This window comes from Acipenser ruthenus, chromosome 20 (assembly GCF_902713425.1).
Source record: "Acipenser ruthenus chromosome 20, fAciRut3.2 maternal haplotype, whole genome shotgun sequence".
Classification (NCBI taxonomy): Eukaryota; Metazoa; Chordata; class Actinopteri; order Acipenseriformes; family Acipenseridae; genus Acipenser; species Acipenser ruthenus.
The window spans coordinates 27,840,254-27,911,913 of record NC_081208.1 but is presented as its reverse complement, the minus strand read 5'-3'; the positions used below and the strand labels follow the sequence as shown (position 1 = coordinate 27,911,913).

At 36.6% G+C, this 71,660-nt stretch overlaps 6 protein-coding genes across 21 annotated transcripts in view; 1 reads left to right on the top strand and 5 right to left on the bottom strand.

Annotated features, from left to right (window-relative positions):
- Window positions 1-15,039: 15,039 nt before the first annotated feature.
- LOC117425594 (unconventional prefoldin RPB5 interactor 1-like) lies at window positions 15,040-38,337 on the bottom strand. Its single transcript, XM_034042646.3, has 11 exons — window positions 37,923-38,337; window positions 31,406-31,440; window positions 29,287-29,365; window positions 28,228-28,363; window positions 22,106-22,197; window positions 20,195-20,255; window positions 19,043-19,223; window positions 18,332-18,581; window positions 17,996-18,138; window positions 16,413-16,644; window positions 15,040-16,250 (listed from the first exon to the last, which is right to left on the bottom strand). The coding sequence occupies exons 1-11, from the start codon at window positions 37,992-37,994 to the stop codon at window positions 16,062-16,064; spliced, it is 1,470 nt and encodes a 489-aa protein (XP_033898537.1). The 5' UTR covers window positions 37,995-38,337; the 3' UTR covers window positions 15,040-16,061.
- Window positions 38,338-46,925: 8,588 nt separating this feature from the next.
- On the bottom strand, window positions 46,926-52,357 carry LOC117425694 (G1/S-specific cyclin-E1-like). Of its 2 annotated transcripts, none has more exons than XM_034042874.3 (12): window positions 51,940-52,357; window positions 51,366-51,418; window positions 51,123-51,210; window positions 50,953-51,015; window positions 50,413-50,579; window positions 50,100-50,235; window positions 49,642-49,788; window positions 49,031-49,126; window positions 48,791-48,934; window positions 48,378-48,489; window positions 48,068-48,225; window positions 46,926-47,629 (listed from the first exon to the last, which is right to left on the bottom strand). In XM_034042874.3, the coding sequence occupies exons 2-12, from the start codon at window positions 51,377-51,379 to the stop codon at window positions 47,513-47,515; spliced, it is 1,242 nt and encodes a 413-aa protein (XP_033898765.1). In that variant the 5' UTR covers window positions 51,380-51,418; window positions 51,940-52,357; the 3' UTR covers window positions 46,926-47,512. The 2 variants fall into 2 exon arrangements, with proteins under 2 accessions (XP_033898765.1, XP_033898766.1); XM_034042875.3 differs by lacking the exon at window positions 51,940-52,357 and adding an exon at window positions 51,656-51,767.
- Window positions 52,358-54,061: 1,704 nt separating this feature from the next.
- Window positions 54,062-59,459, bottom strand: LOC117425696 (tumor protein p53-inducible nuclear protein 2-like). 5 transcript variants are annotated; one of them, XM_058993780.1, is made up of 5 exons: window positions 59,401-59,459; window positions 59,102-59,158; window positions 56,609-56,774; window positions 55,397-55,532; window positions 54,062-54,501 (listed from the first exon to the last, which is right to left on the bottom strand). In XM_058993780.1, the coding sequence occupies exons 3-5, from the start codon at window positions 56,727-56,729 to the stop codon at window positions 54,285-54,287; spliced, it is 474 nt and encodes a 157-aa protein (XP_058849763.1). In that variant the 5' UTR covers window positions 56,730-56,774; window positions 59,102-59,158; window positions 59,401-59,459; the 3' UTR covers window positions 54,062-54,284. The 5 variants fall into 5 exon arrangements, with proteins under 5 accessions (XP_058849763.1, XP_033898769.2, XP_058849764.1 ...); XM_034042878.3 differs by having other exon boundaries at window positions 59,335-59,447; XM_058993781.1 differs by lacking the exon at window positions 59,102-59,158 and having other exon boundaries at window positions 59,335-59,410.
- Window positions 58,533-62,488, top strand: LOC117425697 (protein C19orf12 homolog). 11 transcript variants are annotated; one of them, XM_058993785.1, is made up of 4 exons: window positions 58,533-58,705; window positions 59,837-59,916; window positions 60,369-60,547; window positions 60,822-62,488. In XM_058993785.1, exons 3-4 carry the CDS (start codon window positions 60,388-60,390, stop codon window positions 61,085-61,087), a joined length of 426 nt encoding a protein of 141 aa, XP_058849768.1. In that variant the 5' UTR covers window positions 58,533-58,705; window positions 59,837-59,916; window positions 60,369-60,387; the 3' UTR covers window positions 61,088-62,488. The 11 variants fall into 11 exon arrangements, with proteins under 11 accessions (XP_058849768.1, XP_033898775.3, XP_058849765.1 ...); XM_034042884.3 differs by lacking the exon at window positions 58,533-58,705 and adding an exon at window positions 59,205-59,278; XM_058993782.1 differs by lacking the exon at window positions 58,533-58,705 and adding an exon at window positions 59,205-59,278 and having other exon boundaries at window positions 60,366-60,547.
- A 3,482-nt stretch (window positions 62,489-65,970) lies between these two features.
- On the bottom strand, window positions 65,971-68,022 carry LOC117425422 (pleckstrin homology domain-containing family F member 1-like). The gene is made up of 2 exons (XM_034042350.3): window positions 67,826-68,022; window positions 65,971-67,408 (listed from the first exon to the last, which is right to left on the bottom strand). The coding sequence occupies exon 2, from the start codon at window positions 67,386-67,388 to the stop codon at window positions 66,567-66,569; it is 822 nt and encodes a 273-aa protein (XP_033898241.1). The 5' UTR covers window positions 67,389-67,408; window positions 67,826-68,022; the 3' UTR covers window positions 65,971-66,566.
- Window positions 68,023-71,520: 3,498 nt separating this feature from the next.
- Window positions 71,521-71,660, bottom strand: part of LOC117963605 (pleckstrin homology domain-containing family F member 1-like) — a 2,011-nt gene continuing 1,871 nt past the window's right edge. Inside the window, exon 2 of the mRNA XM_034904321.2 lies at window positions 71,521-71,660. This exon is cut by the window's right edge and continues 1,291 nt beyond it. The gene's annotated coding sequence lies outside the window, so the exon portion shown is untranslated.

Genomic DNA, 71,660 nt, shown 5'->3' with positions numbered 1-71,660 from the left:
CATTCCATTGCAGGACTTCGCCACTTCTTTATCTAATGGACCCTCTTGAAGATCAATTGAATAATTAGAACGAACAAAGTCTTGCAATAAAATGGAAGCATCAAGGTGGTCTACCACTGTAGTTCATCGTGTTTTTTTTTAGCAGACTGTTGTACCATACTTCTGTGTACATAATCAGGCTTTCTTACACTTTGCTTTGGCTATGGTAGTTTTATTAAGTGTAATTAAAGATTTGTCTGACAAATAGGTGCCAAATGTAATAACTGTGATAACAGACAGGAACTCGGTTAAAAGTCCCATCAGACGGATTATATAGACTTCAATAAATTTAATAGGATTTTGATAGGAAAAAAGTCAAAGTAATTAATTTATTTTGGTACTTACTGTATTATTGAATCCTGCTTTTAAACAATGATAGATAGATAGATAGATAGATAGATAGATAGATAGATAGATAGATAGATAGATAGATAGATAGATAGATCTATGTTAGTTTTTCATATTAAACGAGTTTGTTCTCAGTTTGGAATTGGATTTAAGGCATCTATAGAAATGATGAATATAAAACAAACAGGACTTGATGATTTGTCATATTTAATTAAGTCATTGTCAGATTGGACTTGATATTGACGTAAAGGCAAACAATGTTATTCATTGTTTTATAAATAAAGGCATGAAAGCTTATTATAAAATGTTTTGTGTTTAATCAGTTTTGCCATTTTTATTATTTTCACAAGCTTTTAAAGAACTGTATTTCCATTTTGTATGACGTGTCTGTGACTTCCATGTTGTGCAGCATAGAAAGGATGAAGAGACACAACAAACCAGTGTTTCGACTTCGAATCACCCACATGGAATACGATGTATTGCATGCTATCACTTCACAGCACATACTATTTGAAGAGCACAGCAAACAAAACCTGAGATGAATTTAGCACTTCCTGCTTTCTGCCAAGTAATAACACAAAATAACAACCAATCAACCCACTAGTACATATTTTACAGCTTGACTAAATAGCTCACAAAAAAGACTGACAACCAGTATATTTAATGTAGAGTACCTCTGCTCGTGGGTATGCTGTATACAGCACATCAGAAGCTGTCAGTATAATGTACATTTGGCTTGTTAACACTTACTAAGCAAGCGTTATTAAGGATAAATAAATGGACTATTAAAACAAATTTACCACAAATGACAATCTAGAAATTATGTATAATGAATACATCATTTATGAATGACATAACCTTATTATGCGTTACTACTGCTTAATTATAAATGCTTATTTTTTGTCTATTGAACATGTCAAGTTTGCTCAAGGAAACGCACAATAAAACCGTAATATAGTCAAATGAAAATAATGATTGGAAGTTGGTTGTTGTTGCCTTTTGTTATGGGACGGTGAATACTCTATTCCTAAAATTATTCCAAAGCAAAATCAGATTTAGAGCTACACAGCGAAACCTCTGCAATAAGGCTCATGCAGTTGATGCAAACTCATTTTTGATGTTGTTTTAAGCAGGGTGAGAAAAAGACTGTGCCACCACTTCAGTCAGTGAATTAATAAATCAATGAATCAGTCTAGACTTTACTGAGACCACAAATGCTGGGTTCACATTAGAGTTGGCCATGCTATGGCTCTGGAGCCCAGGGTCTGGTTGTACTAAAGGGATCCGATCCTGGATCCAGGCTCCAGTCTTACTCCTGTGACGTATTGGGTGGCACTAAAAGGATCAACGCTGATCCTGAGCTCAGTGTCGGCTCAGAATATGATTCTGCTTCAGTCTTGCTTCAGAGCGGTATCCGAGTCAGATCAAAACTTGGTCTAATGTTTTAAAATGGAGGAATTATTTGTAGACTAAGAGGAGAGTGTGTTTTCCGTGATTGGCAAAATCAGGTTAACTGCTTCATAGTGTGCGGCAATACTTACTTTTGATTCAAATAAATAAATAAATGCACTGGGTGATATAAAATATAGTGAACTGAAACAAGATAAAACATAGCCCTTCCTTTTTGTATGCACAGTATATGTTTGCATCACACCCTGTTGCAGATTAAGCCTATTGTAATATTTATTTTTTTTGAAAAACAAAAATGAAAAAACACCAGTTTGGTATAATTTGTTTTATTTATTTATAGCCAGCAAAAATATATACTGGAATTATTTCATTCAGCTGCCCCTAAAACAAAATCATAGAGATTTGCATACAAAATGACTACCGGGACATATTATTATTATTATTTTATTATTTAGCAGATGTCTTTATCCAAGGCGACTTACAGAGACTAGGGTGTGTGAACTATTACAGTATGTGTTGACAAATTATGTTATCCTTTTATTGATTTTAATGAACAGCTAATTGTTTACTTGAATCTAAAAATCATTCTAAAAGTATCTATCAATCACTGTGTATATTAAGAAAAGCTACAATAATTTTATCCCAAACTCTACTTTTACCAGCAGAGGTTTGATACCTTTTAAATTTCATGTTAAAATGTGCTCTTTATCTCTGCACACTAGAGCGAGACGGGCATAATGCAATTGTAATGGAAGGTCTGAGAATTGCTCTTAAATATACAGTATGTTTATAGAAATGTTGATGTTTCCCCCACAATTTAAATATGCAAGATAAATACAGTTTTGCTATTAAAACTGGTGTAAGAAATGGGTGCTTTCAGTTTCCATCCACTTCTATTCAGATGTAGCTTCAACCTCAAACCACAGTGTATACACAATAATATAAACAACGCCAAACAACAATTTCTAAACTTTAAAAAGGTTCCTGTTGTTTACAGGTAAGATCTGAACTTTATTAGGAATATATTGTGTTATTGTGTTTTAGGCATCATATTACGATAATGTTTGTTATGGTAATTGTTTATTTATTAAGTTTAAAAATGTTTTGTAAAACATAGCCTAAAATGTTTTGGAACATTGATAAACTTTCAGTAATGAAATACAAAGAGATGGGCGATGTATTGAAACACCTAAAACAATTCAGAATAAGCAATTTATTTTCAAAGAATTTGATCATTTCCTATACAGACAATGAAGAAAACCAAAAAGGTCTGCACTCAAAAATTAGAAATTATTTCCTTTATTTAAATTAAAAACTTTTTTTTTTTAAAATGTGCATGAACATGTTTCGCCCGTAGGCGTCAGTGTTCACAATGACAATGACAATGATAAAGGAGCCTTCTCCACGAAAGTGAGATGGCACAGTGGGCTAATTCACTTGCAGTTCCTCCTTGGCGGTTGGGGTTAAAATCCATCTGATTCCTTCTTTTTTTCAAAGAATTGGTTAATGTACCTTAACATCAATGAAAAAACAAGCTAATCCATGGAAGTGATATGGCACAGTGGGCTAATTCATTATTATGCTGTGCTGTTCTCCTTGGGGGACTGGGTTCAAATCCAGCAGATTAATTCCTTTATTTTCAGACTTGGTTCATTTACCTTATAATCAGTGTGAAACACAGCTTTCCTGTGGGAGTTGGTGGTGCAGTGGGCTAATCCCACAGCCTTCTCTCCCTGAAGATTGAGGTTCAAATCCAGAGGTGAGTTCTTCAAGTAAGTATTGATGTTGGTTGTAAGTACGTTGGTTGTGTTTCCACAGATGGAGGAGGAGAAGACCTTCCCTAAGGAGGGAGGATAGAAAGAAGTCAAGAGGGGGGGGGGGGTCTGCTATAAATAGCAATCAAAAGGAGAGGGTAACATGTATTTATTTATACATAAATAGGCTTTTCCTTTTTTTCAGCAGAAATCGTACGGTTTGAAGCACTTCTATAAATTGTAGCATTAAACCACAATATCTATTTAAGGCTGGGACCAAATCAAAACTTTGACAACCCGCTAATTGCACTTAACAAAACTGTATTTAAAAGTGTTTTCTTTTTATGAGTAGAAGAAATAAGGTACTTACAAAAAAATACAGTTTTGTTAAGTGTGATTAGCGGGTTGTCAAAGTTTTGATTTGGTCCCAGCCTAGTACGGTAATAAAAATTTCTTATTTTTGTCTTGCAAGATTATTGCTTTATATTATTTCTATTTATAATGATGTGTATGTTATATAATGTTGGATTATATCAAATCAATAAATTATTATTTTTATGTGCTACATACTGTAAATGTTGGAAGTCCCTGTTGAATGCTTTTCATGTCTAATGTCACCCTGTGTTATTGTTATCTTAAAACTGTTTGACATAAAGAAACAATCAATAAAAACAATTATAAAAGACTCCCGCAGATCCCAAGGACTAGACTCTAGTTAAGCCTCTGTGTATATTCTTTCCTGTCTCCAATAATAACAATATTTAATTACAGTTTATAATTTATGCAGGTTATCAAACACTCCCAGTTTATTGTTCTATGTGCATTTGCAAATGACATTTTTTTTAGGTAGGGAGGAAAATAATGTTTGCAGGCATAGACGTAGATACTGAAGCCAACGCAAATCTAAAATGAATAAACATGCTGAATCTCTTCTTCAAGAGCCTAAATGAGATCTGTACAAAATAATTTGAAATAGCAATAGGGCCATTCATCATGGCAAAAACAGCGCCTCCAGCCTCGGCTGCAGCACCATATCACTTTAAAAGTACCATTAAATAGCAAAGTTTGACTCTAGGTCTGAGGGCTTTTATTGTTGCTGAGAAAGCAGACTACATTGCATATGGCATGAATGCCTTCATTGCTAAAGCCTTGGGTTTTGCTCACTCACTCGACAAAATGAGTTTGTAGGTCTCAGCCTAGTCCACAGAACACATTATAAAACTGCCGCACGGACATAAATCTATACAGAACAAATTAAAAAATATAAGTCATCCCTCCTCACTCCTCTCAGAGAGCTGCAAATAGCAAAGACAAACTGAACTAAAAAAATAATAATAATAATTCAAACCAGTACTTAAGACGGAAAGGGTGTATTTTTACTTTTCACTGTACTGAAGCACTTCCGACTTCTGAAATATAAGTCAGGGCTTGTAGTTAGCTACTGAATTAGCGTCCCTGACTGACACAAGTCGTATATCCTGAAGTATACAGGGACATCACTAAGGCTCCCATTGACAGGACAGCAGTATGTCGCTGAAGGAAAGACCAAGGCACTTTTCATATAACAGCTATAACTAGAGAATGATCTAACATGCTTTGAGACAACTGCCCCACTCAATATTATATCCATTCGGAAGTGATCTCCTCATAACCTGCAGTTCTGATTACTGGGTGCTTAATTACTCACATTCATGTTTTTTTAAGCCCCAAGGAGATACAAAGCTTAGTCCTGTTTGTGACTTTATACTACATGCTCCTGGGACATGAGAGGTTTAATCCCTGTCCTTTTAAAAGTTCTCAAAAGGAGTGGTCTGTCTATAGTTTTTATTTTATTTTTATTGAACTCTGTTAAACTGCCTCTTGGTAGACTTGCATTGCTTTTAGAGCCCAGAACTCTTAGAAAATTCCACATGTCTGTGATAGAATGTAGCCACATTCCATCATCCGTGGTGCTCAGTCTGTGCACAAAGAAATCATTGAATGTTTGTGGTTGTTATGTCTAATTTTGGTCAAAGTTCATTAAAGAATACAAAAGTTTTATTTGATGTAAACATCAAGACAGTGGCACAAGCAAGTATTTTATGAAGTATTTTATAGAATATTCCTTTTCATAAAGCTGTTTAAAAAAAAAAAAAAAAAACTGCACTATATTGACTTCAGTATTATTGAGGTAGTGTTCACATGGGGCATTTCTATAGATCATTTGACACATTTTAAACAGAGAAATGGAAACATTTTATTTTGTAATTTTTTATCTCACAATGTAACAGAACCAAATATTGTATATGACCATTCATCTTTTAAAAAGAAGGTCTTCATTGTTATTAAATATCTTCTGCAGATAGTATTTTTACATGTATTGCTGTTTCTGCTAATCTGCGTGTTTTGACTTTTATAATTTGCCTTACCCCTCATCTTTCTCTAGTCTTTCATGCAGTTCAGGCTTTTTATTTTTATTTTGAGTTTGTATTCTAAATAGCAAGTTATCAATATTTAATGGACATGCTTTATTAACGCTAAGCACCATAACAGTGAATGAAAAAAAAAAGTGCCTTTTTTAACACAGAGTCTGGTCTTGGCAACCAATTCTAAGATAGTTTGATAGCGAAAGGGTTACATGGCTGGGGATACTTATCTCTCTGGGAAAGGAGCACATATTTAGCAAAAGATCAAGAAAATGAAAACAAATGGGAGTATGAAATCAGAGAGAAACCTATTTCAGTCATCTATCTTCCATGTCATAGATTTCAGAAATCCTATCAGCTTTATCCCCTTTCCCAGGCCTCCAAGGGCTTGGATTCCAGTTATAAGAATCAGAACGTCTCAGAATTGTTGTGTTATTGTGTTATCTCAGATATCAAAACGTAACTTTAAAAAGTACCATTAACATGATACTAAATGACTTTATAATGACGTTTTGTCATCACTAGGTGTAAAATGGTTGGTGTTTTATGAAATTAGAGACAGGTGAGGAACTGACGATGCTGGCTAAAGCCTGGCATGGCACATGGAAGGGTCATGTTAGCTTCTTCACAAAGCTTGACTAATAACAACGCCTTTTCCCTAACTTGTTCTACTTTTAACCGAATTTGCCCCAGGCCTCCAGAGTGAATGAACCAACTGCACCCTTTAGCCCACTCTTGAAACTTTGGAGTTACTGTTATTAGATACTAATCGTTTCAATAAAGAATTATGGAAGGCTGCATGCACTAATTTGCTCGAAGGGTTTTGCTCTGACATCATAAACCATGAGGGTAAGGCTGGAGCAGTTTATAAACGTCAGCAGAGCACCCAAGACTGAATTACTACCTGGCTTTTTGAGATTCTGTTATATGATACAGTACTTGTCTATATATGCAGAGCACTGATGTATAACATGTATTTGGGGTCATTCCAGTAATGATTAATTTGTGTGACATGCAGCTGTGCTAATGCATGGTAGAAAAAAAAAAGACAATCCACTTCCCCAAATCCAAGCCTGAAAATAGTTAATGCTTCTCGAGCAGTGTGTTAGATACATCTACCAATCTTGTGCCAAAATATGTATAAAAAAAGGAGAGAGTAGACCATTCAACTTACATTGACAGAGCTTTGAGAAAAGTCGGTTGACTACTTAGATAATGTAAATACAACTGCAGTTTAAAATATGGTATATTACAGGAAATAAAGTATTCTGAGAAACGCATCCAGTAACTGTTACGTTATGGCAGGGTCCAATACACAGTCTAACTTTTGCATTTGCCAAGAGGCAAGAAACAATAAAGCATGTATTATTTGTCCAAAGCAGTCTTCGAAGTTTGGATGTGCAATGCTAAAATGCTTTTGCTTCTGTTCCCGGGGAGCTGCTTGCAAACAAGTGTCTGATCTCAGGGTTCGTCTTGATGAGAAAGCTTAGAACCCCATATTCAATTGACTGTATTCTCATTTTCTAGGTCAGTAATATCCAGAACTAGCAAACTTTCAGTTATTAAGTATGTATAAGTGGGATGCTTTCATCTGTCATAATGAATAGGGAAAGACTGCCATGCCCATTCCTACATGTCTGAGGCCGACTGGAGACTTGGGGGAGTAAATCCATTCATCTCGAGCCACCTACAGCTCTGTGCAGTGCTAAAGCCACTCCACTCTGTTAGCAGTGGTTAAGTATTCATAGAGGAACTTCTTTTCTAACAGTCAGGAAAAAGCAGGGTGTAAATAAATCTTATATCCTAAGTAGTTCTGAATCTGAGACTCATTATTCTCATAACTGCTAACATTTGTTTAACAACAGATGCAATCTGTTGCGACGAAGCTCACTTAACAAGCTGAGAGTAACACTATGATTAGTCTGGTACTGTGTTATTTATTTCTTTGGCAGACGCCTTTATTCAAGGCGACTTGCAGGTGTTACAGGGCAATACAGGGTTACAATGCAAAATCAATAGAAGAAATTGAATATTTTGCTTCAAGATTGATAATGTGCTTGAAACGCTTGGACTTTAAATGGTTTTTAAGAACCTATGTCTGCCAATGAAAATGTTTCATAAAAGATATAAAAGCTGTAAACATACTTTCTGTTGGAATATAAGCCTGGTAAAGATTCTTTATTTTTAAAAAAGGATGAATAAACATTTGTGGCTGGTTTTACAAACCCTGGTTAGCACGGGGTCTGCGAAACCAGCTGTTAGAGAAATTCAAACTAACATTTACTATAAAATATTTGAGTTACTGAAGTAGCCAAGCTTGTCGCTCAGATATGTTTGGAATAGTGCAGGAGAATGTCTTTTAAATTGACTTCATACAGCCGCATTCAAAGTGAAGTTGAGTACATTGTGGAATGATAGAGCAGCAAGACTCTGCAAAGAATGGACAGCATTCTGTTCAGACTTTTATTCAAATACAAAGAGTCAGAATGTCAATGATCATTTCAATAACATCATTTTGTTCTGACGTCATAGTCATTACTGGCCCACCCATGCCATTAACACTCCTCTTTTTGGCAGGTAATGACCATAATTCTCTTCAAAATGATTTCTTACTACTATTGCACGGCCCATAAAAACAATTGACGAGTTCACCAGTGCGCTGTGCACACGCTCACCTCAGCATCTTACCGTATTGTACCATAGTCCTTTGTTGTTTTCCTAAATTCATTTTCCCTTTATTTTTTGCTATTTAACAAACAGGGGCTACAGTTTATTGTACTAGCTCACAGTACCAAGCAGGAAAACCAGCATTTACAATTTGAACAGCGTTACTTTAAAGTGAAACAGTGGAGTGAAAGGTCAATTGATAGTGTCTGGGTGTGCTTTTATCCCAGCCGGAGTCTTTTCTGCTTGAATGCACCTCATGATGCTGTTACTAACCTCAACCTGGAGCAGCAGCAGGGCCGCAGGCTTCCCAATACAGCAATGTCATGCTTTACAGGCACACTCGCAGCAAGAGCATGAATGAAGCAAAAAAACTGGTTGCCTAGGAAACACTTCAGTCCTGGTAATTATTACTGTAACTATCTCTGCACACCCAACCTATAATAGAAATGGATCATAAATTATAATCACTGACTGGCAGCCTTCTGTTGGAGCTGCTGCTGCTGCTGCTCCCTACTGGTGAATAACAGATCACGCAGCCAGGATTTGAAAAATATTTTTACTGAAGCTGAAGGTACAAAACTTGACCAGTTTTCCTATTTTACTTTATAATCAAGTCATTTTTTTCTGGATCCATTCTTTACAGACTTTTGTGTGTTACCAGAAGATCATAGATGTATTTTGGTAAAAAAGCATCTTACTACATGGTGAATTCTGGAATGTCATCAAACTTTAAAATATTTCTGATTTAAAAAAAAAAAACTAAAAAAACTTTTGTTAGTATTTGCAAAAAAGTCATCTTAAATCTAAAACAGGTATTCCCTGGTTGGTATAAAATGTTGGTAATTTATATATATATATATATATATATATATATATATATATATATATATATATACACACACACAGTATATTTAACTCAAAGAGCCAGCTGCAAATTATATAAAGCAAAATACTGTACTACATATGCCTAAACACTGTTTAAGACAAAGACTCCCACAAAACAGGTAAAGCACAATTGTTCAATATACAGATGATACTCCATGTGCGTATTCACTTCAATGCTATTCAGTGCTGCTCTTACATTCTTGGGATTATTTTGGATGCAATGCTTACTGCACTGATGTCATTTTTATTTTGGATGCAATGTTTACTGCACTGATGTCATTTTTATTTTGGATGCAATGCTTACTACACTGATGTCATTTTTATTTTGGATGCAATGTTTACTGCACTGATGTCATTTTTATTTTGGATGCAATGCTTACTGCACTGATGTCATTTTTATTTTGGATGCAATGCTTACTGCACTGATGTCATTTTTATTTTGGATGCAATGCTTACTACACTGATGTCATTTTTATTTTGGATGCAATGTTTACTGCACTGATGTCATTTTTATTTTGGATGCAATGCTTACTACACTGATGTCATTTTTATTTTGGATGCAATGTTTACTGCACTGATGTCATTTTTATTTTGGATGCAATGCTTACTGCACTGATGTCATTTTTATTTTGGATGCAATGCTTACTGCACTGATGTCATTTTTATTTTGGATGCAATGCTTACTGCACTGATGTCATTTTTATTTTGGATGCAATGTTTACTGCACTGATGTCATTTTTATTTTGGATGCAATGCTTACTACACTGATGTCATTTTTATTTTGGATGCAATGTTTACTGCACTGATGTCATTTTTATTTTGGATGCAATGCTTACTACACTGATGTCATTTTTATATTGGATGCAATGCTTACTGCACTGATGTCATTTTTATTTTGGATGCAATGCTTACTGCACTGATGTTATTTCACATTTGTATGGATTCATTGGTTAGGGGTCAGGCTAACTAGTGTCATGGGAGTCCTTGAGCCTAAAAAGTGTGGAAACCACTGCATCAGACCAATCCACAGCCATGAATCTTAAGTCCAGTATTACTAAAAAATGTGGTATTTAACTAGTAAAGTCACAACCAGTCAATTCATTTACAAGACAAAATGAATTCACAAAGACTTCTCGTTGAAACATTTTATTACAAAGTTTCTTTTTAGTTCTATGTTTGATCATTGTAGAAAGCAGAGCAAAAATACTATAATGAATGCAAATAAAGTGACCTCTGCTTTTTTATTTCCAGATAGAACAACAAAACCATGATCATTCAATTGAATAAATCTCACCCAAATGAAATAGGATAATTACCAAAGCATGTTTGATCTTTATTATATTGGAAATGCATACAATAAACATCCACATTTGCCCCCATTATGACAGACAAAGCACTTTTGAGCAACCAGAAGATATTTATACATCTCAACTTTAGAAATGATTTACTGGATTGAATTTGGAAGGCACAGTAGGAATTGGCAGAGGACACATCATGAGGTTACTGCGGGTTTAAATGTGGCTTATTGTAACACAAAATTGCCTTAAATCAACTAAATACAGCTAATTTTAATTCTGTTTTTTTTTCTAAAATGGAAAGCATTTTTGAGGCGAGTGAGGCGAGTGTGTAACAGAGGTCTTAACCACTGTGCCAGTTTTCCCAATTACTGGCAAACTGCTGAGCCTTAAACCAGTTATCACATGTAAACACTTTTTTTTTTTTTTTTTTTTTTTTTTACAAGAGCCGCGAGTTTCATAAGGACATTCTCCCACATTTACCATTGCTGTCCTGAGCTTGGCTCCTGTCTCTGTGCAGCTGTGCGATTAAGAACAGTTATTCAAACAAATTATTATTTTTTTTATTATAATAAAATGGCCAGAATTACTGTTTAGATCAAATGTGCAATGGCATTGTTGGACTGGCAAATCACTGATTAAGAATAGCACCAGATCTCATTTCAGTGAACTGCTTAACCCTGCAAAGTCAATGGCACAGTTGAGAATGATTCAACGATAATTGCATAATGGTACTATCTATTTGCAGATTTTTTTTTTCCTACTAAAAAGCACCAGTTGATAAATAATTCATTTTGCATTAAATCTAAAAACATCATAATCTCACATAAAATCCCACAATGGATGACTTTTAAAACCTCAAAAGGTGTACTCAAAAACATACAAATCTTATTAAATGTTGACAGTAAGGTTCACTCTCTATTTATAATTTTTAAACCTAAAGCAAAATTTTGTAGTACAGGCATTTAAAATGCTAATTTTCATCTTATTACTCTCAACTGACATGTTTATAGATCATTTTTATAAACTACAGTATATCAATCAATCAATATTTAGCACCTTTCATAGTGGTCCACCATCACAAAGCGCTTTCAAAGATAGTGAAATACAGGGTGTAGTACATGAAATACAAACAGTAAAAAAAACCCAATGCAAATACATTAAATACAGGCATAATAGATTAAATACAAGCTAGGATGTGAATTCTAAACAGTGTGGATGCATGTGTCATACAGAATCATACGAATAAGATGGAGTGAAAAACCTGAAATAGCAATTTAGGCAGACAACAGCTAATAACAGGCTTAAAGAGCATTGAAAGCAAGAGAGAACAAGTGGGTCTTGAGAGTTGATTTGAAGAGAGTGACTGTGGGAGCTGCACGCACTAAAGCTGGGAGAGAGTTCCAGAGTCAGGACCATGAAGCTAAAAGAGCGCTCCCTGAGTGGGGTGCACTTTTGCTTGGGTATAACAAGCAAACCAGTGTCAGAGGACCTCAGCTTGCGTGCAGGGACATAGCGGGTCAGCAGGTTGGAGAGATACTCTGGACCTGTGTGATGAAGGGCCTTGTAGGCAAGCAGGAGAATTTTGAAAGTAATCCTGAACTTTACAGGTAGCCAATGCAGCTGGGCAGGACAGGGGGTAGTGTGATCATGTTTTTTTTACATCTGGTAAGGATCCTAGCAGCAGCATTTTGAACCAGCTGCAATCGGTTTATGGCGCGTGACTGAAGACCACCATAAGAAAAGTTGCAGTAGTCAAGTCGAGAGGAGATGAATGCCTCCGAACCACCTCCGAAACATCATTGGTGGACAATAGATAACAGCAAGGGTGAGGGACATGGGAGAGGGGAATTTGATAGCAAGATGCTCAAACGAAGAAAAGGTTGGCAGAGAAAGTTGTGGCAGCAAGCACAGAGTTAGCGATAACAGCAGTGCCCCCACCTCTGCCAGTGAGGCGTGGCTTGTCAAAGAGCGAGTAGCCTTTTGGTGTGGATAGATGTAGTGTGTACTTGTCATTTACAGAGTGCCAGGTTTCTGCTAGGCAGAGATAATCAAGATTAGCATCAGTTATAAGTTCACTGAAAATCAGAGATTTGTAGCAAGCAGTACAGGGGGAGATGGAGTTATTAGTGGTATTTGAAGCAGGTACTTATCAGTGTTCATTCTAAGAGGGAAGAAAGAGTGAGCACGCTTTGTCCAGGGGATCCAGACATTTGGTGTCCGAGTTAGAATGAGGCCTCTAGTAGCCATTTGGAGAGGTATGGGAAAGGTCCTCGCTCTACCTGTCCTTGGTCTGACTGCCATAGACTGCCCTTGGATGTGTGACCCTTTGACTGGCTGGCGTTCTAAGACACTGTTTGCCAATTGATATTATCCTGTAGGCATACAGCAGTTTACTTAACACAATATTCTCATCAACCTCAGAATTCAATACAGCCCAGCACAGTTAGCAAAACTTGATTACAACTATTAAATGCAGAGATAGTTACCCCAATAACAACAATTTTAACTATCAAATTAGCTACAATCCATTTACCTGGTAATATGTTGATTCGCCCAGCAGAGTGGAGTTCAGACAACGAGCACAGACACACAGCATGTCCTCAGTTAGAAAGTCAAACTATATATTTGCAGTTAAGATGCCAATTTAAGTGCAGCAGGCTCAAAACTCACACACACGCCCACTAGTTAGAAGACAAAGGCACGCTAATCGCCGTTCACTTTACACAATATTCTAATCAACCTCACAATTCACAGCCCAGCACAGTTGACACAACTTAATTACAATTATTAAATGCAGAGATAGTTACCCCAGCAACAACGATTTTAACTATCAAATTAGCTACAATCCACTTACCTGTTAATATGTTGATTTGCCCAGCAGAGTGGAGTTCAGACAACGAGCATAGACACACACCATGTGTGTCCTCAGTTAGAAAGTCAAACTACTATATGCAGCCTTCCATCTATTCTGTAACTCTTTATACACCACATGAACACAGATTAGTAAACCAGTTATACTGTATATAGAAACGCTGCTTCTATGAGTGCAAGCAACATAAACAAGCGATGTTGTTACAGACATTTCAGATCAGTACTTCTTGGAGGCTGTATAACATTACCGTGGAGATCAAGTTTGGTGCCGGTCAAGCACAACAACACTATCACATATTCACTTTACATCAGCAGTTATGAACTCCATTTTTTTTTTGTTGTTTTTGTTTTAACTGACCTTTATGGAGGCTTAGGTTTACCAGAACGCTTCCAAACTTTGTTCTCCCTAATGGCCTCTACTCAAACAAACCTGCTACTGTACTGAAGAGATGATTGATCTCTGGGAAAATGCTAAGTCTTCAAGACACATGGTCAGATGCATACGATGAATCATAAGATTAGTTCCAAGAGAATGACAGGGCAAGCCAGTATAATAATAATAATAATAATAATAATAATAATAATAATAATAAATAATACTACAAACTTGTCAAAAAAAATTGTCTGGCTTAGTGTTATTCACCTGACCAGGTGTTTGGTTTCAGACTGGTTTTGCAGATAAACAAGCTTAAGAATGACAGCGTCTGTAAATTCTTCTTACATTTGCATTCTAATGCTACCAAGCAAGCAGATGTGTTTGTTAAAGGTATTATAGATATTCAAAGTATACTGTGCCATGTAATAACAGTTTTGAAATAAACACCATGTGGAAAAAAAGAGCAATGAATCAGGAAGAGGTACCAAATAATAATGGATAACAATATTTTAGGGATACTACAATGTCACCAGTGAAACTGCTTTAAGAGTAAGCAGCTTCAAGTTTCTATTTTTCTTATTGCGATTACTCAAATGCTGTTTTTTTTTTCCTGTGTCAAGGTGCTTTCAGCTGAGTACAATAGCTGCTCTTCAGTTCTCGTGGCCTGCCTTAGATATTTGAAATGTAGGCAAAAAAAGAAAGAGCCAGTGCCATCTAATGTTCTGCCACTTCGGACAAAGTTTCCTTATGTTTTTCTGGCAACACAGGGGTGTGCACTAGATGGCATTGTCGCTTACTAATATAAAGACACTTTGGACAATTTAGCCTACATGCATTTGTATATATATTTATGTCTGAAGTGAGACGCTCCTAAAATTATCTTTAACACATTTACTTATTAAACAATAAAACCATAAAATTAAAATAATTTGAGCAATTGCAATAAGAACTCAATGAAATGCTATGGGGCAGTAAAAATTTTATTAAAAAAAAACAATTTTATGTTTACTCTTTAATATGGACACAGTCTCGAAGAAGGACTCTAGGGTTAAAGACAACAGCAGAATGCAGTTTTTTTATTTTCACAGGGTACACATGGTTGGCATCTTGAAAACAGGTTTCCCCAACATAAGTTAAAAATGCCACACTTCCTTTAAACCAGCTATTTCAATAAAACACACAAAATTGACAATTAAAAAAATAAATAAAAGGCGAGGACAAAACCTAGCAAAAAGCTTTCAGTAACTAGTTTTATTTGACAATTAAATTTAAAACAGTATTTCTGACAATTTCCATACAGTTAACTCAAACCAGCCATCATGGTTGTAGCAGTTGTACAGCAAAGAAAACTGAAGTACAAAGCCATGCTAGACAAACACAGAAATTCTTAAAATGTATCCACAGTCAAGTTGGATTTTCTTAAGTCAATGTGAAACAGTGCAATTGATTACTTCAGGATAACAAAATCTTAATAAAAATAATAATAATAATAATAATAATAATGCTGGTAATCAGCTTTGACTGTTGAGAAATTGAGAAAGTGAACTGTGCAGACAGAAAAATGACACACCGGCAACAAGTAGCCCCTAAGAAAGTGCTGATATTATAGCCGCCACTGTCACCAACAAAATAATTTCCTTAGTACACAAAATTACAGTACAGAGTATTAAACTAATTCACAGATCATATAACTAGAGATGAATGGCCATTCAAAGTTTAAAAAAGAAAAGCTGTATGCTATATTTGTTTTTCTTTTCCCTGTCTTCTTAAAGCCTAAATTTAAGGTGCTGCCTCAACAGAACCAAAGAGCGCCAGGGTACAAACCCAGTATCCAGAAGTATAATGCAGCCTACTGAAAAAAAATATGGAAATAATGTACTTTTACAGGTTAAAGACAACTTGTTAAAAAATGAGAAATTGAGACCAGTTCAATGCAGACTGAAGTAACCAGTCCAGCTTCTGATGTTCCAGTAAAAAATAAACCTAAAAAAGGGCTTGAGCCCAGGAGTTAAATCTGCTGCTGCATCCTGGCAGCTTTGAACTTGGACATCCTCTTGCAAGGTTCCTTCTGCACCTGGAGCACAACTTCCTCTGCCTTCCTCTCAGGAATTGTGGGAAGGGCTGGAGAAACGATGGTTAGGTGTGGAATCAATGATGGCAGGGTAGGGTCCTTTTCCACCACTGTGCCTGAAAATGCCTGCAGGGAAAAAGCATAAAGGCATCTTTAGACTAATAACGTGTGTGCAGAAATATAGACTTGAACAGGTGTACATGTGCACTTTTCGTTAAAATCCAAATTGCAAAAAAACTTAAGGAGACAAGGTCCGGCAATATCAGAACCAAGTTGTTTATGTCTTACTTCAAAGACCCCCGGTAGTGGCAGAGGTTTACTGGGGGAGTTCTCCTCCTCTTGAAGAACCCCTTCACTGGTGTCGCTGTGTGTGGACTCATCATGGCTCAGGTTGCGACAGAAACCCCGCCGGTCGTCGCTGCTCTCGCTGGTGTCACTGCACATACTGTCCTCCCGGCTACGAGACTTCAGGATGGATTTGCGGGGAACCAACTCGCCGTTCACAACATCGACAAACAGCCTGAAACAAAAAATAACCACTTAAAAGCAACTTCACAGAGGGGTCTCATTATCCCAGGTCTGTCTGTCAACCAGACAGAAGATTTATTTACATAAATTGTTAATATATTTTCAGAAATGTGTGGTCTAAAAAAAATAACCACTCACATTGAACAGCAGTTTGAACCATTCCATGTTTTACTATAGACTTGACCGACCCAACCTTGTTTGTAACCTTCATGGTTTGTCTAATTAAATCCAGGTGTGACAAATTAAGCTTATAGTAAAACCTGCATAACTACTCAGAGGGAGTCTGTTTTTCCACTCTGCACTAGAATAGAATCAGTGCATGTGAGAGATTTTAAAACGTGTCTTGGGAAAAACAGGAGCAATGACAGTGTAAAGGTGGGCTTCTCCCCAGAAAGTCCTGTTATTGAGGGAGAGCCTTGCTTTGCTTCAGTGGACTCCTTTGAGAGGTAGGGATGCACAGCTGCAAGGTCCCTTATGACCGATGCCTGCCAATACCCGATCTGCAGCCAGCTGGGAAGCTGGTGATGAGGCAAACACATTGATTTCCCTTTCTGCAAAGGCAGTCGGCTCTGTTTATCTATTCACAAAACAGATCCCAAGGTTGAGCCCTACACCTGTTCAGAGTATTACTCTAATGTAACGAAATACGACTAACATTTTCAATCTCGGATCCATAACCCTGTATTTGTCTTAGAAGTGAAAATGATCCATTACAAAAGAAAAATCAGGCTTTCTAATCAAACTTTTAAAGGTTTCTAATGCAACATCAGCTTCATTTCTGTTTTGTATGTTTTGTGACCTCTAAGCATGCTAAAGAAAACAAGAATTTAGGCAAAAACAGCTGCAATTTGGAAGGCAGAGCTAGTTATCAGATTTTGGATAGACACTAATTTATGGAAAAAGAAGATATACTTTCAGCAGCGCATTGTTCTGTTTAATGTACAGTTATGAATTAATTGGCAATAAAATAAACATTAAAATGGTGATTTCTGTTTACAGCGTCAGACATGCTCTTTGCTTGTTGTTTGGATAGTTAATTGCATTCTTTATGATAAACTTTGCCGATTCAGAGCAAGTGTAGTTCATTAGTTTCACTTATTTATTTTTTTTAAATATGGAATGTGTATGTTGCTGTTGGAGAGATCTGTATTTTTTCACTGTTTATTCTTAAGGTGTTCCACAAGGATTCAAGGCAACAGTATACATTTTCTTCAACTAGCTCTGTGTCTGTCCCAGACTGTGACCCTGTAAGTGAATCGGGATTGGACAACCAGACTTGAATGTATTTCTAGTTAGACACTATACTAACCTCATGACCACTGGGTTGGTAATGTTACTGTTACCTGTAAAGGTCTGCAGGCGTTTTAATTTTTGTGAGTCCTGGAACCGAGTGTCCGTTTCCGTTGCTATTTTTCCTCTTTCTCTTGGCTTCCTCCTTCCTCTCACTGAATTTCAGAGTGGTGTTCCGCCCTGTGTTTATCCTGACCTGGGATTGACAGAAAACCACAGTTGAGATGGGTGTTGCAGGGCAGGTTATTTATACTACCTAAAAGCAGTATCAATAACCTGCAGAAACTAAATCAGCATGCAGTCCATGCACATCTACCTTCGTTTCTTTTAATTAAGTTTTGTTTCTAAATATTTCCAGTAAATTTGCAAACCACGCTGTCAAAACCCACCCTTTTTGGCTCCACTGTGTGGGTGAAGTAAATCGTTGGCACACAGCTCCCTTCATCGTCTTCATCGTCACTGTGATGTTGGCCGTTGCCGTTCACCTGGCATGTGATCAGTCTGGAGTCTTCCTGAGTAACTGGAGGCCAGCCCTCCTCTCCATGCAGGCAAGGCAAGTTCCCACTCGGATGCTCCTTCTCTTCCTCAGATGAAGAGGATGTTGTGTCGTCACCATTTGTATCTGCACTGTAAGACATTCTGACAGGGGAATTAAGATAACATCACTTACTGATCATTGCAATTAAAATAAACAGATTAGAAGGAACATGCACTAGCATGCTGTATGAAATGTACTTTGGACTCACATGCAGGTAACATGCTGGTTTCAGGTCTGTGCTGCACAAAGCAAGTAAAAAGGTAACAGTCCAGCATATACACAAACTACAGATTCCAGTAAATTTCTGTCAGCCAAATTAGAATCTTTTATATATTTCAAAACATATCAAACTAGCAGGCTGAAAAATATCACTAATAAGTATAGAAATTTATTTTGAAATACTAGTAGGTATATTGAATTCTTATAGAAAGAATACTATAAATCAACGGTCAACTGCACAAGTAGAACAACTGTGTGTGTATACAAATATTTCAATACACTTACAGGTCCAGGTAGCTCACCACATGGCCCTAGTGATTTAATCTGGATATTTTTGCATTACCGATCTTTCTGATCCAGCAACTCTTCTTGCATCTCCAACTCGTCCAGTCTGGCCCACAGCTCTTCTTCAGGCAGAATACCGCTTGTGGCTTTCAGATCGCCTTCTCCACCCTCAAAGTTTGTATCGAAAACATCTTGGTTTTTCGGTCTGGAATATGGCTTGTGGGCAGTTCTTTGTTTTCCTGAGGAGCATGCAGAGACAAGGAGATAGTCTCAGTTTACTGGTTATGCTGATTAAGTCACAAGTGCTCCCATATATATTAACTGCTGGTCCATTACTTCAACTAAGTATACCTCTGGTCAAAATATACATTTTACCTGTTCAGATTCCATAGCTGCAGTTCACCCCCCCGCCCCCTGCCGCAAGTAATAATTAACTGTTTTTAAAATTATGCTTGCATTGCCGAATGTCTCAATATGACCCATAGATGGAAACACACACACAATATTATACTAGATGCAAAACAAAATATCTGAGTCCAATTCATAGTAAACTGCCCTTATTGGAACTCAGAAATGCAATTTCCGGAGTGTTGTGCAATTACAACTATGAGACTACAAAGCTGCAGGGAAAGAAGGCTCCATACGGCTTTGGGTCCCTATGCAAATTTGAACTGTTTAAATTTCTGAGGTTACTGAGTTGGAAAGGGTTAAAACGAAAGCCAGATGGAGAGAGCTGGACAAAGATGAGCCTGGCCACCTGGGAGCAAATCTCCATACTGTTCTACACTGGGCAGCTACTGGAAAAGGTCAGCACAAAGTTTGGATAATCTGTTTGGTTTAAGACATTCACCGCCCGCTTCATCACAGGCAGGCTTTCAAAACTAATGAGGGCATCAGTAAATATTTGCTGGTGCTCTGAAAATTCCCAAGTTACTGAACATATTCCAGATACGACGTGTGAAATGCTTTAAAAATTACCTAATAACTTATTAGCACATGCGTGATGATTTTTAAAATTGACACACATAATTGAAATTACACAGGACATAAGGTAATAAATTCCAGTCAGAGTACTTTGCTTTATTTTGTTATACACTTGTGAATAAAAACAACTGTAGCCACAAATTGAAAATGTTACTGTTAATTGCATTCCTAGCTACTTAGCAATATGAAAAGTAATGAAGAGATGCTAGCAAGCATGTAACAATACCTTTGGTAAGAATTTCTTCATTCTCAACCTCTTCTGTAATGTCCACAAAGTCTCCCTTTTCCTGATTAAGAAGAATAGATTTCAGAAACCACTGGGAGAAATGTACGTGCATTGCAGGTGGTGTGTTTGTTCAGACCTCCCGTGTCAGAAATAAGCAGCAAATGGTGCCTGCTCCATAAACAACAGGAAAAACACTCAAACTACACAATTGTGTAATACAAATGCTATTATTTCTTGCAATCAAAAATAAATCTTACTGAAGCAAAATGCCCATTAGAAGCATTTCATTCTCAACAGTCTCTTGGCACATATTGTATACTGTGCAAATTAGGGGTGGCACCGATATAAGGGAAAAAACACACAATCGGCGAGCTTTTGTTTTTGTTATTTTAGCCGATAACGTACACCAGTATTCATGCTTGAATTTCTTCCAGTGCAGAATTGAATGCTTGTTCAGGCGCGCTTACTAATGGCACAAGAACACTGAGACTCATTTTTCCCAGTTCTGTGTAACGTGCAACCAAAATGCAGTAAATACGTCTCAAAATAGCAGTGTTTGGATTTTTTAAATGTATTTATTTTTTTTAATATCTGAAGACAACAATAGGATAGCGAGTTGTATGCAGAACAGACTTGATGCTACATTAAATCCAATGATGAACTGCAAGTAGAATATTATTCTGATGCTTAAAAAAATAAATAAAAATAGGTTGAATCCTGAATAACACTGACAGGTTAAGTTATTATTATTCATAGTTGAGTACATGTAGTCTATACAGTTACCAGACTAACATTCACCCTGAGTAATGCTTTATAGTTGGTTTCAGGCTGACAAAACTGTAATATTATTAAGAAAATAGTATTAACCAGGCAAATTATTGTTCAAATGCAGCATCGATGCACGGTTAGTTACAACAGTGCCTCGATGATGTCTCTGCTCTGTCTCTCTCTCTCTCTCTTTGGCAGCTTGGCATCACCTCAGGTCCTCCTCCGTAGCTCACTTGATCAAATAATTGAACGTAAACAGTTTCGCTGAAAAGCACTTTTTTAAAAAGACTACAGCAGCAATGACAACAATCTTGCTCTGTTTGTTTACCTTAATCTGCATTGGTTGCAGGTGTATTATGCAGCATTTTGAAGATGGAATTGATTTCTGTGCCGTCTTGTTTAATAACAAATTCAAGTTTGACTGAATTTTGTTACCGGATATTTTCATGACATCTTTTTATTTAAGTGAAGAATTTAAGTTGGGCAGTGTATGCTTAAAATAAGAATTTAACCAACGTTGTCGTAGTTGACATTGCGTAAGCTATTTTTTTTTCCTACTGTACAGTTATAATAAGCAATGTTTGACAGCAAGTGGCTATAAAAAATGTCACATTATATAATTTTTCTACAGAAGTGTTTTTACTAGTACAAATGCAAAGTGTTACTTTTGTGTGACTATGTTGTAAAACAAATGTATAAATTGCTGACAAGCACACAATATAAAACAACATTATTCTTTGTATTTTCTGAAGTAAATGCAACAAGTAAACAACACCTGTTCGTTTTTGTCATAAATACAACACGTAAACGATATCTGTTAATTGTTTAACATTTAATTATAAAACGGTTTAAATATAGGCCCTATGTCTTGTTCTAGTAGTTTACCTGCATTGTCTATTTATTATCATATTGGCCGATATGGGTAGATAACCATCGGTTAAGAAAATCTTATCGGTGCACCCCTAGTGCAAATACATTCTTACTTATTATCCTGTCTTTTAAAATAGGATAAGCAGAGAGTTTGTATAATTTAAGCGTCATTTTCCAAGACTTATTCAAATATAGCAAGTCAGAGAAAGGGATGCTATGTTGTCACAAGCAGGTTCTCATGAAAGGATCACTATAGGAGTTAATGTAACTTACAGAAGATAGTTTTTCGAGGTCTTCTGTGAATCCGACTCTGGCTTCAAAATTCTTCACTACTTTGTACAAGTCATCCAGTGCATTTTTTACATCTGAAACGGACAAGACAAGAAATAGTACATTACTGAGCAGAAGAAAAAAAAAAGTAGGAACTAGAGAAATTATCAGCATGTAATCCTTATGCCAGGAACAGGCTGAAAAAAAGATTAGTGGGGATCTACAGTATCTACAATTAGTTTTAGCATATTTCACTCACATACAATGACTTCTAATGGGGTCAAGGAAAAGATGATTAAAATGCCTATATTTATGTGCTACCTAAAACTGTATCAAGTGATTTGTCTATGTCTTACATTATTTTAGCAACATCTGGCGCAGAGAGATTTAGGTTAGACAAGTAATTACTGTCATGTATTTGTCCCAGAGACAGGTGTACTTACATAAAAAAAAAACTACTTTCTGGCTTCTGCTGTTATTGAAGAGAAGATTTAGTTTGAGCTATTGCATCACCCTTTAAATTGAAGGAATGTGTATGTATGTATGCATGTATGTATGTATGCAAATATTAGAGGTTGGCACGGGTACCTGTCGGGTTTTAAATTACCCGACCCGGGTCTCTTTCTACTACCCGGGTATCGATTATTAATTTGAGAATGTAAAAAATGTAGAAAACACAACAATGCAGTTGTAAGCGTGGGTCCCTGGCCGACATTACAGACATTAAAACAAGCTTTGTATTAAGCATTTTCTTAACTGACAGAATATCAAGGTTTTACAAAAAACATGAACACACAGCACCAAGTACACCTCAATAACAATAGCTACGGCAATTATTCTTCTCAGGAACTAAATAGGAAAGGAAACAACATAACACCCTGTTGGATTTATGTCAGTGATAACTGTGATCCATTAATAATAACCGTGTGGCTTCCAATGCGGAATGCTTTATCTACAATTATTGCGCAGATATAGTTTCTTACCAAAAGAGATCAAATAAGTAGCTTGTATTTAAAAATAAACAAATAAATAAAGTATTGTGAGTGGTGTACCCCAGAAAACTATAAACATTTTTATTTTTATTTTAATGGAGTATATTAACTAAGAAAAACATACGCACTCCAAAAAGTACAAAATTAAATCATTACGAGAAAAACATTACTCACACACTTACGAAACGTTGACCTATTTTGTGTTGGGTTAAATAAACATTTGTGGCGCACATTATGCAAGTGTGCTAATGTCTCTCTCATACTAATCACGTACACTACAGTACAAGTTAAACTGATGTGAAAAAGACAAACAATTTACGAACATCTATAAATGAAACTTCTAAATCAACGAATGAGTAAATTACAAACACTTACTTTAACGTAGCCTGAAGCACAAAAATAAACTCCTTTGCTTGGATGCCATGTTTTAAAATGGCAGAATATGGCCACTAGATGTCACAAAGAATCCCGCAGCATGAAGCGCATTTATTAACATTAAGAACTGCATTCAAAAGAGATGTTTTTTATTATTTCAATCTTTCCAGTACTTAAAAAGGCTACACAAGTCTACAGATCTGAAGGGTCTAAACATATACTACATAGTATTTACATATGTATCATGCACTTAAAACATTAATATTTGTTCTTTTTTTAAAATGTAAAAATTGTTACACAAAAAAGACCTGTGCCGACCTTTAAAATAAATAAATGACATTATATTATATATATATATATATATATATATATATATATGATAGATGCACACATACGTACACACACGTATACAGCATATAAAACAGATCAGATTTACTGTAAACACAACACCAATTTTATTCCTATCTCAAGCTTGAAGAAAAATAAATGGATTAAAGATTCAAGAGCTCTTAAGAAACACGTATTGGGCTTGCTATTAAAAAAGGAAATGTCTTCCTGTAATTAAAAGTCCTTTGGATATTGACAATGATGCAGTAACACTCACTGAATCATCTTTGACCACGAAATCTGATATTAATGACCCACGACTAATTTGCCAGTGCAAATTACAGTAGGCCGTAATCCCTCGTAGCCTGCTGCTTCCAATACATGTGCCATTGTGTGCTTGTGTTTTCTGTAGAAGAGGCTTTTCAACACTTAAAGCATCTGGTATATTTTAATCCAGAAGATAGACTTGAAAAATAGAAGCGCGATGAGTGCATTTAAAATAATCTTTAACTTGCCTTTAAACACACCGTAATTTACAGCTCAGGTAAGGAAGTCCTGCGTTGGTGCTAATCAATGTTTGTGAAACCACTGGTCCTGTTACATTGTGAGACGTTTGTGTTTCAGCCTGTGACAGGACAGCGTTGCGGGCCGAGGGTATCGGCAGGGACAGAGACTCAGAGGCAAGAAAACTGCAGTTTAAGCGCTGCTGCACATTTAATAAACACAAAATAAAAAGGTTGTACAAACAAAAACACTGCTCACCGAGCTAAATAAAAAGGTTTAACAAAACAAGTCACAAACACAATAAAACAGGAACAAAATAAACCACTCACGGACCACAACAAAAGGTTTAAACAAAATACAAAAAAGTTTCCAAAATAATAACAGCAACACAGCACAAACACTCACCAAAAACTCCTTCTCCAAACAAAGGATTTTTCTCTCCTTAAATGTGGCTGGAGCCTAATTATTATCAATTATTCAATTTAGTTCCAGCCACACTCTTGCATGTATATTGACAGGGATAGGAAATTAACCCAATCCCTGTCAACTACCACCAAAACAATATAATTTACAGGCAGGGCCCTGCCAGACAGCCATATAAAAATATTTTTGTAATTTAAAAATGTTAAGGGAATAAACAAGAACCTGCATTTATAGCACCTTGTCACACACAGAAGCTAAGCAAAATTGTTCCTGTAGGCTATTGTCTATTTAAAGATCCTCAAGTATTTAAAAGATACACAAGTCTATTTAGTCACAAGAGTCCACAATCTCTACTGACCCCTGGTGGCTAAAGCAATTAGAGCAGGTACTTTTGGACATTTTCAATCCTCAAAACTGCTGGCTGCATACAGGCAACATTCATATTTAGACCCCTTAACCCACAACTGTTTTTGATTTTTCAGGTGAATTTTATGTAGTCGCAACATGGCCAGAGCCCTATTTTTATATGCGTCTCAGCGACAACGTGCATGAATGTCTTAGCCAAAGGTGTTTGTTTTTAATTCATAAATGTTATTTAAGATCGGTATGTATATGATAGACAGCATTGATCTAATGTAATAAGCCAGCCATAAATAAAAGTGGAAGAAAAAGAAAAAAAGAACTTATGATGCCTTCCTCCATGCAGTTGCACACCTTGTCCCTGATATGTTTGCTTTCTGTTCCTGCTGCTGGGCTCATGATACTTATGTTTATAGGTGGTTGATAATCTCCAAAGTCTAATATGATGTATTGTATGTACATATCATGGCAAGTGTAGCAACCGTTTCTGTTCTCTTCACTAAATGAGAGGTACATCCTTTAAAATGGAAATGTACTTCATCATGGTAATGTGGTACTGTGTCCTAATAGAAACAGAGCTATTCCTACAACTACAGTAAAAGCAAAAACAGAAACAGAAACAAGATTATACATTTTTTAACCTGTTTCAAATAGGGGTCACATCGAGCTTGATCTGTGAATTCAGTGCTATTGAAAGATGTGTACCAGAGGCTGAATGCCTCCATTTAGTCACACCAAATGTTTTCAGTTGTGATCAGCTACCTTGTGCCATAATTCACAACAGTGTGTTGCTTGCTATGTACACCAACACAAAATACTGACATCAGCCTACAAACCTCGATACACAAGGATGCTAGATCAGTGGGTTCCAAACATCAGAAAATGACATTGCTATTACAGTACTTGCCTAAAATGTTATATACAAGACTAATTACTTTTAATATTTTTTGCATATAGACTAAAATCGGTATATACTGATGCCCTTTCTAAATATAGACTACGTAAGTATGAAAAAATAAGCCAAGCTATTTTGAAATTAAAGACTTATCTATTTACTGTCAAGATCTGTATTCTGAGACGGTGTCACAGATTGAAACTGAAACAAAAGCAACACAACTGGCTTTGGCTTTTATTAACATTTTGTGACACAGCACATCACCACTTTGAGTTGTAGTCAACAGAGCTAGATAGTAAAAATCAGTTGACAAAGTACATTCACTCTTAGTTTCAATGCAATTTTGCTCAAGCTCAACAATCAATTATTTTCCTTTACTTCCTTCAGTGAAAATGGACACAGCTACAGCTACATCAAAAAGATACCGTCAGTCACAGTAAAAGATTTTGCTTTTTGACTACCTGGCCTTCAGATAAATATTAAAAAAACTAAACATCCATGGATTGTTTGTTAATTAAAAGCTCCCTCAGTGGAATGCAGAGATGTTGCACAGTGAAGAGGGAGCCTAACTGGCAAGACAAAAGCAACCAGCAGCTAAGAGGTTAAGCCTGAATGCATTAACAAAGGAAAATTATAGCGTAAACAGTTCATAAAATCTCACAGCCCTGATGTCGCTCTAGATCATTAAATTTCTGCAACAATTAGACCTTTTCTCACGGCAGCAAATTGGACCCGTTGCCATGGCAAATCTGAGCCCTTAAGTCATATATCTTTGATTGTGGAAAGGTCAGACACAGACAGTCTAATAACTCAAGGAGCTGTTTGACAGATTTCATCCAAGCATGATCACATAACAGCAGAAAACTATGTTTGCAGTTGTTAAAAAGCAAGAGGGTCAGGGAAAAGGTTAAGGTTATGGAATGTTTTTGCTTCAGTAAACTGAGTCTGATAACTGAGTCTCTAACCAAGTTTACGTCTAAAAAGAATAATATTTTAGGTACGAGGTCAGATCAATAGCATTATTTTCTGAAGTAGGCACAGCAATAATAAGCAGTATATTTGTTAAAACAGAATCTATATACCTTTGACAATGTAAATGAAAGATGATACATTCCTTGACTTTTAGCAGGTGAAAAATGTAAGCCCTTGAGCACTAAAAATAATTCAATGCTGTGAAACAATATACCAAACCAAGACACGGCTAAATATCTCATATTTAATTAACAATCCAATATATATATATATAACATTTTGTCAGAAGGAATGTTGAGTACAATAAGATTTACCATTTAAAAATTAAATTATTATTTTAGAAGAATCCGGACCTCATCAAAAAGTGATCTGTTGGGTTTGTTTTGTTTTTTTGTTTAATTGTTAATTACTTGTTTTTTATTTTTGACTCTCAGATCTGTAATTTAAAAAGCAATGTACAATTTAAACAATTTCAACTTTGCCTTAGAGCAAGCTTTCCTAACAATGATAACACAGAATGATCTTTTTGGTGTTTTCAATTTGCTTGGTTGATGATTTCACTGGCAGTCTGCTAAATGTCCCACAGGTACTTCACACACCGCTGGCTCCAGCACCTCCTGCTGGGAGAGGGGGCATTGAGGGCTGCTGCTGACAGCTTCACAGGCACTTCCTTCTTCTTTACTGTGTTTGGAAGACACTTGCAAACCACACCAACCCCAGGGTGCGTCACTGCATCTGTGAACGGCTGAGATCTGGCAGGCAGCTGAAATCGCTAGCCTTTGTTTGATCAATTTGATACACATCTACAGTCCCATCAATTTTCTTAATTGAAAACAGAGTATGAGTAATAAAAATAATGTACTGCCCTCCTAATGCACTTCAACCAAAACCTCCACAAAGTACCCTCTGGTGTGGCAGCTTTACTTTCTCTATCCCATTGAGGCTGGCCTTTCTATGCGAATGAATACCAACTGGTCTTTGCTGATGCATGCTGCAGTTACTAAGAAAATGGGGACTATTCTGATCTGAATGTAAATTGAAACCAAAAAAGCTGACCTAAATATGTGCGTGTATGTATGTATGTATGTGCGTGTATGTATGTATGTATGTATGTATGTATGTATGTATATATGTATATATGTATGTTCAGAGATAAAGACTGATTTGATTCCTTAATTTCACACCAGGTACCCAGACATCAGGTGACCGCTAAAGCTTCTGCCACAGAAGTGCCGACAGGCTTAATTCATGGCTTATAAAGTGTAAACATGACTTACGTTTCTTCCTGTGCTCCACCAGGTTACTGGCCTGCTTTGCTGAGCATTTTGCAAACCAGTTGTCACCCAACAAAACCGTGACCTCATTTGTATGGACAAGCTTTCCTGGCATGAAAGCAAGAGGGCCAAATGGTACCTGTCACAAAAAATTAGATGTCACAAAACCCCTGAATAGAATTAAATTCGGATGCAAAAAGCCTTGCAATCTCCTTCAAATGGAACTCTTAGGAATGTAACAAACACCTTACAGTAAAATCCTTACTGTGATCTTGAAATAGCCAGAACAGGTAATTCATCCACAATAATGTGGATTTGACCAACAAATACTGCAAGTTTAAACCAGCAAGTTGACACATCTACACTTACAGTATGTCCACCATAAAAATACACACCCAAGTACTTTACACACTAGGAGGGAAGTGTAGGACTGTGATCACAAGATCCTGCCATCAGGTAAAGTCTCCTTAACAACCCCGAACTTACTACAATAATAATTACATGTTTTTAAAGACATAACAGGTCAGACAGCATACAACTTTAATCCCACACAATGCTATTTGTCTCTTAAAACAAAATCAAGGTATCCTACTATAAGGTATACTAGCTGACATGTCATCTGCTATAAATAAATGCCTATTCATCCTCATTCTTGTCATTCTAAACTCAAACGGGGCCACATGCTCAGAATGGCAACATCTTCAGGCCACAAGGATTCATTTAATTAAGTAAGGTATGGGCTTTAATTCCATAGAAGCACTTTTTAATGTAAAACCAAGTCACCTGGGTGCAACTGATACAGGTGAAAGTGGAAAGTTACAATATTTTAAGAAAAGAATTAAAAGCCACTACCAGTTGCATTAAGAGACTGAAGCGATACATTACAACTAGAAATGAGTGTGCACTAGGTATTCAACCCTTAAACCACCAAGATTTAAGATGTAATTATTTATTTAGTTTACTGATAATACTAAAATAACAGGAATGTGTTTCTAAGCACGCTGGACTAGACTTGATATTTCCATTCCACACACAAGAACGATGCTTGAAGTTGGCACTTACCATAATATCATACGATAGTTTGTTCGGCAAAGTACTGAGCCGTTGTTGAAGAGCTTCATAGTCGCTTTGGACTTTCTTCCTGTTAAAATATTCAGCATTGACAATTTATAACTGCACATCAAAATAAAAAATACAAAAATCACATCAATAAAATGCTTCTGTATATTTTAAGATCCAAGAACTTAATAACTCACTCAGCAGCTTTGGAGGTACAACGCAACGTGTAATCAACACGTCTTGATTGCGCATTATTTAAGCAATGTGGATAGGGTACATTTGTTCGGCTCTTATTTTGTAAAATGAACAAACAAAAACTGGAGTAACAGTACGAAAATCTGTCCCAGTTTTACCCAACGTTACGTTTCAATAATAAACCTTCAAATTATAAAACACAGCATGTGCTGTACTGCCAAATGAAATGCGTTTCTATTTTGAAACAACTGAAGTAGTTCCCTATTCGTTCCAATCATAAAAAGATATAACCACTAAAAGAAATGTTCACTATGGTCACAAGGTAAAAATTATTTCAGACCAGACCTTCATCAAGGGAGAATGAATTGTACTAGGTAATGCAACTGTCAATGAATGAACAAGCTGTTAAAATATATATTTTTTTCCTTCTAAGAAATATTAAATCAAAACTATTTTATGTATCAAGACTATGCAGAAATTCATGGCAAGTCATACCCAACCTAGAGTACAGGGAAGGCAGATTTAGATTAGTGGCAGAGCTAGGCTTTGGCATTATGGCTGTAAATCTTAGATTGTGAGTAACGTGAGGCTTAGACTCATTTAAGAGTGCGAGCAGAATTCTTTGGTGTCGTAAATTGCCTGTCTACTGTATTTAATGCTTATTTAAATTAATCTGAACAAAAAAGTTTTCAGAAATGGTCATGAAACAAGAAAGAAAAAACACAACAGTTCTGTTCAAACCTGTCATTGTCTGTTTGTGTGAAACTGTTGATCTGCTTAGAAATTAAGAAGCACAATGCAGTAATATACTGCAGCTCTAGAGTATAAAAAGCAATTAACTGGAAAAGAATGTGTTCAAAACAGACTTAATTATTTAATGGCAATGCATTCATAAAATATTTTGTATTGTGTAGATTGAATAATTGCTTAAAATAAACAGGGCAAACTGTTTTTTTTTGTACTGGGAAGATGTAATGTTAGCACAGACGCTGGGAATATGTATGCAGACTGTCATGCACTATAGCAATTATTTAGCCTCTGAAAATCAGAAACAATAACTATTCAGGCATTACTTCGTTGCAATGGCCATATGGTGTATTTTATGTTGACATTATGATTGAGTTTGTAAAAGTATAGGCCATTCCTGCTACTATATATGTATTTTTATTTAGCCAGTAAGAAAACTGGACATTCTTGCAAAGACGACATTTGATATGAAGTTAATGGTTGTGCCAGGCAACATGATCTGTAGTTTCATATCAATCATTTAAGAGAATGATTGTGGGTCCCGTTAGATTGCCGATTCTACAAACATGTCAAAACTGCAAAAAGCATACAACTTACTATATGTATACGTCTCTGCTTTTTGCTAAATATATTTTTAATGGGCACACTGCTACTGTACCACATTGGTATAAAGCTAGCTCAGTGATTCTTATACAAAAAGGAATTAAACATGTTATATGCCCAACTACATTTTTTTGGTCATTAAATCAGGTATTGTTGTCAGTAATGAAAACAGTATTGAGTGTAGTATGAAAATTGTTCATGGTGTAATTATACACGCTGCCATTGTAGCAGATAAAAACAAACACATTCATGTTAAAACTAGACAGATAACGTTAGTATATTTTCATTTACCTTTATTTTATTCCAGTTTAAAAGTTGTTAAGAGGTTTATAATGTAAAATCATTCCTTTCAGAGAAATGTGAGCAAACTTTGCACTTTCTTTAAACAAGTAGCTCGGTGTTCTTTGCATATACTGTATAGGCAATCCAACTTACTTAATAATGGAATGCTTTTTTTTGCTGTTAAGGTCAAGCCAAAACCCATTTTTTTTTGGTTTTTTTTTTGGTTTTGTTTTTTTAATAAACTACTTTATTGTAAACGATTACAGTTATTCAGTGGAGACAAGTTGTGACTTACCAGTGCTGGATTTGGTCTTGGCAGCCAGTGACTACCTGTCATTAAAACAGACAACTGCTTGTTAAATATACAGAAAAGCACATTACAGATTTTTATTTTTATATTAAACACACATATATCACATTCATCATCCTTCACTGGCCTTAATCCAGTGCAGCCTTATTATAACAAACACCATCAATAAACTCTACACTGTAGATACCAAGCCTTAACAATGCAATGTACCAATGAGGCCCTGCTTTTAACCACATAATAAGTTAGTCCACTTTTAATGGCAGTACAAATTTAAATTTGAAGCATACATTACACTTTAACTAATAGCACACTGACCACTAGGTAAGATTACACTAGTTACAAAATATTACTTCTGTAGTGTGTTACCATCTATTAAAAGAATCTTCAGTTAGTGCGCCAGTCACTTGCAGTACAACAGCGCCATCTACAGTTTGTCAAAGTGTCACATATAAAACATCAGTTAATTCTTTGGTTGTTTATGTTTTAAAAAATGACAACTTTTTGTGCAATCATAAGTCATGATAAGTATCTTGCATGTTACATTGTAGGCTACTGATGTTCATACCTCCAGCTTTATCTTGTTAGATGGTAATTTTAAAGGCCTTCTGTTCTGTGAGAATACCTTGAACAGAAAAACTAGACAAAATACCTCACTGTATTACCATTCGACCCATTGCTCCTTTAAGTTTGTTTGTGATAAAAGGAACATTGTAACAGATTTACTGACACACTTACTGAAAAATAAAATAACAAGGAAAGGGAGATCGGATATTTTTTGTTTGAGAAAGAACTGGAGCTGTGAGTAGTTGGAAGGAAGATTACCTGCAAAGAGTTCCTTGTCTGCAAAAAATGTTATATATATATATTTTTTTCCTATACATTTTGTCTGATTACTAAGGGTGTAAAATTCCCTTTCCTTTAACAGCTCAACACTGAATTTATCTTTAAAAACAGAGAGCAGTACCTGAGTTAAGCCACTAGGTTTCGCCACATGACAAGTACTGTACAATAAAAAAATAAAACACCACGTTAGAGCAGGAGTCTCCAACCCTGGTCTTGGAGAGCCCCAATCCTGCAGGTTTTATGGGTGCCTGTCACCAATGGCTTAAGATCTGGAACACATGTTATATTGGATAATTAAGCCAATAACTGGTTCAATTAAGTAACTGAGAGCTCAGCTGAAACAAAAAACAGAAGACCCTGTAGCTCTCTAGGACAAGGGTTGGAAATTTAAGTCACAATTATATTTATTTTCATAAGGGGGTGAACAGGTCTTGTTTTTATTGCCGTTTTGGTCCAATGTTTGTCTTAAATAAATACACCTCCATGAAATGTGCACCCTGGTTCAGAATCACGTTCTGGCATAACCCTTGTCTTCTTATAAAGTGGAGGTCAAAATCATTATAAATATGCAATGTTGATTTTATGACATGCAACACCATACAAAGGGAAATATCCATTCCAGTTCTCCACCCTCAACATTGAGAAGAAGTATACCAAACCAGAAAAAACAAGACCTGGGGAGTCTCCTCATGACCAATGCACTCTGCCAGCAGCTTGTCCAATAAGTTCTAGTACAGTACAGAAGTTTTCATCTTTGAGTTGCAATCCTTCTCCTGCATACATGTGTTCAATAAAATTTTCTTCAGAGCAGTAGTTTTTCTTCTTGGTGACAAAAATAGTGTGCAGAATCATGACATCCCTCATTCAATGCAAATCAGCCTTTTGAAGATAATGTAACAGTATCAAACAGTTAATACACGTAACAGCATACATTTTTATTTTACAAGAATGAAAAGGCATCTCTACAAAGTTTAAGGAATGTAGATGTCATTTTCCCAGAATAAATAAGTATAAAAACAAAAAAAGATAAATTCCTTGACGGAAATGCAGTGTCACATTAACACACTTACTCGCTTGTGGTAACAATGCTTTCGTCTGGGGGGCGGATGATGGGGAGGTTTCATTTAAGGAGCTTTTAAGGGAGCTGCCACATTTTATTTTAAACCAGTTTTACAATGGGATATACTGTACAGAGGTACAGGGGGCGGCAACATGTCATTCCACATTAACCTCTGCAATATCACAAACAAATTACCATGAAATTGTGTTTTTATTTTAGAACATTTCCAACCAACAAAGTGACCAGTCAAGCCATTTGCATTGTACAGTTAGTGTGCCAGAAACACTTGCTAATCAATCCCAGAACCGCAATCTATTTGGAAATCTTTATGTTTCAGAAACGTGGTCAGAATAAGGATGAGGTGCATTCATGGGGCAAGGGAGACGAGAGAATTGGCAATAGCAGTCTTTGTGCATCTCATATGTCAATAAGGGTTATGTGCAAGCTTTTATCTAATGGACCACACTATTCATTTTAAAAGTACAGAATAATTGATTTTTCTTTTTTTTTTTTAGCTATGGGAAGAAAGAAACATGTTATGTTCTATAAGTCTTAAACTGTAAGCTATACTGATTTTGCAACTAATTTTCTCCTAAATGTATGTTTAGGGTCAAATGATATCTGATCCAATGAAACTTAGGGAAAAGACATTAACAGAACAGACGGGTTTGAATTGAGTAAGTTGTGTTAATTATTTTACAATTTTAAATTACCCAGGCAAGTCCAAAGGAGGAGATGGGCCATCATGAGGCCATGTGACCATGGCAATGGCTTGTAACCATTTCGGCAGAATGGGAGTCAAAACTCATAAGTCTATTTTAAGATCATGAAGGTTAGAAAAATAAAATCTGACATGGCATACTTCCTCTTTTTACAAATAAATAATGTTCAACTAATTGACTGAAATAAAATTATCTAGGCCTAATTGAATTGCTGTAAGTCCTATAGACAGAGAATTTAAATTAAATTTCAGTCTTTCTAACACTCAAACAGGCCTGTATGATTATTTAACGCAATGACAGTTGTCATTGTTGTTAAGCATTGATTAAATCAGGGATTCATAAATGCAGAAACACACAGCAGACTCAGAGGGGATATGAAATTAGTATTGCGCTCCTTTGGATGAAGCCCCAGAGTGGGCTCTCCTACCAATGAGGAGGCTGCTTTGATTCCAAATAGAAAGTTCCCTGTGCCAGCTGTGTGACTGTGAATAAATCACTTTAATTAAAAGAATTATAATAAAGGTGGTGGTTATGTGAAAAATAAAAAGAAAACGGCCTTTGCATAAGGTGAGCCCTTAGAAAGCAAGCCTAAAGCAGGATTTTCCTGTTAAAAAATGGATCATCTGCATACTATACACTACAACAAGCCATTCAAATAAGAGACCCCAGATATGAGTTAATTTGCATATTGCTTGCAAGTTATTTATTTAAAAATGGGAGAGGGGGTTCAATAAAATCTCCAACAGCTTTTAAATTCTAATTGTGTTGCAAAAACTAAATAGATCTATTGCAACGATATTCTTTTGAAAAACAATTTTTACTATGAAATTTGCATTGAGTTTAAGATTGGGTTTAAAAAAAAAGGTGTGTAGACTGGTTTTACTACCAACTTTGCTAAAGTACATTATGTACAGAAGCGCTGAGTCATAATATCCTATGGATTACAATTTTTTATGCTGATAACCAAATTTGGTTTATAGAGGCTAGGAAATGTAAAACTATATTTTAGTAGATAAAACAATAACAGAAGTGTAATGGGGTACTGTGCAGTCATTCTCGAGAACATTTAGGTATACATTGCATATACAGGGGTGCTCTTATAGCTCTTACAACACTGTTAACTAGAAACAAAAGACTTCCGTTGCAGGATTGTACTTTCAAATGATTAACTATTTGAACCTTACAATCACAACACAAGACAGACATCCAGTGTTGGCACACTGTTGTTCAATTTAAATCCACCGTGTTACCACAAGAGGGCAGCACAGGCCAAACCTTGGTTAAGTTGGAAAAAAAGATTTCAGAGCGAGTCACTAAAAATACTTACTGAGGAAAGGTAACTGATAGACTGATAACTCACTACTTTAATAATTAGCTACTGTACAACGTTTTGGCTATCGCCTTCTTCACATAGCATGGTAGAAATAACTAGGTAGACTGACGTGTCATTTGAAATGTTGTATATAATTATTGAAGTAGCGAGTCTTTCAACTACCTTTCATCAAGTATTTTGTTTTCAGTTTATCAACTACTTGTGTGTGTGTGTATTTATACATCTATACACACTCAGTATGTATGCATATACATAACTTGAGCTACTGAATGGTTTTGACCCACAGTTGCAAACTGTTAATTCAGTCTGAATCTGTAAAATTTTTTCTATTATACACAACACATTTAAGCCAGTGTGCAATGTAATTCCTAATACAATCTCATACAACCCTTTTCCCAGCATTGCTTGCATTATTTTTTGTTTATTTAGCAGACGCCTTTATCCAAGGCGACTTACAGAGACTTGGGTGTGTGAACTATGCATCAGCTGCAGAGTCACTTACGATTACATCTCACCCGAAAGACGGAGCACAAGGAGGTTAAGTGACTTGCTCAGGGTCACACAATGAGTCAGTGGTTGAGCCGGGATTTGAACCGGGGACCTTCTGGTTACAAGCCTTTTCTTTAACCACTGGACCACACAGCCTCCTCCTATGCATTACATGTATAAAAGTAATATGAGTAGAACACATTTGCATAACAGCTGATGCAATGTTTATAAAAGCTAACAACTATTACCAATATGACTATAAAAGCCTTTGCCATGGATAACAATGCAGGATATAAAATCCCTTTTCCGTAATGGGACGATCATCGATCATTTTCTTACCCCTTTGTAAACTAAATACAGTACACACGGTTAATAAATCAAAACTTTTTTTTTTTTTTTTTTTTTTTAAAAACACACAGTTAGGAGGAGTTGGTCACCGGTCCAATATATTGATTATTACACAGTTGATTAAATAGGGTACAACAGAACACCCCAAAAAAAGGCTCTTCCTTAATGTTCAACATACTGCACAGGAGCAAAAATGAAGCAGCAAAAGAGATCCTTTTTGACTGCTGCTCCCTTCTGGTAAAACTGCTTCAGTCAGTCACTAGTTTTTAAAAATGAGGTTAAAAAATACTTTTGTGTGAAACAAACATGAATATATTGGACTTCATTACTTTTATAAGGAATATGTATTTTAATTAAAAAAGATATAAACAGCTTTATTGCTGTTATTTAAATTCTCAGGTCAACCTTGATATGTTGCCACGTGACTATAAGCAGAAACGGTTCAGCTTATCACTTAAGCCACTTAAACATGTTTTCATTTTTCAGGTTTTTCTTTAAGCTGGAGGTATTTACTCAATCATTAAGCTGGGGGTGACAAGGAGAGCATTCGTTCAAGGGAATGTTGTGTTGTGGTAATTCCCATGTGACATAAGGTTTGGAAGAAGGAGGGGCGGGGCAGACATCTAGCCACGCCCACAACAATGACTGTCCACTCCAAGATGATCATATCAGTGTAAAGTAGATTAATTCTGTCAATTGGGATTAGCTGCCCAATCTGTCTTTAAATCCACTCAGTCGTGGGTTGCTGTACAACATGACCCAATTGCTTGTCAAAATTGCCCCCTTTTGAGTGTTCTTATGTTCTATACTATTAAATCCACTATTGTAAGTCGCCCTGGATAAGGGCGTCTGCTAAGAAATAAATAATAATAATAATAATAATAATAATAATATTGAAGTTTAAAAACATGACTGGTGACCAACTGCTGCGAATTTACTCTCGGTTTCCCTTTCAACTGGCTGTCACGACTATTTTATGAATACATACAATTGTCAAAAGCGTTTCAAATGATCAAGCCTTCTTAAATGACACTTCTATTGCTGAAAAGTCAGAATATTTCTTGAGAAAATAAAAGTTAAATAAAACGCAGCGGATTTCTTCAGAACGGTAGTATTCTCTAAAAACACCTTTAAATTACCTCAGTTATTGTACTGTCGCTGGCGTAGTATGTAGAGACCCGTTTTGTTGAGACCCTCGCAACAACACTACCTGTCCCTGAAACTGGACACTGTCACTATACTGTTCAACACTGTCTTTTGGATTTAGATTAGTTACCACACAGGCGCTGCTTTCGTTCTTGTGCAACATTTTTGGTTAATTTACCACTAGACTGCATAGTGGAATACCTTATTTTTAATAAAACAGTAAACTGACTGGTACTTATTTATACATACTTGAAAAAAGTGACTTTAGGGGGCATAATAAATCCATGATTGTCTATCGTAAACAAGATGCAACACGTGATTGACAACGAAGTTTCTAGAACACATTACAATAAACTTGCAATTAATTACTCTTCCAAAACTCACAACGGTGCTTAACAACGTTATGTCATTATTATTATTTTGCAACAAAAAAAACGACAAAACTCGACTTGTAAAAACATGTGCATTAAACCAAGATTAAATGTGACACTGTGAACCCAAACGACCGCGTGGAAACGCAGATCTTATTAACCCATACCATGGGGATATCCGTTTTTTTACCTTTACTTGCTCGTCTCGGAGTCTAGAAACCTCTAGCGGGTGGAGGTTTTTCCTTTTGTTTCTTTCTGTCATCTTCCGACGGGATTATATACGAATGTGCGTGAGTTATCTGTTGTTTGTTTTTCAGAAAAAGGTAACTCAGGGGTTGTGAGTCCTAAAGAAATGTTTATGAATGCAATTGCAGAAATTTTTTATCCCTTCTGATCTCCTTTTATTCATCAATGGAGCAGCCGTTGTTATCCAGAACTTCGGGAGTGAAACCATTTCACATTCGCATTATTTTGTTTCGCTGTTTCCTCAAAAAGAACCACTGTAGTCTAGTTTCCCGGAGTCTCAGCACCTTCTCTCAATGTGCGCCATGTTCCTCTCTTTCACACAGTTGCTGCTACGCCTCCTACTGAACTCTGGGTAAAAAAGACTCCGGATCAAAACAAAGCATGACATCATCCAAAACATTTCGACTTTGTCACTTTAAGTTACACAGACCAGTGTTCATCACCATTGGCAATAAGCTCGTATTGTTCTGCAGGTAGAAAGTCTGTATAAAATGAAGTTTTCCAGACTAGTTTAGCTAACAAGTCACCTTTTTCTTTAATGATTTGAATGCTGTTTTTGTTTCAAACTTTTTATTCCCACTGCCCTATTATCTTGTTTTTCCTAATCTTAACCCTACCCTAACCCCCTCCCTCGTGCTATTTAATTTTTCCGTTGACTAACATAAACCCTAAACCTAATCCTAACCCTACCCTAACCCCCTCCCTCGTGCTATTTAATGTGTAGTTTGACTAACATAGTTTTACACCTGAAAGAAAAATCATGCACATGAAATCAGGCCACTGATTAAATTAGAAAACTCTTTCTGTTGTGTTGTAGTTCAAATTCTATCACCCACTCACTTGGAGAAGCCAACGAGGCAATGATGTGTAAGAACTTCGGATAATGTGAGGATGCGGCTTGCAAAGTCAACAGTTTGCTCTTCTCTTGCTAATCTGCTTACCTTCTCAAATTAGATTAGTCAATGTGTTACATGAGGGGAGAGCATCACAAGGTTGCACAAATCAACACAATGCACTTAAACTAACCAATTGTTTACTGCCAGAAAGATCACAGGGTCTATTCAACTGAGCTGAACAAGGGAGGATCAAAATAATGCTATTATTTCATTATTTAATGGATGGAGCTTTTAGCCTTATTTTAACTTTAGAGTGGAGATCAGAAACTAAGATATTCAGTCCTGGGGCTCTCACAAGCAGTTGAAAATTGTACTAATTTGAGTAGGGATTTAGTGGGGTCATATGTGAACTAAGAGGTTGATTTGGTCAGCCTATACTCCGTTGGGGTAAGCCACAGCTTGATTTTATTGGAGCATTTTACAGCATTGGGGCATTTCCCTGGATTGCATAAACCCTTTATCAATGGGATTACCTCTAAAAATATGTGCTTGATGCCAGTGCTGAGAAAAGACTCTTATAAGATATATAATGACTTATCCTGGCAGGGGTACATTGATCAAATCAACCCCTAAAATGCAGGTTTAAACCCAGACTAGCTTGGTAAAAGAAAGTGACGCCTTCAATTTCAAGAAAAAACAGATGAGACATGATATCATGTTTTTTGTTGAGACCCTGACTGAAAATATTTATGCTGATTAATACAACACTCACACAACAATGCAAGCACCAACAACAATCTATATGTTTTGTAAATACTGTATTTATATCTGTGCCCTATCCACAAAGCATTTTGATCAATAATGTTTTGTTTGACATTCTTATACCTGTTTTAGATTGTTGTTGGTTTCTTTAACTACTATCTAGAAAAGCAGCATGCATTCAAAACTTGGGGTAATGCATGAAGACTTTAAAAAAAAGAGTGCTAAATTATCTTAGACACAGCATAATTAAGTGATAAATACAACTATTATTGGACCAACCAAAATTAGTAGGTTTTTTTTTATGATCACAGATTCATTAGCTGGGAAAAATAAATGCTAAAAATCATGTTGTGTGTGAAGTTTTTGTATGCATGCTTGTTGCAGTGCTGTCATTTCCAAAGAGGAAGTACATATGTGCTGTTCTCAGGAAACTACTTTACCCACATTAGCTCTCAGGTAAAACATTTTCTGTGCAAATTCAAAAGTGCACTGTAACAAGGTTTTTAATAGGCTTTGTTTTAAGCCTTGTTTTTAGGTACCTAATAAGTGAATTAAAGTTGTAGTAAATATGAATAAATGTGTTTTTCATTGCATTTTATGCAGTATTAGCATTAATTAAATGCAAACAGCTGTCATAGTTTTTGTTATTAGGTACATTTTAAAAGCTGATATAAGAATAGCTATGCCATAATTAAAATGTAATGCTAGGGTAAGATAAATAATTACAATAATACAGATTGCTTGTTGTTTTAAGAAGCACATGTTACTTTAAAGTGCATTTGTCCTTAAACTACAGGACCACAGTAATGCAAACCAATCGCACCTTTAAATAAAAGGGTTTTAAAATATTTACTTTAACTTTAAAATGTTAGCCATTGCAGTAATTCATGCAAGATGCAACTGAATAAGGGGCCGGAGCAAATTTTGTAGCCAGAAAATGTTTAAAACTAAGCACCCATGGGATTCACTTGCAAAAGAGTTCGCTGGTGGCAATTTTAACACACATAAACTGTGACCCAGACTGGCTAGTACTGAGTGATGTGGGATTGCCCTTAGCCTACATTTTTTGTAAGTTGTTGAAAAAGAGGTAGGCAAAGGAAATGGGTCTTTAGAGTTATTGTAAGTATTAAAGCATACTAAATATTGACTCCTGTTACAACCAACTGGGTTACGGCTCTAGCAATTATATACTGCTTTCTACAGAATCCTAAAACAAAAATGCAGTGGCTGTGCAATCAGCCATTTTTTATGATCCCTTTGATGTTTCTAACAGACTACCGTTTTAATACCAATGTGGTTGTAGTGTTTGCTTTTTTTTGTCCACAGCCTGGATTTTATTTCACATAAATGTCTATAACTTTACCACGAATTAGGATAACCTGGGGTATCTGAAGAACAAACAACTGAACATTTAATTTGGAACAAATCCCTAGTCTGTGAAAAGTGAAGTTGTTTATTTATTTGTTTTATTATGAGTGCAATATATAAATGTGTATCCTATTAACTCGTGTAAGTAGTGAACTCAAGTAAAATGAATTACTGTGTATTGTGAAAGAACGTTCTGGATACTGTGTAAACCAAAGACTCTGATTTCAGTCGACGCCGAAACATATGCTACCGCCCGAGTGTATGTTTGTTCTGTTTCTTTCCAGAACAGCAGAAACAAAGCTGCGCACTGATCCGGAGACCATGACGTTTAATGAAAAGGGGCACTACTGCTTTTGGATGTGTAGCAAACATGGACACGTTTATGGAAACGCTGACAAACCTTTATTAAAGGTAAGAAATTAAGGATAACAAGTAAATCTTCAGCATACACTGTATTTGCTTTACATACTTTATCCACGGACAATTCAAAACGTTTGGGAAGTAAGGAAATGCAAACAACGTGGTGCAGTTAATTTTGATTATGAAAAGCTGAAGTTGGTGCTACATGTAGATTCGACTTTTTTAAGTTTGTGATAGTAATACTTTCACTAAAACTAATTCGCATGCAGTGTAAGAAATAATACAATAATTGTTGTACACATGCAACGTAAAACAAAAAAAGCAATTATTTATTCGGTAAGCGAACTACAGCAAAATCTCCAAGCACAAAATATACTGTTTAAGTTCTGTTCATTTACCTTCCCTTTTTAAGCTGATTTTGTGTAAAGTTACAATTAACCAAACAGCAATACTTGCGCTGTGCTATAACATTACTGTGTGGACTACCCGGATACAGCAACGTGCTGTCATGCCATGTGGCATTGACACAGTGGAATGAGGGGGGCGAGGCTACTAGATAGTACCGCCTTTGCACCGCCCTCTATGGGAGGTGTTATTGAAGAGGGGCGTGTTCCAATTGGTCACATGTGTAAACAGAGTCACGCCGCTTGTGGCCACGTGTTCGAGGTGAACACAGGGGCATTTAACAACAAGAGCCAATCGGTAGCCAGAAAGCGGAGAAGGTAAACATTGTAAACCTTCCCTAGTGGGGAAGAAGCTGTACTGAGAGGAGATTCTATTCCTCATGTCAAGAATGTTCTGATTTGGAATGTGACCTTGGGTGAAAAATTAATGTTGATTTACAAATGCAGTACAGTACTAGCTAATACTTAAGAAACTTTATAAATTCGCGTTTCTTTAATTTCTCTTTTCTGTGACAGGTAATTATTTGGTACAGTCCCATGCGTCTGTATCACTCAATACTCAATAGAAACATAACATACACCACTGTGCAAGTACAATTAATTAAGGACGTTTTACACCACTGGGGCTTTTGACTTTAGCTATATGTTTTCTTCTTTTTTTTCTTTTTTTTTTTTGCTGATAATGGTGACTAGATACAGTAATACCGTTTGTATTTTAGATAGAAATTAAATTCGCATTTTTAAATATTGTACATTTTGTAATTTGTGCTTCAAAGCAGCCAGAATTATTATTTGCATTTGATTTGTGAGTAAATCCAGAGGTTTTAAGAACAGTAAACTATCCCACAGCGCCACCTAGAATTATTGTTAGAAATTCATTTTCGTCTTAACTGTAAACTAAAGTGGAATTCAAATGTTGTTATTGAAGGCTGAAACGAAGGCCGTTGCGCTGCGGTAGAGAAGTGCGAAGTCAGAGTTTACAGTACTGATGACATTTTGTTTTTTTTACAAGTGAAATTTAAGGTTTTCTTTTGCATTAATCTCTTTCACATCAAAAGTGCATTTGGATAAACACCTGGGAGACATCCAGCACAAAACTTCAAGGGGAACTTTATTTTTGAAGAGCTGTTTTGCAAGGAATACTGGTTTGGTGTGGCTATGGCTACTGGTCATGTAATTCTGTAGGGGGACTGCCCTTTTCATTTTGACACTCCTGAAATAAATGATCAAATGAATGTCAGCAACATGTATGCTTAATTCATCTTTTTTTAAAAAAAGCTGAATTTAATTTCAATTTGTATCTCTGTACCCACACAGTACAAAGGATTTACAACTATGTACATGATTTGGACCTGTGTAAAGCACAGGTAAGATAGACGCACATTTTACTTTACATTATTATTATTATTATTATTATTATTATTATTATTATTATTATTATTATTATTATTATTATTGTAAATAACTATTTGTCACAGACTCAATATCTTTTAACATTGTAGCCTGCAGTCTTCCTAATAATAATAATAATAATAATAATAATAATACAAAAAATGAAATAAGTATTTTGTATTTTAAGATTTATTCCTATATAAAATAGACAAGTGCCTTGTCATTTTGTTTTGTTTTCATAACTAAAAGGTGTTTTATTTCTTGCCCTGCTGCTGGCTTGCAAAATATTGCACACATTGAATTATGACAAATAATAAAGTGCCTGCCAGCATCCAATCAATTTATAAATCTTTTATTTTACTAGGTAAGACCAACTGAGAACAGATGCTTGTTAACATTGGGGGAATACCTTAGCAGCATTTTACCAAAATAAAGCTCATTTTACAATAAACTTGATGGTCTAAACCAACTCCACACGGCTCGCTGGTTGTATTATGATGTACAGAATGGAATCCCAAGCTGTTCAAGAACAACATGAATTGCACTAGCCAAGACACCAAAATTGGATGACTTTAAATACTAATTATTTTCGCTGAAACCAAGATGGGCAGGCATGCAGTAAGCTTGAGGCTATGCTTTGTTAACAAGGTTATGTCAGCCTCATACATGTCTCCTACCAAAGATATAAACACACTAAAGGTCTCCGCAGCATCTCGTAACATATCCATGCAGTCAAAACCAGACAAGGGATATCCAAGATACAGTATAAACTGTATAACCTGTAAAAATAATGTGTAAAAAAGAATGTAATTGTATGTATAAATAATGTGATATCTTGTAACAATTGTAAGTCGCCCCGGATAAGGGCATCTGCTAAGAAATAAATAATAATAATAATAATAATAATGACAACTGTCATACCTTGAGCCGGGAAAGGAGACCTTAAGCACCAGATGTTGCATGATGAGCCTTCACTCCTCCCCCACTGTCACACTTCTATCTAGCCCTCTTGTTATGCTGATTTGACATTACCTGTTTGTCGTGTTTACAATTGGTATGCTTCCAATTGTAGGACATATATCACAAAGAGGAAATGAAAAAAAATAAGTGTGACAGCGCCACCAAAAAAACTAGAAATAGCAAAAACTGTAACACAGGCAACACTGTGCCATGTACCATGACAAAAAGGGAAGTAATCCAAAACAATATATATAGGGTTTTTTTTGTTTGTTTGTTTTTATTATTGTAATTTGTATTGCAATTTGAAGGATAAACATAATGTCCTAAAGCACAGCAAGTGTTTGTTAGATCTCTGTAATCCAAGTACTGACCAGGTCCAACTCCACATAGCATCTGAGGTGGTTTAATCTCTGCCAACACTGCAAACCTGTATACAGGTCTAAGAAGGATATCGCCACTCCAAACTGCAGAACCCTCTTGTGGTATAGAAAAGATAACACCTCAAAAACAGTAGGTACGTAAACGAATTACATATACCAACAATATACAATTGTATTTATTTTTAGTACAAGGCAATTAAACTATTTAGTCAACCTAGTGTAGTAATCTTTCTGTAATGTACTGAAAGAGAGACTAGTTCCATTAAAAAAAAAATCAAAATGGAAGGTGATTGTCTTACAGGACTTCATCTGACATCGTATGCGTGGTTCTTCTGCCAGTTACCAATAGAGCCTTGTTAAATTCATATAGGCCCTGTGCTGTGTCCTAATCTTAATCCAGATGCAGTTTTTTTCAGTTGGAATCAAGTAGGTTATCCAAATGGTATTTGTTTTCTGTTGTTTGATCGATGGGAAAATGAGCATGCAAATTTGAGTTGTAGAAAAAAAAGTAATTCAAAAGAATTATGGCCCCAACATTCATTGTGTTTGTTCATCCATAACTTCAGTCAGTCATAAGATACAAAGTATTACTGAAAATAAATATATTTAGACACAAAGGATATGAACAGACTTCTAAATGTTTATCAAGTAATTTTTTTTAGTAGTACTGAATGCCACGGTTTGTTCCAGCATTCCCAAACAATATTACAATGGTAATATTACAAAACTAGCAAGAGGCACATCTTATTACAAACTAAGTCAAATTGACAAACGTTTCAGCTAGGGCCTTCATCTGTGTAAGGATTTTTAAAGTTAAGAATCTATAATCAGGTGTTATGAAGTTATGAAGGAAAACTAGAAACAAACAACTTTTATAGTCACATGATAGTTTTATAATAATTCAATTTTATCTCCTTGCTGAAGAAAATGGAGCAATACGAGTCATGAAATGGTTGGAATGTCTGGTAGATACATGACATAGCTGGAAGTCTCTTTGGTGTTCTGGTATTTCACTGATTTGCATACCAGTTGTTGGGTCTGCACTTCATCAGGTGTGGTTACTGGTGGCTTGTGCTGTAGCCCAATGGGCACCTGCTAGTCCCAGCAGCACAGTCTGCACAGTGAACAAAAGAGTCATTGAGCACACAACAGCTGCCATGGTGTCGCTGCAGGACAGGGGCCTCACAACTGCTGGGGGAGGCTGGGCCTGAGCCTTAGTGAGTTAGTGTTGTGCTCCTCGATTTAAACACTCAACTGTGCAAAAGAGGGACAGCTTCTCTAATATATTTAATTAATGTCTAACCTGAAAGTGTACATTTTAAAAAACACATTATAGATTGTTGTTCTGCTTTTTTTTTTTTTTTTAAATAAATTCTGCCAATGATACTCTAAAAAATACACACTACATGTCAATTCAATGGAAATATGTCTGTGAGCACCCACAATATCTCATTAAATTGGTGAAAGCCTTTGCTAGATCAGAATTGTGATGAATGTCACCCTGATATAGGCTGTAAAGGGACTAGTTAGTAAAATACAAGTAATATCTGCCAAGATTGTAGTCGATATTGTAGGGTGATAAATCCCCCACAGCCATGTCTAACTTTCGCCTGCTAAAGAAATCAGTGCCCACATGTCAGCACTCCTAAAGCATGCAAGCCTTTTTTAGGCACGCAAGTGGTGACATCTAGTGGATCATTGCAATGTTAAAATTCATTGCAACTGATCCAGTGGGCAATGTTAGTAGTATTGAGACACCACATTCTTATAATTCAGAACACACCATTTTAAGTTGATTTTTTCAGGACTCTTATCCTCTGCAGCTGTTTAATAATGTGTGACACTTGAGGTATGGGGCATACATAACCATGTAAAAACTAGTGATCAGCACCCAATATCGCTGGATTTAATTTTTTGCTTTATCGGTAAAATAAGCATGTTAGACACCACAGCGTGAAGTATTATTTAAGCCCTGTATTTCATTGATAGGCATTTAGGTACCAAACATTATTTGCATTCTGCATTAAGTTTGGCACTATTAGCCGTCCATAGTGTGTTGCGAACAATAAGTTATTGTTTTTTAACTCTGATGCTGAGCTGTGTTAATAACAAGACAAGGATCACAAAGTTATTGCTTTTCATATGTAATTTTTTGTTATGTTAAAATACATATATAAGGCTGTTTCTGTGTTTTGAAAAAATGTTGTATCAAAACACATTTTCACATCATTGCTCGTTTCCTACTCGGACATAGCAAGTACTGGTGGCAAAGTGAAACTACATGGAAATTGTGTGAATGCAGTTGCCGTAAAATTAAATCAGGTAACAAAGTTGTTCATAAGACAATTTCCATGCAATTAGACAGTAGATATAGTTCAAGAATCGAAATCATTGGTAAAGCAGAAAGCTATATTAATCTCAATGCACTGATAGCACACTGAAAAAGCAGCCATACAAACTTAAATCAGTTCACACATAGTACAACTTAAAACAAACTGTCTGAGACAGTAACTTTATTTATAAAATAACATATACAGCAAAGTAGCAGCATTTTTATATCATAAAAATGTATTACAATTTGGTAAACCAATACTCTGAAGAAAAAAAAAAAATCTGTTAACCCTTATGTCCATATTTTACTTGCTTATCACACAGACTTTCTGGTCTCTTTGGCATGCACATTTGTCAAAATGTGTCCGACAGCCCTTGAAGCCCAGAAAGACCAAATGGCCATGTAGTCCTTGCCAAGATTTGATCACTACAAGTTCCACCATCTATAGCAGCATCCAGAGCAAAGAATCGTGCTCTAAATATGTGACTGGTGGTGCACTTGGTCCCATTGGCACTAAAATGTCAAGTAATTTAAAATGCAGTTGTGACAGAAAATGGCCCCATAACTCCACTCAATTACCATCATAAAATAATTAAAAAAAATTAAAAAAAATGCTGAAAATTTATCCCACATTAAAAAGCAAAATGCTTAATCTTTTTTTTTTACTTTATAAAAAAAGGCTTTTTTGTGGTTTCTGGTGTGTTTATTCTTTCAGGTCACACGTCTGGATTCCAGTTCATTCAGGACTTCAGCATCTCAGTTTTCTCGCTACTCTGAGGAGGGGTGAGAACGCCAGAGGGCACTGGAGAGTTTCGGCCCTTCTCTGAACAGACTGCCCGATGAGCAGAAGCTCGGTCCTAAAAAACAGAAAATGGTACATTACGAGACAGATTGGACAGAATGAAAAGTGTACTGTTAACAATAAACATTCAATTCATGGTCACTGAAGCTTGTTTAAATCCCAGTTTTGGACAAATTTTAATTTGTAAATCGTAAACAAGTCAAAATGCAGATTGCTACTGCAAAACTTCCATAGGCCTAAATTTACAGTTCAGCTCATGAATACGTTTGAGAAAAAAAAAAAAAACCTCCAAAAAATTGACTCTCGTTCAATCATTACCTGCTACACAGATTACTTCAGACTCCGGAGTAACCCAAGTCTCATTTCAGCAACAAAATGCAGCTCAACAGTAATCCAATACATCTGTGTGAACCATATTCTCTGGTAAGGTTGTGTTTTAGGTCTTTGTACTAAATTCCACAGCGCATATGTTCGAGATGAATTAACAGCTTACCAGCCACTCCAGGAGAACGGAATGAGTCTGTATGTTGTGCGTGTCCTCTGGAGAGATGCCTTTGAACTTCTTTAATCCAGAGCTGCCCACTTCCCTTATTGACATGGCAAAGGGCACCATCCACCTCACACACTCCTCGATGTCTCTCCATTCAAAACCTGGGGAGGATGAAGAAAAATAAGATGGGTGTTTACACTCATCTGGCTTATATAAAAAAGCAGCCTGAATTCAAAATACATTAAAAAAGTGCATAGTAATATTGGCTTGTATAGGGTTAAGGAGAGACTGTTCAGTATTTAAGACTGCATACCTGAAACTTTCTGCACAAGTTCAAGTGACGAAAAGTGAAACAAAGCTGACGCAGCCAACACTCCATATGCATATTCCAAACACCCGACATCCAGCACACACAGGTCCATAAGCTGTGGAAAAAGAAAAGTTAAGACAAGTTTAAATAACACCCTTTACCTAAATACATAGTCACAATAATTCTTGGATCTTTTAAAATTGTGATCTACAAGTTAAAACAGCGCATACCCATGTTAGGTTAATTAAGCTACAAATAACTCCTGTACATACAAGTAGCTGCTGGACCTTATCGTGCACAGTAAAAAGCAATAATTGCGAAAAGGGTTGTGGTGTAGTGCAGTGTTAATTGTCTGCAGACATTCTCCTGCAAAAAAAAAAAAAAAAAAAAAACAGAAGTGCACATGGTCAGCTTACCTCTGCTATTTGCACAAATGTCGCCTGTGGATAGTGTGGAATCAACAGTTTGCTTGTTTCTGTGTTTTCCTTCAGGTATGCAACTTGCATGTAAATGTTGAGCCAGGATAAAGTCGTCAAGGGACTCAAACTCCACTTCAACTCCTAGATGGGGTGGGGGAAGATAGTAAGCACCATTATAAATAAATTAAAAATAGCAAAGTGTATTTTACTTTTATTGTTTACAGCAAGCAAACTAACCTTCATTACTATAAGCTCCATATCAAGGATTTCATCTTCTGTACAAGCACCATCAGTAACATAGGCAAACTGGTACAGTTTGGGAGGATATATTTCCTGTCAATGAGAAGAGACACGCGTCAAAGTAAAAGCAGGAACTTTCCAACACCACCCTCTCTCTGGCAAAAGGAGGACATAGCAAGATCGGTGTTGTTCACACCACCATTAAGGGCAATCCAGGTTACAGAAAAAGAAATACAGGTTTTTCTGATTCAGACTTGTTTAATCAACCTTTCCAGGTACAACAGCATGAGACTCCTCCACTAGGCCTAGATAAAGGCCTGCAGAGCACATAGAAGCCACAGCACAGTTTTAAATAGTCCATGTCACAAAGACAAGGTGAGAATTATGTGCTGTCCCCTTTGTGTGTTAGGGCTATCAATGAATTAGCATGTACCCCACTATTACCACCTATTATATAATTTGTGAAATGTATTTGTAGGCTAGGATTAAAGATTACTCTGCATCAAAGGCTTTTACTTCAGCAACCTTTAAAACTGTCATTGTACTGAAAATGGAAAGCAGAATTAACTTTCTAAATTAAACTTGTACACAGCCCTGTTTAAATTTACCTCCAACTTTGCAGCAACAAACAGCGAGGCAATGCCGATAAGCTGTAACCGGGTTTTGACAACGTCCGTCTGTGTTGCCATAAAACGGTCAAAGAAATCCTGGGCCAAGTAAAATGTCTCCCTGTGAAGTTTGTAGACCTCACACACCTGCAGATACAAAAAAAATATTAATTATGTAATAGCTCAGTTTGTTAATACTTAAGTTAATCAACAGGTGCGTCACTGACTACATGTTAAACGCCTTGAAGTAGAATGTCCACAAAGAGCTGGACTTGTGGTACTGAAGACGAATCCTTCAGTTAGGGGCCAGAACTCATGCTTAAGTAAACTAATACATCACTAACTTGTTCGAAGGAATACCTGTTTAAAATCACAAGGGGATGTGGGGGTTCCCAAAATCAGAATAAAATGTGACACATGCACACCTTCATGTGTTGGAATATATATTGGTTACTTGCCTCCATTAGCCAGTCAAGTAGTATGGCCCTCATTTTTGGTTGGAGATGTGGATGCCTTTCCATAAAGTGTTTGTCACGCAGGTATGTCCTGTCTTTCTTAAGCAAATTATTCCACACATCATCTTTGTTGGCCCAGCTGCAATACAAATAAAAATTAGAATAAAATAAACACATCCATACCTTACAGTCAATCTAACTTCAAACTTCCCAATATGGAAAACCAATGACTTGGCAAGCTGTTTTCCCCAAGACTATGATACCTTAGTCAAACTCAAATTAACACTAAAGCAGAATGCAACCCTAGTATACTTACCCCAGAACTGGTAGCGGAGAAGACCTTACAGGAGTGACGAAGATGTTTTTAAACCTATACTGCATGCAGCTTCCTGTATTCATTATAACTGGTTCATCTACTTCTTTGTCAGGTGTGGGAAGAAGCCTGCATGGACTTGTGCATCCTGTGGCAGAACTCCAACAGGTCTGGGGAAAACAAAAGGAATACAATTTGCCATCTATTCTTAACCAAACTTTCAAAGAACACTTGGTATTCATGTACTGCACAATTCCTATTGGAGTTCCTTCAGTAGACAACCAGTTACCTTGCTTAGTACACAGGTGTGCAGCTGAAGGAGGACTACTTCCTCTAATCCTGGGTAAACACCACCACACCTGTCCACAAGCACACAGACAAATAAGGTGGTATGGGGCCCTTTTGGGTGTGTGTTGGGGGTTTATGGCAGTAATTTCATAAACTGGTCTGTGACAGTATCCACTACTCAGTGTATATACATAAAAACAAATGCAAGCAACGTGATGCTAGTAAAGGACATCAATTCTGTATGACAAACCATACCTGAATTTCATATTGTTTTTTCTTTGTCATCTCGGCTACTTCTTCATCTGGGTCCTGCAAGTACTAGGGGAAAAAAGTAATATATCGTTTACCAAATCTATTTATAATATTGTTTTTGAACAGAAAAGACACAATACAGCGCATTGCTTTCTGGGTGCAATTAAACTTACAATAGCAACATCTGCTTTTCTTTTTCTAGAACGTGCACTTTCTTTGGTCACGTCATTCTTTGTAATCGTCTTAATCTCAGTCTGCACGCTGAAAATAGAAACAGAATAGCACTTAAAACATTTTAAAATTAAAACATTTTTTTATTATTATTTTAACTCAGGGCCTCTGCTCACACAATCCACCCAGTACAGTGAAGAGCACACATGTCGTTAAATACATCGAATAAAAACATGAAAACTTACCACTTTCTTGACATTATATCCTTAAAAGAATCCTTTACACAGAGAAATATATTCTGAAATGACAATAAAAATACATTGTTTTGATACAAACTATTGTTAAACAGTTGATAAAACAATTCCCCAACCCCCCACTTCTGTCTCACAAAGCTCAGAATGCCCAGACGCCAAGCTTCTTCAGCGCGGGGAATGAAAGTGGGGCACCACGTTTGGATTAAACAAACAATTTAAAAAATAAATAAAATATTAACCAAGTTACATCTTTCAAAAGTTGAGAAATCGTTATTTAATACCTGAAAGGTCGAATGGTTTACGACAACGTTAAAATACAATAAAAATACTTTAGACTTCCCGGTCTCTTGGCTCGCTAGTCAGAAAATGGCCGAGCTGATGTGGGGGGAGCCCTCGTTTTGGTTAGCGCGCTTGCTTTCCTTACTTTTTAAAACTAAATATTTTTTTTTTGAAGAGGCCAGCCTGATCATATCAAGTCTTTAGTACTGGACATCAATTTACAGGTTGTTGTTAAACAAAAATAACTTAAAACACAAGGCAAGTGAGTCCCATGATCCAGCCTTACCTTAGATGTGTCTCCTTTTAATGTTTTTTTTTTTTCTTTTTAAAAACGTTTTTAACGAAAGCTTCAAAAATTCAGTGCACTTGGATATATTGTTCCCCGATTTAAAAACTAGACGATCTACAAATTATGGAAACTATTGATTCATCAATCTTGTTCTGCTACCAGCTAATACGTGTTACTACTTCAGCTGCTTTGACTGAGCTGGCGCGTTGAGCTTTGAGCCTGATTATAAACTGGCTGCTGTGTCTGTGTGGCGAAAGGGAGGAAAGTGAGAGCGGGTCATTTAAAAACCTGGCGCGCTAGATTTATTTTAAAAAGTCAGTGCAGAAAAAAAACCCTGAATGTAACGTTACACATTTTCAAAAATATTTTTATGATGGTATTATCTTTATGTACAACGTGTCAGTGACAAAAAAAAAATATTAAGTTTAATCGGCGTTACTCTGTATTTAGCCGGCAATGGGCGGGTTGAGGGCGGGTCCGGAAAAGGGGAGTGGTCGGAGCACGGAACTGAAAAATAAAGCATGGCTTGGCAGCATAGGATGTAAACAAAACAAGCACCCTTTAAAAATACAAGGGTAACAACATTATGTATGCTAATTGTCAAGTCGATAGAGGTAGCAATTTGATGTCCACGCGACCGTTTGAGTTGTCATCAATAGAAAAGTTAATTTCGTGTCACTATTTTGGGGGATGTCCACAAAGTGCCGCGTAATACGCAGATCCAGGTTGAGGCTGGACAGAACTGACGCCCCATGCTATTTACAGCTGGAGAACAATACTGTCATACACGCCAACAGTCCCTATATGGTCGGGGCACTCCCGATTTCCTAATAAATAACCCGCGTCCCGATGTTTACCCATAGGAAAAAGAAATGTATTCTGCACAGTAGAGTTAGTGAAAACCACAGGCTGATCACTAACTTAGCGACTGAAACACTCACTGAACAAATGTTGGCAAGTATGCACAGTAATAAATAGTATGTATATGTGAATAATTTACACGTGTTTGTTATGGGTTTTATTTTGGTTAATAGTTACTCACCAGTAGTTTGCATTTATTTGTGTTATATGCAGAAAAAAAGAAAGTAGGCTACAAGTATACAAGTACAGTCAGCCTTAAACTTTGACCTGTCTCGTGACAAATAAACTTCTGTATTTCCAGAAAGTCAAGATGAAGTTTTTAAATGTGTTTGGACGTTTAAAATCAGTTGTCAGGTACTTCTTATAGGATAGACTCATTCTTGAAAACATACATGACCTTTCTTACACAATGGCAGTTATCCCTGAAGTAAGCACCTCAATGACATCGGTTTGTGCTGCAGTTAGACAGACATGTCCAACCCTTCCTATAGGAGTCCAGATTCTATCCGCAGCTAATCGGCAGGCTCTGGCAGTAGACCTTGCTTCAGGTAACGTCTTGTCCTCCTCTTTTTATGTGTGAAATCACTGGTCAGAAGAACTCTTTCAGTACTGTAGCAAACAGTTATGTTTTTTCCCCCCTTGGTACTTGGGTGGGAGTTCCTGGATGAACTCAATCAGAGCCACAGAATTGTATTCAGGTACACTATGCCATTGGAAGTGAAAACTATCTACATCTTGGGCATTACAGATCTCATGGCACTCTTTCAGACAAAAACAGTGTGTGTTAAAATGTGTTGTTAAAATATGTACAATATGCAGTGTTGTACATGTGTCCATGTCTTTGATATATATATATATATATATATATATATATATATATATATATATATATATATATATATATATATATAAACAACATTTTGTAAAATATATTTTTGTAATATTTGCAATCTGCTGTGGTGCTCCATTGAAGTTAAATCTGTAAATATCGCCATACAATCGAAAGTACGCTACATCATACAACATAATTCTACCTTGTGGTAAATGATATCTTAGCCAATTGGATAAGTGATTCTCTAGCTATGTGGAATCTCCATAATGAGACATACATACAGTCGTACATATATCTCACACTGGGATTTGCATCCACATTTGCATACCGGTTCCTGATGACAGTCTTGCAGCTATTACTACAAGAAGTAGCCTAGCCACTACACTGTGAAATATTAGAAACAATGCAAGTAACAGTTCAACACTCTGAAAACAATAAAACAGTTGTCATTATGAGTTATACAGGGTATAAAACTATAATCGCTTATTCTCAAAAAAGTGCCAATCTTACTTATATGGTAACATCAGCATGGTTTTCTTTTGAAATTAATTAGGCATTTTGTTTTATCTAATAAGATCTCGGACGCTGTGAAATATGGGTTTTTTTAAACAAAATATTCTGCAATTCGCATTTGGATTCTTGCTCTTTCTTAGTAATTATAGACACGCTGGCAGGGCTGCTTGAAATTGCCACAGTGCTTTTCTTTTGGAGAATATCGTTTCTTGGATCGGTCCTGTCTGTGGAGGCGATTCCTGCTCAGCTTTCTGCGGTCGACGAGGAGCTCAGCCCTCTGCATGTAGTGCAAATGACTGATGCGCGCAAGAACAGTCACCCTTCGTGGCGCATACCGTGCCATCTGAGCAGGCCTGCAGAGGCAAAACAAAAGTGGGATATTTAACTTAAATAAAGTAGCATTTTCTACACAGCCTAAATGTTGCTACACACCAGACGCGATGCGATGCGATTTTTCATTGGGCGACAACATACTTTAGCAGCGACCAGACACACCAGATGCGACAGATTTGAAAACTGCCAGATCTATAAAACTATTACCAATTGCTATTGACAAAACTATGGTCAAGAATGGGACATATTTGTCAACATGATGTAGTAAACTCGGACGGTATTTCAACATATGGCACTAAATCATACATTCCAGGCTTATCCAGCTCTTTCAAAATGGACTCCCATATATTACCTTTCAAATCTGTATCTTTATAATTCCGATGATCTCTGTTATAAAACTCTGGATACTTTTCCACGGCAAGTATTATTTTTTTCTCCTTCATATTGGATACTGCTTGACCCTGCTGGATTACGTGCATTGAAGCTGTTCTCTGATTGTTCAATTCTTAGCTGTCGCACGACAAATCGTAGAAAATAGGATTCAATCCTGTTTATTTTGTGTCTCCCCGCGACACCTGTGGTGTGAAAGATACTTATCAGCAGTATAGGTTCTATTAATTTTGTCGCATCACTGCACATTTTTGCTTTATCGCATCGCGTCTGATGTTAAGTGGCCTTAAAATGGGAAAATGGAACCTTCAGTTTTCTTTTCAGTTTCACACAAAATTGGAAATTTTGTAAAGACCTTAATAAATCTGGCCCAATGGACCAGGCTATATCAGGATGCACTACCCTCGGAAAGGGAGGATTGCATACATTCCTAGATTCATCTTGGTGACCACATTCTTTGATACTGAAATTGAACTGTGAAATACCAGATACAAAAAAGTACAAAAGACTAAGTTAATGATTCACCTGGGAGCGTCTGTATCCTCATCCTCCTCCTCCTGGTCGCTGCTCTGCCCCCTCATGTTGTACACAGACATGCTGGGGTGCTCAATCAGCAGGTTCTCCAGGGAGCCCATCTCCAGCTGCACCACTGGGCAGCTCTCTGCACACGACAGGCAAAGCAGTGCAGCTCAGCAAACTGTACTCACCTGCACAATCACACATGAATAATGCACCCCCCTCACAGTATTTTAAAAGGAGTGAGTCGACATTTACCGATCTTCCAAGACGATATTCAGCCAAACTTTATATATTAAATGCACATATCTTTAATTTAGAGTTCTAGGACAGTATTGTTACTTTGACACGTAATATAATATCACTGTTTAGTTCCAAATAAAAACACTTGCACCCAGAAATATTCCAAGATGCATCAAAAACAAGAACAGTTTTTACATGAATACGCCAGTGGCAAAATACAAAGGTCTTCATAAAAGAGTATATTTTTGATTAAATGCTACACTGTTCAGTATTTTACATGTTTGCTTACACATTACACATTAATAATTCCTGTATGTGATAACTGCCTTGCAGGGGGCATGCTTCTTTAGTTGAGTACATGACTAGCTTTATCGCTGGATGTGACACAAGTCCTATCACTAAAGGAAAAGAACACAGAGGAGGGGTTACACTGTACCTCTCCAAGATACGCACTAGCCTTGCTTTTTAAATGGGGTGTTTCAATAAATGTCGGGGTTCATAACATAAGATTTGCCAGATCTTCATCCAGTGGCGAAGACTATTACAATAGACCAATGACTGTTCACTAAACAAGTATAACATTCCCAGAAGCTTGTTTTCTTGTTTTCCTTAAATCCCTAAAGATGGTTTAAGTTTATTTATTAAATTCAAGCTTACTGTAGAAAGTTCAAATGAACAGTTCAGATATCTCTGATGGTAAAACCTACTAAGGCTGATAAATGTAAGGCGTTGCAATTTTCAAAGCAATGCATTACATTATGTGTCTCAACCAAATCATCCTTCTCTTCAGTAGTTCTAAAATGACTTCACACGTTAGGCCATTGTGAAATAGGTTTTGCTTCAAGGCACTGAAGTGCGGTTCAGTATAATAATACTAAACCTAAATTGGACAAACTTTTGTGTACAAGCAATCTTCAGCATATTATAACACAAATCTGTTCTCTCCCCATTTTCTTCATCACTTCTGTGAATACTCACCGTGCACATTCACGATGACCCACTCCCCCTCTTCAGTTTCTAAGAGCTCTTTGTATTCGTCGTATTCATTTGCTTCCTCCATTTTGTCTCCAAGCAGAAAGCTTGTAATTTTTCCAATCATTTCAACAAAAGTTTTCTTCTCAGGTGGTTTTCAATCCGCAGTACCCTTTAAGGAAATTAAAATACAAACACTAACAATGTATCTGATAAACATGCTCTCTCTTGCCCACATACTAGAAAAATACACTGTATATTCCCAAATTGAAGGCCCCGTTGCAAGCTGTCAAGTAGTGCAAGAAATGCTTAATTTTTTAAAGCATGACATTAGTTATAGTGGATTTGATTTTTTGGCGCCCCCATGTGGCCATTTGTTTCATTAGGTAAAAGACTGGCTTTGACCTTACTAGCTGATCTTGTTTTTATATGTTGTGCTTTTAAAACAAACACAGCTATGTTCTTGTAGTAGTTGTCTGGCTTGTAGTGCACCCTAATTACTTTAAAAGTGCGAGTCAATTATTTTTAAAAAAAAAGCCCATAGTTTTTTTTTTTTTTTTAACTGACGTCTTATTGCATTTTTTTCCAGCAAACAAGCTTGCCAGATATATATAGCATACGGGTAACCTGACCGTCCAAGAAGCGCTGCTCGTTTACTTGAGTCTTGAACCGTGTTACCAGACTGTAATGATATTTGCATCATGTTCAGCAGACTTTTGGCGGTATTTGCAAGAGACACAGTGTAATTTGCAGGGCTTGCATGCCGCTATTTTTAATGCTGATAAGATATTTATAAACTCTAAAACCAGGACAGTGGGCTGACCTTCTGTAGTGTAAATAAATTTCTCTATTTTAAAAACATAGTGCTTCACAATCGAGTTCAATTGTGCCTGACATTTGTTTCCTTGTTCGATTGTCCCTATACTCTGCTGTACAGAAGAGTGGCAGTTTCGACATCCAATTTACTTGTGTGGTGATTACAGCAGAACATTCTGTACCGACTTAAGTTGCATATGATAGGACTCAGTAGATCAGTGGAAATAAAGTAATGCACACTGTCTGAAGTTATTTTCAATGCAGCTATGTTGGAATGTTAGCTTGTCTGTTATATAAGCGACTGCAACAGAAATTACCAAACTGTATCTAATTTCACAACTGGGACTGGAAAAAAACATCTCAGCTGTTTGAGAACTAACGCACTTTGCGACCTTGCACTGCCCTTTGAAAATGTATGATGTTTGCATATTATTGTATCTTAATATAGCTGCATATATATATATATATATATATATATATATATATATATATATATATATATATATATATATATATACACATAAATCTGGTCTAGTTTGAAGAGTTTATTCACTGAATTGCCACAACATGTTTTCGATGGAAGATGAAACTCGGATTGCCACTAAAAGCAACTTGTTACTTTAGAATGTTAATAAATCACACTGTAACCCCCCCCCCCCCCCCCCCCCCAAAAAAAAAACATTATAATCACATATAAATATAAAAACGTATTTGAAGACAAAACAGAAAACAGCTAGGATAGATCGTGTTAAATCTAACATGAGTTATACTATATACATTTTTGCATATTCCTAAACACAAATCCATGCAAAGCAGTCGCTGCACATTTTGAGTGGTTAATGAATATTGAAAAAGGTTTACCTGTAAAGATGGAAGTCGATTTTTTTTTTTTTTTTTTTTTTTTTAATATACAAGAAACCGAAATTATTGTACTCTGATCAACAAAATTCAGCTTTGACTCGTTTATGTCTGAACACTGTTTTCATACCCTTGCTTTCGTAATCAAGATTATTAAAATACGTCACCGAAACTCCCCCCGACGGGGCGGGCATGTCTCGTTTTAAAGTGCGGCGGTGGGTGGAGAGCGATTGGAATACAGCGGCATTTTAGCAGTGGAGACAGAAAACGGGGTGTCGTTGTTTGTACACATGTTGTTTTTTTTTTAAAGTCATTTTATACTAAATCGTATACTAGTGTTTGAAAGTGCCCCCCAAAGCACAGTTCCAAAAGATCAAGTGCAAAGATAATTAGTAACCCTGCTGGCTGCCTGTTATACGTGTGAATAAGGTAACGGATATTGACAATAAGTGAAAAGTTTTAGTTTATGCCATTTTGTTTGACAAAACCGCAATAACATCCTTATGTTTAAAACCCTAAGCTCGGTTTGAAAGCAGCAAACGTGAGTGCAAAATGATTGTAATAGCTCGATTTAAATGAACTACAGAAACTTGCAATAGGGGAGTCAACTGGGATGAGGACCAGGGCGCACACAATTTCTTAGAGATAATAACACGTGACGTTAAATATCACAAATACCATCTTGTTTATTATCACAACGACTTTGTGATTTTAATTAAAGCAATGCACATTGGCACTTCCAGATACATAGACATTAAAAACACTATTCACGTTATATTTTTATTCTAGCCTACTTTCCAAGTATTAGTTGATAGTGGTACATACCTTGGAAGTTGGTATTTATCACGTATGTACACTATTTTGACGTTCAGGAACAGTTCTCTGAAATACAAAACCCAGCAGTTTCACGTTTATTTCTTTTGTTCAGGTTTTTGGGTCGGTCGGTCGACACATGCTAAACAAAATATTACAGCCATCCAGTACCTGGAATCTTCTAATTTGGTAAGCAGAGTTCTGTGTTGGTTAAATAAAACGTACATGCATGTATTAAAACTCACCACACAGTTAATGTAAACACAATACAAATCCCGAACATTTTAATTTTAAAATACTTCCAGTTTTACCGGAAATTGCTGTGTAAGTAAAACAAAATCCCGTGAATCAACGCGATGATGACTGAAAGGTTAAAGCAGCATTGTGAAACAAAAAGTGAAACAGTGTAACTTTATGCGCGGGATTAACTAAAACAAGAAGCGTAACTGGAAACAAGACAAGGAACGGTATGTTATTTTTTGTCATTTGTAAGGCATGTGTGTATAAGGTAAAATAATAAGGGTAAATGCGCGGAAAGTCAAACATGACCCACAAAGGGTGTATGGTATTTAATCTTGGCTTCTTTGAACTTTAACCTGTACCAATATACAATTTGGAGACTGGATTTCTTTGGTCACTTTGTATGTACTATAAAAAAAATGAGTGTTGCCACAATAACCAAGTAATAATTAATTATAATTAATATAAAGAAGTAACATCAATAATATTTTCTTGTTTAATTTCAAGCAGGTAGATTCTGGTCTTATTATTTTGTTGGGAGCTGCTCCTCACACAAAAACATCAGTATCAGTAAAGCTTTTGTAAAGGTAAATACAATGTATTTTTCACTTGTCTACTGGACAGCAGCTGGGACCAAGCAGCAAAGAACACATGGTTTAGAAGTTTAAATTTCAGCTTCATGTGTACAGCACAGCCTTTTCCAAAGATTCTTATAATTGGGCTATAATTGCTGTCTTGTATGTTATAAATGCAGTGTTATATGTAAATTTGCAATGCAGTGTGGTTAGCACTTCTTTTTGCTTGGCAATAAGTATTGCACTGGTACTTGTAACCTAGACCTTGCCCTGTTGTAATTTTAGGTGTGGCCTGTGTTGTGTTAGAAGACTCTGAATAGCAGCATCTTGTCAACGTATCTTTTAGCAATCAGGTTCACGTTGCTGTTGCTTTTGTTTCAAAATAGACTCCCTAATCTAAATAATGTGATTCAAGGCTGAGGATTTCCTTGCTTTTCTGGTCACTAATTAGTGTTTTTAAGCAGGGAGTGTCAGTTAGCCAGGATGCCTGTGCGAGTGGATGACGTCATGCGGTTATGCTGCGACCTTTCTCTGCACCAACAAATGAAGGCAGCAGTGAAGCATTCTGGGAGGGGGGCTTTTGTGGCAGGAGCAACAGCTTTCATGGGGGGCCTTGTGGGAGGCCCACCAGGGATTGCTGTCGGTAAGTGAATAGACTGAAAGAAAACCAAGCTTTTATTTGAAAAATTAGTGTCACATTGATTAAGTACATTTACATTTAATTTAACATTCTGATTTTCAAAATGTATGATTTATTTTAGAAGTTACTGGACGTACAACAATGTCTCCTGTCATTTATTTTTATTGGTAAAAAACAACAAGCTGTCCTATCCGTTTTAACAGTGGGCCACCCATGATATATTACATGTGGCCTTTCATCTGGTGTGTGACGCTGATATCTCATTTCCATGCTTCAGGTGGTGCAGTGGGTGGCTTGCTGGGTTGCTGGATGACCAGTGGGCAGTTTAGGCCTGTTCCCCAGATTATCTTGGAGATGCCGCCCCAGCAGCAGCAGCAACTTTATGACAGCATCATGACCATCATTGGGCGTTTGGACTGGACTGACGCTGCTCAGCTCACAGCGCTGGTCATGGGGAATGCAGTCCTGCAGCAGAAAGTGGCAGCCGCTCTCGTCACTTACATCACACAGGAGCTCAGAGCTGAAGTCCAGTACGGCGAATAAATTCAACAGCAAAGCCACATAACCCTTTTTTTAAAACTTTAACCCTGTGTTGTATGGTCCGCGTTCAAAGCACATAATTGAACAAAAATCACCAAACTCATATAAAAATGTTTTTAGTTGACATGTCCAGCAGGCTGGACAAAAACATAGATCAATGATACACTGACATGAAGAATTGAGGCTAATCCTAAAATAAAAACTTTAGGTTTTTACTGTTCAACCACAATGTGCACTTGGATGGATGCAATTCAACATAGGGTTAGTTTGTAAAAAAATAAATAAAAATAAAAAATCAGTACTTATTTTGGAAGATCAATATTATAGCAGATATTAAACATGGCAGGACACATCTACAAAGCTTTTGCTCCAGTGCAAAGTGTATTCCACTTTTTTGAAAGAGGTTAAAAATGCTTCCGAAATTGAACATAACAACATAGGTTTATGTAGAAGCCCTTAAATTAACATTCATAGGTTTTGTTTATGTCTGATTCTCAAACAATAGCATATTTTTATTTCACTTAAACTAAAAGGCACTGGTATAAAAAATTCAAATGTGAGATCCTGATAAATATAAGCTGATAATAACTTGGATATTTGATAACTGTTATTCAAACAACAAATTAATATCTGTTGAGTGGCAAAAATAAAATAAATGCCTTTTCTGAGTGTTGAATGTTTACCTGAGCATCGGGGGTAAGCTCGGGATCTTGAATATTCTTTAAAAAAGAAAAAAGCTTTTTTGACCCCTACCTCATTAAATGGGTTTTAGCTGTATTTAATTATTGCTGACCTGGTGTGTGTGTGATCATTGTTTTCCTGATCATAATAGTGGTTAAATAATGACCTTCAAAAGAAAAAAGAAATAACTTCAGGTAAACTACGTATCTGTGCCTTTGGTTCAGTGTCACTATGACTTCAAATACCGGTAATATTCTTGACAATGTAAAGAATTTTAATTCAACTGTTAATATGGTCATACTTCATCAGCGGAAATGTGTTCCAGTATGTAGTAATTTGATTGTAATGGATACTGATGTCATGAGATTAGTGGTGCACATTATTATAACTGTGCTTCTCTTCAATTTAGTAGATTTTATTTGATTTCTTGTGCTCATATTTTTTTTTTATTCTCAAAAATAATCACCCACATTTCTTTAACATTAATATAGGAATTGTAATTATGGTTAGATATTATTAATAACAGGGTTGCTGCTGCCACAGAAAATCATTCATGGCCAAATAATGAGCATGACAGCAATATAACGTTTAATCAAGGAACTACTTGGGGTGTGGCGCATATACTGGACACAAAGACAAAGAGATATTGAGATTTTGATAAGGCAATTTTTTAAAGCTGTGAATTGTTGACATTAGCTGACAAAATAAAAGTTTTGAAATTAATTCAACATGTATGGTATGTTTTACTTGGAGACTGAGTTTGGAGTACACTGTACTGTGGTATGTACAGTGAAGTTCCTAGTGTCTAATCATCATACAGATTGTTGTAAGAGTAACCCACCAGAACCTTCATCCTGATATTTAGACTTGCAAAATAGTGCTTCAGCACTGGCAGACACTGAGGACGATAACAATTAGCTTGATCTTGCAACCAATCAGGATTTTTTTTTTTTTAAGCCAACTCCAGATATTAGCTGATTTAACCCTCCCCTCAGTCGGGCAGTTAAATGCATACAATTAATGTTTTAAATTTGTCTTAATTTAGTGTGCCCAATAATTTTACCCCCGTTTTTATCACCAATTTAGGATGTTCCATTATTTTTTCCCTCTCTGAAGCAATTCCCCACACAGTTCAGGAGAACTGAAGGTTCAGTGGGTGTCCTCTGATCCCACGACCAAGCCAGTTTCCTCTTTCACACCCAGGAACGCGAGAGCTGATGTCAGTGAGCTACCGGCCACTGAAGGATAAAGGCCTGTGAAGGGTTTTGTTTAAAGACATGCTATATTCAGACACAACCACAAGATGGCACACTTCTCGTATCATTTATAATGGATTCATAGCATTCTGTGGACTTGAAGAAGTATGTTTAACCCCTTATTTATATTGTTACCATATGGGAACAGCTCATTATCAACCAATAGTCCAGCACCCAGTGCTGGGTTTCAAAACTATCATTAATAAAGCACCAGTAGAACCTCAAAGTTAAGAAGTCCAGTTCATAATTCATACGATTAATCACACTTATCACAGTCTGTAGGTTTACTATTATGGGATGTCCTGCAGCTGTAGGGGTTGAACAGTGTACAGATTGCTCAAACTTCAGGATCCTGATAATTTAAATATGTTCTTACAGACAGGACTGGGTTTAGGACTAATGTAACAAAAAAAAAAACATCCTGTACTGGGTTAGTTTATTTTTTTTTTACATAGCCCATAAAACATTAATACTGGGCATATACTATACTGTACTATTATATACTGTCATAGAATAATGTAGGGCAGGCAGTATATATTTTTTAAATCAAACAATTAAAGTATATGTGCAAATATCTAGTGGTGACATTTATCCTTCCATAGATGCTTTTGTCTCCAGTCTCATCATACTGACTGGCGCAGATTGCGCAGTAGGGTTTGGAGAGAGACACCTCAATGCAGGGGCATGACCTACTCTCTGGAAGGACCTGAGTAAGCAACTGATAGTGTCACAATGATTTGTGCCATGGCTAATGAATTCTAAGAAGTCTGAGCAAAGGAAACAACCCTACCTCAGTCGTCTGGTCACACACAATATGCCACAGACAGGAAGATGTTACAGCAGTGGTCTGTCAACGTGCGGGTCTTGCAGATAGTTACTGCTTGATCATGCACTTACAGGAAATCATAAGCTGAGAAGAAGCTGGTCTGGTCTGAAGAGCTCAGGGGGCTTTAACAGACAAACAATTAACTGCAGCCTCCTTCCCTGAATTAATAGGCTTTTGCTCTGGTGGGGGACAGAGGGATCTCTTATTGAAAAGACAGAACGTAAACAAAATTGCATATTATTGTATGAGTTTTCATTCCTACTGTACATTGGTGATATTTCTTACTATTTTTCTTTTTGCAAAAAATGGTGGGGGCGTGGGGGTGGGTCCTGATTATAACTATTGCCCATTGGTGATCCATATCCCCACCCTGGATAAATAGCGATGGACGTACACATGTTAAAAACCCTGTTCTTTAGAGTCTTGTATGGTATATATCTAGAGAAATAACAATCTAATTATCACATAACTTGCTAAAGACTTAATCATAGAGTCTATGGAGTATATGGAGTCTGGCCAACTGGCTTTCTGTAGGCCGAGCTTTACATATATTTGGAGACCCAGATGTGATAATAATAAATAAAAAAAAAAATGTTTTGCATTTCATTTTTACTTAGTGAAGCGATTATTCATTTATAATGAAACTCTGTCTGGACATTCTTTAGCACAAGCTATTGAGAATACCTGAATCTGGAAGTGTATGAAGGCCGCAGTCTGTGCATGAAATGCAACTTTTCCTTGTGGATAGTGCAAGGATATAGTTCATGGTGTTCAGCTTTTTATTGATACTGATGGCTCTCACAGGCTTGTTCACAGTTAACAACGTAATTTGGCTAACACACACGTGGTTAGCCTGGTGGTCAAGGTTCTCACGCTTTTAATCATACATTTACAATTTAGTGGAAGCTATATGACATTCGCAGGTTGTTCCCACACGTCTTAACAAGACCAAACGAGGAAGTGCCGCTATCTTCACTAGAAATTATAAAGCCACATCCTGTGGTAAAGACTTCAGTGATGAGTGTTGCAAATGATGTGTCATTTGCTATTGCAATCTGAGCTCTTGTATGACAAGAAATTAACAACCTTGGAGACCGGACACTTGTGAGAAACCAGTTGAGCAATTCAATAATGTAATTCCCCTTAGTGAATGGAAACCAAGGGATTCAACTCAAGGTGACAGGAAAATTCACACATTTTGTCTAGCCTAATTATCCAAAGTAACACGTCCTTGTTTAGTGACTGAGGCAACACACCATTAGTAATTGCCATTTTTGCAGTAATTTAATACTGATTGTAGTATTTAATATAAGACCCTAGGTGCCCTATTCAAACAGTTTAGGTGTTATTATTATTATTATAATTATTATTATTATTATTATTATTATTATTATTATTATTATTATATTGTTCACAATAATAAATCATTAGGCTGTTATTGACTTCTTTAAATGACCCATGGGTTAAAGCTTTGGGTACAGGGCCCAGTATCCTTGCTGTATTTTATAAGGTACAGCATGTGCTGGCTACCTTAAAAAAAATGCCAGGAGGCATTTGGTCCAGTGGTTAAAGAAAAGGGCTTGTAACCAGGAGGTCCCCGGTTCAAATCCTACCTCAGCCACTGACTCATTGTGTGAGCCTGAACAAGTCACTTAACCTCCTTGTGCTCCGTCTTTCGGGTGAGACGTAGTTGTAAGTGACTCTGCAGCTGATGCACAGTTCACACACCCTAGTCTCTGTAAGTCGCCTTGGATAAAGGTGTCTGCTAAATAAAACAAATAATAATAATAATACAGGGCCCTGTATCTCTGCTATATGTTATAAGGTAAAACGTGTGCTGCCTACCTTAAAAAATGCTACCTTAAGGCCACCTTTTGTAAGCAATGATGTATGAATGCAAGAGTGAAAATATTTTGGATTTCATGGTTCAATGTTGTGTGATGCTATAACTAAACTGACTTCAAACCAATCAAGAGAGAGACAGGGGTGTTCAGGTCGGATTGGGGTGTGTCTGCAGCCCTTTGCCTGGCTGTAGTCAGAACCATTGATTCCTTACCATTCATAAGCACTGAAATCCCAAGCACATCCCAAGTAAACTAAAACTGAAAACGGAAATGCCAAACTGATTTAGAATACTGTGTTTTTATTTGTGACCCTTAGAAGTGTCATCAATGCTTGGTTAGTTACATCAAATTGAAATACTGGTCAACCATAATTTAACAATAAACTGGAGACATAAATACATTCCCTTAATACACATCAATATCATATATAAAGGAAAAACAATTTCACAGCCATGTCTGAGCAGCCTGTAACACTGACTTCCGCTTTGTAGAAGTACTTAAGTTTAACATTTTTGACAAACCAAGCATTTAATAAAATATCAGCCCCTTCCACATGACAAATAGTGTTCTTTTAAATTACTAAATAAATATATTCACAGTCAAAGCATTGGCAGAATTCTCAAATATGGCAACATTTTTGCGCATTAAATTGCACATGTAGTAACCTTCTTTTTAACATAAGTACATCTTGAATCTTTACAATTAATATAAATATTAAATCAAACAAACATGACACTTCACGTTCCTGTTAGCTGCAGTGTACGTAATGTTGGTGTCATTTATAGTGTTATAGTATTAGAGGTAATTGTCTGTTTAACTTTATGTTCTGCACAAGAGTCCAATCTCTTCAAGTCTGGCAATTACTGAGGCCACTGTTATTCAAGATATGCAAAGCAAGTGTTTTTTGGATGGTAGATATTCTGTGATTTTACCCATCGGATGGGCATCATGTCATCTTCCTCCCTCTCATCACTGTCCTCATCACTTGATGCTTCATACACAGGCATTTCCAAGTCAAACCCGTCTGAACTCCTCTTCCCAGCCTCCTCCTTGGCCTTCTCACACAGTAGAGTGTTGAAACACAGAGTGCACACTCTGACAGGTTTTTTAGAGATGGCTGGGATGACAATCCTGCACTTGGAGCATGAGTTGCACACCACAAAGCCACACTGCCGGCAGTGGTGCCTCCGTTGCGTCACAGTGAACTTGTCCGCACAGCGCATGCAGATTTGTGAGGCTCGGTCAGGAATCCAGGTAGTTGCGAAACTAGTGGTGGGCTCCTTCCTCGAACTGATCAACTGCTGCTCCCTGCACTCGATAATGTGGCAGATCCACGCCTGCTTTTCCTTCTCGGAAGCAGCGGACATGTAGAAAGATTTCTTGGGCGTTCTGAGGAGCCACTGGTTTTTCATTTCCAGGCTATCCGCCAGATCTTCAATAACGATATCTTCCAGTGGGATGATGTGCTGGTTTTTGTACCAGAGCCTGTGGACCACGATGCTGCCGTACACTATAATGTCATTGAAGAGGAAGAACATCTTGGGCTGCAGGCTACGGCGACACAGCTTCATGAGCCTCCCCTCTCCCACCAGCACGCGCCCAGGCTTTGAAAGACTTTTACCCGACGGTGCAAAGGCTCTCTCCACGGCAGCAATGCGCAGAGCGTTATCCTCTGTGAATGCTAAGCGGGGTGCCATGGCTACAGTTTCTTCAGTGTCTAAAATGTAAAAACAGATTGAGGTTAATTATTACTGTACATAGGTTTAGCAGTAAAAGCAACCAAAAAAGCAAGTCAAAATTTAGAAACTATAGAAATATAACAACATGAAATCTAAATCACACAAACTCCTCAAAATTGCCCCGAATGCAAGGTCGGGTCAACATTTGAGTGAAAAAAAACAAAACAAACAAACAAACAAAAAACTTAGAAAACTTAGAAATACTGGCCTGTTTTCTGATAAGCAAAATATATTTATTACTTTATTACCACTATAAAATCCTGTGGAGATAACATATTTGGTGAATTACTTGTATTCAAGTTGCTACTCCTGCTATAAATCACTGAAAGAGATCACTGTTATATTTATGGTAGATATTACTTATACACAGATGTATAGAAAAAAAATGTTCTTACCTTCTTTGCAAAATATCTGAATTGTTCCTTGTTTTTATTCAGACTGAAGATGTTAATTTAGTGCTATGTGTGCAGTGCTCATTTCAAGTTGCAATGCTGCTGAAACTCACGGCAAGGGTTTATGTAGTCGTCTATTTCCTGGTTTGGGGACTTCCAGTAACCACAGGACACTGCAAACCTTCCTATCAGACAGAAATTCCTTGAACTGCCGGTTTATCAAGAAAATATTTTCAAGAGTGCAGCGTCAACACCCATATGGTACGTGTTTTTTGACATCACGAATTACAGCATTACAACAGGCAAGGATAGCCGTACTGCAAATCTGACTCAACTTTAATCAAGAAACAGGTGCGTTTCAATAGCATACAGAATAGAATACCTAAGCGATAAGGCAATATAAAGTAATAGAAGCCATCAAGCATATCAAGTGTCTTTTAGGTAAGCAAAGAACAAAAGATATACATCAAACCCCTCCAAATAGGTTTAAAGAGGCCTACAGTTCTCTATTCAATTTTAATTATGGAGCAGCTATCCTTATAGCAATTTTTAAAAAGTAACTCATACCAAAACAAATAACAGCTGTAGCAATAAATAAATAAATAAATAATCTGCAGAGTGAAGCACACATAAATGTTTTCTCATGCTTATATACCCCACATCTACAATATATATATATTTTTTACCAAAGTGCTTAAATAATCTACACTTTGCTTTTACCGTGGTTTGCTAACTTTATTAAGGGTTTAGCATGATATTGTAGCGTGCACGGGGAAAGGCAGCAGCAGGGCTAGTAGGTGACGGAATTACAATCTGAAAAAACGACATAAACCCAATATACGCTCCTTGCAAAGGAACCCGCCCGGGTCGCGCCCGCCCTCCGCCTGTGTGTGAGAAGATTTTTTTTTTTTTGTTACAACATTGCACTGCAGTTTGTTATTATTAGCAGAGTTAATTAGATTTTGGTTTATAATAAATAAGTATAGGACTCTGCACCTTATCCGGTTTTATTGGTGTTATATACTGTGCACAATGCAGTTTACACCCTTTTAATTTACCAAACGTTTGACTAACCTGGGAAAGTACCATTAGACCAGCCTTAGCTGTCATTTGAAACAGGTTCAACATGAATTTCCCAAGTCTTGTTAACTGATTTGTTATCTTCTTTCAAGGATATTTTATTTTATGCTGGCAGAACTATGAGGAAAAGAAGTAAAGAAAAAGTTCCTTGCGTAATCTACTTTTTTTTTGTTTGATTTAAAAAAAAAAAAAAAAACCTTTGACCAACCTGGGAAAGTACCATTACACCAGCCTTAGCTGTCACTAGCTGTTGGTTGAAACAGGTTCAACATGATTTTCCTGTGTGTTGAGTGCTTCCGGAAATAACTGAAGTATTCTTTGAAGGATATTTCATTTTATAGAAATATGAGGAAAACATAAGACATAACAAAAAAGTACCTTGTACGGACAGCAAAATGGATTATGTAATCTAGTTCATGTTTTGTTTGATTTCCTTGTTTACTTTTTTGCGTTTATTTGGGGGTGGGGTCGGGTGTTGACTCAGGCAGAGGTGAAATTGCAGGTAGGCTATATTGCAAAGGGAGTATTCTTAACATTGGGTTGGTAGATGACGTTTACAATTAGACATGCTTACAATTCAAAGGTAGAGTGCAGCACACAGTCACGTTAAAGAAGTGCAGTTAACATATTTATTGACTGGTGAAATACAATTCAAACCTGCTGACTTCAAATATTTTTACAAAACAAACATTAAACTTTAAAGCTACAGTGTGCAGTGCAAAAGCACATAATGAAAAACCATGTAGGTAAAAAACGCTTGAATAAAAGTCGTTACATTTAAAAAAATATAGACTTTACATAATCTCTGTAAGTAAGTAAGAAATGGCAGTGTCCAGTGCGAAAAAATAACACAAAATAATAAATTAACACCCAAAATGTTCAATAGAAAAAAAAATGCCTGAGTTACAAGCTCTTGTGGTATCTAAAAATATCAAAAATGAAATCCAAAATAGGGATTGTAGTGTAACAGGAAATCAGACTGAGGAGTCTGTATCATCTGATCCAAAACCGCCAAACTCTTCATCTTCGTTATCTGAACTGTAATGTTTGATGATACAGAAGCGGTTTGCAATTGCCTTCTGGATTTGTTTAGAGTTTTCTCTCATAGCCCTTTCCCTGCCAAGGGCTACCCCTGAGGCAGCAGGTGATTTCCTTTTAGGGTTTTCTCCCTTACCCTCTGCTCATCCAAGGGCTACCCACAAGGCAGGTGGGGGGCTGATGTTTATTTGATGGCGACCTCTATCTGCCATGTTATAGAGTTGTCAAAAGGAATATGAGACTTTTTCTAAGTGCAATAGTGCCACCTGTTGCCCCATCACTCCCCGGTAATTCTACAGCTTGTGGTCCGCGGCTGCTTATTTGTCAGGTTTCCCTGCTTATTTCACAGCTAGCCACTATATCTAGAGGTTGTTCGCTATCTGCCACCTGCGACGCGTCCACTAGCATTAAGCTCTGCCCTGGACGTTTTTATTTAGAGAAACATTCTTTAGCACAAGCTATTGACAATATCTGAATCTGGAAGTGTATGAATGCCGTAGTCTGTGCATGAAACGTAACTTTTCCTTGTGGATAGTGCAAGGATATAGTTCATGGTGATCAGCTTTTTATGATATTGATGGCTCTCACAGGCTTGTTCACAGTTAACAAGATAATTTGGCTAACAGACAAGTGGTTAGCCTGGTGGTCAATGTGATGGTTTACCTAAGGTCAGTGCCTCATGATTTCTCACGCTTTTAATCATACTTCTGTGTGTTTATGACTGAGGCAGCACACCATACGTCATTAGCATTTTACAGTAATTTAATACTGATTGTAGTATTTAATATAAGACCCTAGGTGCCCTATTCAAACAGCGTAGGAGTTATTTAAAGTTATTTGTATTATTATTATTATGTTTTATTACTATTTATATATTGTTCACAATAATAAATCATTAGGCTGTTATTGACTTCTTTAAATGACCCATGGGTTAAAGCTTTGGGTACAGAGCCCAGTATCCTTGCTGTATTTTATAAGGTACAGCATGTGCTGGCTACCTTAAAAAAAATGCCAGGAGGCATTTGGTCCAGTGGTTAAAGAAAAGGGCTTGTAACTAGGAGGTCCCCGGTTCAAATCCTACCTCAGCCACTGACTCATTGTGTGAGCCTGAACAAGTCACTTAACCTCCTTGTGCTCCGTCTTTCGGGTGAGACGTAGTTGTAAGTGACTCTGCAGCTGATGCACAGTTCACACACCCTAGTCTCTGTAAGTCGCCTTGGATAAAGGTGTCTGCTAAATAAAACAAATAATAATAATACAGGGCCCTGTATCTCTGCTATATGTTATAAGGTACAACGTGTGCTGCCTACCTTAAAAAATGCTACCTTAAGGCCACCTTTTGTAAGCAATGATGTATGAATGCAAGAGTGAAAATATTTTGGATTTCATGGTTCAATGTTGTGTGATGCTATAACTAAATTGACTTCAAACCAATCAAGAGAGAGACAGGGGTGTTCAGGTCAGATTGGGGTGCGTCTGCAGCCCTTTGCCTGGCTGTAGTCAGAACCATTGATTCCTTACCATTCATAAGCACTGAAATCCCAAGCACATCCCAAGTAAACTAAAACTGAAAACGGAAATGCCAAACTGATTTAGAATACTGTGTTTTTATTTGTGACCCTTAGAAGTGTCATCAATGCATGGTTAGTTACATCAAATTGAAATACTGGTCAACCATAATTTAACAATAAACTGGAGACATAAATACATTCCCTTAATA

Coding starts and splice junctions, on each gene's coding strand:
- LOC117425594 (XM_034042646.3), bottom strand. CDS start 37,994: ATGACAGAAAGAAACAAAAGGAAAAACCTCCACCCGCTAGAGGTTTCT. Junction 28,364..29,286: donor AACTATCGTATGATATTATG/GTAAGTGCCAAC, acceptor TTTTTGTGACAG/GTACCATTTGGCCCTCTTGC. Junction 16,645..17,995: donor ACGCCTGCAGACCTTTACAG/GTAACAGTAACA, acceptor TTTTTGTTTCAG/GCTGTTTGTCGATGTTGTGA.
- LOC117425694 (XM_034042874.3), bottom strand. Junction 50,580..50,952: donor AAAAACAATATGAAATTCAG/GTATGGTTTGTC, acceptor TGTTTTCCCCAG/ACCTGTTGGAGTTCTGCCAC. Junction 48,226..48,377: donor ACTTGTGCAGAAAGTTTCAG/GTATGCAGTCTT, acceptor CATCCTCCCCAG/GTTTTGAATGGAGAGACATC.
- LOC117425696 (XM_058993780.1), bottom strand. CDS start 56,729: ATGATTGGAAAAATTACAAGCTTTCTGCTTGGAGACAAAATGGAGGAA. Junction 55,533..56,608: donor GGTCATCGTGAATGTGCACG/GTGAGTATTCAC, acceptor TGTCGTGTGCAG/AGAGCTGCCCAGTGGTGCAG. Junction 54,502..55,396: donor GAGGATACAGACGCTCCCAG/GTGAATCATTAA, acceptor TTGCCTCTGCAG/GCCTGCTCAGATGGCACGGT.
- LOC117425697 (XM_058993785.1), top strand. CDS start 60,388: ATGCCTGTGCGAGTGGATGACGTCATGCGGTTATGCTGCGACCTTTCT. Junction 60,548..60,821: donor CCCACCAGGGATTGCTGTCG/GTAAGTGAATAG, acceptor TCCATGCTTCAG/GTGGTGCAGTGGGTGGCTTG.
- LOC117425422 (XM_034042350.3), bottom strand. CDS start 67,388: ATGGCACCCCGCTTAGCATTCACAGAGGATAACGCTCTGCGCATTGCT.